The sequence below is a fragment of the Musa acuminata genome, chromosome BXJ2-6 (assembly GCF_036884655.1).
Source record: "Musa acuminata AAA Group cultivar baxijiao chromosome BXJ2-6, Cavendish_Baxijiao_AAA, whole genome shotgun sequence".
Lineage (NCBI taxonomy): Eukaryota > Viridiplantae > Streptophyta > Magnoliopsida > Zingiberales > Musaceae > Musa > Musa acuminata.
In genome coordinates this window covers 34,139,077-34,211,165 of record NC_088343.1, presented here as the reverse complement: position 1 = coordinate 34,211,165, position 72,089 = coordinate 34,139,077, and the positions used below count along the sequence as shown (strand labels likewise).

At 37.4% G+C, this 72,089-nt stretch overlaps 3 protein-coding genes across 3 annotated transcripts; 1 reads left to right on the top strand and 2 right to left on the bottom strand.

Moving 5' to 3' along the window:
- Positions 1-27,043: 27,043 nt before the first annotated feature.
- Positions 27,044-28,186, top strand: LOC135613595 (uncharacterized). The gene has a single exon (XM_065110623.1). The coding sequence runs from the start codon at positions 27,179-27,181 to the stop codon at positions 28,118-28,120; it is 942 nt and encodes a 313-aa protein (XP_064966695.1). The 5' UTR covers positions 27,044-27,178; the 3' UTR covers positions 28,121-28,186.
- A 5,404-nt stretch (positions 28,187-33,590) lies between these two features.
- Positions 33,591-38,063, bottom strand: LOC103988980 (eukaryotic translation initiation factor 5A-3-like). Its single transcript, XM_065110622.1, has 4 exons — positions 37,937-38,063; positions 37,664-37,811; positions 35,016-35,090; positions 33,591-33,911 (listed from the first exon to the last, which is right to left on the bottom strand). The coding sequence occupies exons 1-4, from the start codon at positions 38,023-38,025 to the stop codon at positions 33,873-33,875; spliced, it is 351 nt and encodes a 116-aa protein (XP_064966694.1). The 5' UTR covers positions 38,026-38,063; the 3' UTR covers positions 33,591-33,872.
- Positions 38,064-38,546: 483 nt separating this feature from the next.
- Positions 38,547-51,333, bottom strand: LOC135615329 (probable mitochondrial saccharopine dehydrogenase-like oxidoreductase At5g39410). The gene is made up of 2 exons (XM_065113643.1): positions 50,589-51,333; positions 38,547-39,476 (listed from the first exon to the last, which is right to left on the bottom strand). The coding sequence occupies exons 1-2, from the start codon at positions 51,318-51,320 to the stop codon at positions 38,784-38,786; spliced, it is 1,425 nt and encodes a 474-aa protein (XP_064969715.1). The 5' UTR covers positions 51,321-51,333; the 3' UTR covers positions 38,547-38,783.
- Positions 51,334-72,089: the final 20,756 nt, after the last annotated feature.

The window sequence follows — 72,089 nt, the reverse complement described above, 5'->3', positions numbered from 1 at the left end:
TGATGTAGGTGACAAAGGCGCTGATTCAAGGACGGATCCTTTCGAGGAAATGGGGAATGATATGAACCATTAAGTTGATCATAATTCTGCCAAAGACCCTTCAACTATTCATGGAGGATCAATGACAAGAGCTAAAGCTAAAAAGATGAAAGAAGCCTTAACTTATTTATTAGAAGGTATTTGGAAGGAGCAAGTTGGTTAAGACTCGATTAAGGTTCTATGGATACAAGAAGAGCCTAAAATGGTCAACATGATTCAAATAAGTCCAAATCATAAAAAAGAAAGTACAACTTTGAGATAATGATGAATTTTTAGCCCATTTTGAAGAATAAATGCCATTTAGCCATATTGGATCATATTAAAAATTATCGGCTTATTTATGAATAATCATTCAAATCAATTCAAGGCAGATTCATGAGTGATCTACATTCATGAATTAAGAATATAAATGTCATTTAATGGATTCATTCCCTTTGTACTTGGCCTTTATACTATATAAGCAAGGTTGATTCCCTTTGTAAGGAGGCAATTGAGAAGTAGAATCATCTTTCAACACTGGTGAGTATTTTGTTTTTAAGTTCTTGTATGAACTTTGGAACTTATCAAGCTTTTCTGCTTATGGTGTTCAAAACTCAAAAATCTTTGCTTTGCCTTTCAACTTATCAAACTTCTTAGTTTATGACATTTTAAGGGAATCAAAGTATTATTCTAATTATTTTATCAATTTTTCTTTAGTAAAGTGATTAGAATAGTTTCCTTTACTATAATCTTGAACGATCCGTCTTGTTTCAATTCATTTGAGGGTATCAATTTGTATTTCATATGTATCATAGCTCTTTAGCTATCAGGATGTATGGTTGCTAAGTTGATGATTTTCATCATTTGGTATCAAAGCTGTTAGGATCAGGAGCACTAAGAGGGGGGGGGGGGGGGGGGTGAATTAGTGCAGCGGAAATCTTTTTGCGATTAAAAACAAAACTGCGTTCGAACAATAAAAACGATTTCTGTGTGAAAGCCGATTCTAAGATGACTTTAACTTAAGATTAAGCAGGATGATGTTAAAGTCAATCTATGAAGGTAGTTTGCAGTTATGATGAAAACCAGAATATAAGCGCAAACTGAAATACGACGTTCGTACGAAGAAACTGATTTACGTCTAAACGCTGAATCGGAAAGTGCAAAGCTTGAAACTCGATCGTATATGCGCAGAAAGCAGTAAGCTTTAGAGGAGGTTTACAGTAAAGATAATATGCTCAAAGTAAATGCAAACCGAGATTTAGAGTGGTTCGGTTAATCTTGACCTACTCCACTTTTGGCTTCCTCCACCGACGAGGTCACCGACGTCAACTAGAGGCCTTCCTTCAATAGGCGAAGGCCAATCACCCTTTTACAGTTTCACTCCTTTTGACGGGCTTAGGTGACAACCCTTATAGAATTTTTTCTCCTCTCTTTACAACTCAGAACTTGGAAGAATAGAGGGAGAAGAACTTTTGGCCTTTATAATAATTTTGAGCTCTAAGAATCACAGAAAATGATTAAGATTTCGGTGTAAGTTCATACCCTTTCAGTGCTAAATGAGTGGGGTATTTATAGGCCCTAACCCAGTTCAAATTTGGAGCTCAAAACTGTCAATTCCCGGAATTCCGGGATCAGGCGGTTGCACCTCCTGACTGGAGCGGTTGCACCGCCTGGCAGAGCTCGAAGACTGAGCCTCTGGGCGGTGCTACCTCCTGTCAGGGGCGGTTGCACCTCCTGCCAGAGCTCGAAGACTGAGCTCAGGCGGTTGCACCTCCTGACTGAGGCGGTTGCACCGCCTGCCCGAGCTCGAAGACCGAGCTCAAGCGGTGCCACCTCTTGTCAGGGGAGGTTGCACCGCCCAGTCTCGCTCGGAGACTGAGCCCCAGGCGGTGCCACCTCCTAGCTGGGATGGTTGCACCGCCCAGTCTTGCTCGGAGACTTAGCCTAGGCGGTGCTACCTCCTGGCTTGGGCGGTTGCACCTCCCGCCAGAAATCAGGGTCCGAATGAGTTGATCCATTCGACCCAATTTGGGTTTTTCAGGGGCCCAATTGCCCCAAGATTAAGTTAATGGGATCATCTCCCATTTCCAACTTAATCAATATGCTAACTATGATTTTTTCTTAAGACATTTACTGCAACTTGCTCCGGTGCGTCAATCGCTTCTTCCAGCGAGCTTCCGGCGAACTTACGTCGATCATCCGATGAACCCTCGGCGATGCTCCTGCGGACTTCCGGCAAACTCCTGGACTTGCGACGATTCACTTGGCGAGTTCCGACGAGCTTCTTTGGCAAGCTTATGGACTTCTCGGATTTGTTCCCGTAGAACCTCCGACGACTGTCCGAACTTCCGTCGAACTCTTGAACTCCCAACGTGATCATTGTCTTGACTCCGGCGTAACTCCTACTGCATGTCTTTCTTCAATCGTAGTTAATTCTGTACACTTAAAACAAAACTTCGATCGAGATAATTAATCCTAAGCAATTAACCAAGTTATCCGGCATGTCATTGGTCCCTCGATGCTTCGTCCGATTCTTCGGTGCATCGTCCTCTCCTGCAGCCTATTGCCCAATCGGCCAGTTGACTCCGCAACTCCGATATCCTTGGCACAATACCCGCTCTTCTTGGCCCGATGCCCGAGTCCACGGCCCGAAGCCTTCTGTCGATACGTCGACTGATCCACCGGCCCAACGTCCAATCTTCTGACATGTTCCTCCGGCACAACATGATTTTCCTGCTTTAATTGTCTCATCCTGATCGAAGCATCCTGCGTCACTCAAAACGCAGATTAAATCATAAACATATATCAAGTGGTTTCATCATCAAAATACGAGATTCAACAATCTCCCCCTTTTTGATGATGACAACTACTTGATGACGGAGTTAACCTTAACTCCCGAAGTTTAAACAAACTCCCCCTATCAATATGCCATATTGATAGAATCTTGAATTCAAACTGAATTCAAGTCATTGCAATATTCATCATGAATACTTGCAACACGTCATCATGAACTTATGCATAAACTTATGCATAACATGTCATGTCATCAACATACTTCTCCCCCTTTGTCATCAACAAAAAGGAGAAGTACCACAATCAAGTGTTTGTGATATTGGTTCAACTCATTGTATGAAAAATATAATATCAAGTTTTATCATCATGCAGTTTTGAAGCCAGAAAATTTAGCAAATGTTACATCATGCTTCGAACATTCAAGCTATCAAGTTTTAGATATGCAAGTTTTACAGTATACAAGATAGCACTTTTAGAACATGCAAGCTAGCAATGTTACAACATTTTAGAACTTACAAGCTAGCAATTTAGAGATATTCAAGAAGGCAACTCTTGCTTCTTGAAATATGCAAGTTGCAAGCTAGCAAATTTTTACGATATGCAAGTTTTGCTTCTTGAGATAGGCAAGATAGCACTTTTGCAATTTTTGTTTGGCAAGCTTGTGATGTTCAAGATAACAAGCTCTTTCTTCTCTTTTGAGAAGTGTCATTTTTGCTTTCTTTGCAAAGTGCAAGCTAGCAAAATGCCAAACTAGCAAGAGATAATGTTTTACATGAGGCAAGCAAACAATTTGACAAGTGTTACATTTGCATCTTTTCTTTAGAGGAGTGTAATTTTTGCTTTCATCTTGAATTGTGTAAGCTAGCTAGTTTGCCTCTTTTCATGATGTCCACACTAGAAATTCTTGCTCCCCCTTTGTCATTGTCAAAAAGAAGGGAAGACCCTTTTTTCAATTTTCAGATTATGACAAAGGTAAGTATCAATTTTATTTGTGCATCATTATATATTCAAATTAAAACATACACAATTTCAAAAGCCTTATTTTTCATGCACGATACCGAAAAATAAATCAATCATCATTAATGGGTATATCATACATGATACTCAAACATTAAAATTTTTAAGCATTTATCAACATGTTGATCATGATACCAAACATTCATCATTTAAAGCATTCATGATACATATCATATGCAATACATCATGTACATTATTGTCATAAGTATTGCATGCATCATTTCAAATTCATGAATATTTCATCATTGCATGCATCTTGCCAAATCATAAAATATACAATCATCATTAATGCATGATTCCTAATCATCATTTATTTTGCAACATGATGGTACCAAATTTGTCAAATTACATCCTACCATACATGATCGAAACTTCTTATTTGTATACATCAAAACAAATTAATGAATATTTCATGTATTCTTCTCATCACATAAGGAATATCAAGAAGAATTATTAGGTGATGAGATAAACATTTCATGAATACAAGGAATTGCATAAAAATCATATCATAAGTGTTTCATGTATTCATATTATCACATGAAGCATACAAGACAACAATGCAAAAAAATCTTGTTATATGATATCAAGGCTCATGATTCATTTGAAAAGATATAGTACAAAGAGCAACTTGAAACATTCTTATCAAGATCACATTTTAAAATATTCCAAGTATCAAGATATCAATATGACACTTCATTGAATTCTGAGAAATCAAAAGACAAGTTACATTTCATTTGAAGAACTCCTTTTTGATAAATGTAGGGAGCATAATGAATGATCTTGATTTATAAAGAGCTTCATGTTATAATTATCAAGATCATTATTTTAATTATTTTCTTTAGCAAAGAATCACAAAAGTACTTTATTTTTGCATAAGAAATCTCATTGTATTATGATTTATAAATTCTTTTTCTGCACATGAATCATAGGAGATATGTATGTGAAACAAATCTTTGCAAGCAAAAACACTATCATTTATATTTCAAGATGGAATTTATAAGCAGGAATCATTTCATCCAATCCATTTCAGAAAAATATTTTTCATATAATAAGTGTATGAGAAAATCCGATTGTTAGGATACCAATTGTTAAGCGAATCCGAAAATAAAATTAACACTTTCATGCATTCGGACAAGATTTTGCTATAGATTTTCAAGTTCAATCATGAAGATAAAACATGCTCATGATCATAAAAATTTATGTATCCAAAACATATAATTTCCAACATGTTATTAAGGCATGTAATAGTGTAAAATCATCATGGCAATTAAGTGATTTGAACATTAAATCAAGAAAGTCCGAAAAATAATCTTAACACGTTCATGCATTCGAGCACATTTTTGCCATAGTTTTTCAAATACTTATGAAAATAACACATGCTTATCATCAGCTTAAAATCTCATGCATAAAATTGTTAATCAAAATATTTAATTTCATCATTATGCATTTCTTCAAATTAAACATGATTTTTAATCAAAATTGAGAAATAACAATGGAAATCAACGTAATACACATTATTACTTCTTAACCATGATTTCATATTTTCAATCAAGATCATTTTATTTGTTTATCATAAAATATGCAATATTATCATTTTCGAAATTACTTAGTATGATCATAATTTTTTTTTTAAACATGTATTTTTTAAGAAAATTAATTCTAAACTAAAAGAGAAAATACATCATGAAAGCATCAAGTAATTTCAAAATAAATTAGGGGGATTTCGATTACCTCATCATTGAAAGCAATTAAGGCGTAGTTTGCCACCTTGCCTTTCTTGATTTTCTCCTCGTCTTTGGAGGAGCTCGATTCATCCCACTTTGTTTTCTTCTTCTTTGGCCTCTTCCTTCGTTCAAGTTCAGTGTCTATTTTAGATTTTTGTTTAATAAACTTATTAAGATTTAGTGTTCGAAGTTCAAGTTCATCATTGTCCTCATCACTTGAGTCATCGCTCAAGTGGTATTCATTTGTCCGGAGTTCCAAATCCTTCCTGTGCTTTGGAAGGTGATTTTGTCCATCATGTTCATCATGTGCATTGTGCACCATTTCATATGTTATCAACGAACCAATTAGTTCTTCAAGTGGTAAGTTGTTTAGGTTTTTAGCTTCTTGTATTGCAGTTACTTTTCAATCCTACTTCTTAGAAAGAGAACGCAAAATCTTGTTTACGAGTTCAAAATCCGAAAAACATTTTCCAAGAGCTCTTAAACTATTGATGACATCCGTGAAACGGGTGTACATGTCGCATATAGTCTCGCTTGGTTACATTCGAAAAAGCTCAAAATGATGCAATACAATGTTAACTTTCGAGTCTTTGACTCTACTAGTTCCCTCGTGCGTGATTTCAAGTGTTTGCCAAATGTCAAAAGCCTTTTCGTACGTAGAAATCCGATTGAACTCATTTTTGTCCAAAGCGCAAAATAAGGCATTCATAGCCTTTGCGTTTAAGGAAAAATACTTCTTCTCCAAATCCGACCATTCGTTCATCGGTTTAGAGGGAAGTTGAAAACCGTTTTCAACGATATTCCATAAATCCAAATTTGTAGAAATCAAGAAAACTCTCATTCGAGTTTTCCAATAAGTGTAGTCCAATCCGTTAAACAATGGTGGACGAAAGACCGATAAGCCTCTTGGTTTCCGGCGTATGCCATCTCTCTTGGGTTTTAATCCGATAGAGAGTTAACCCCGCTCTGATACCAATTGTTAGGATCAGGAGCACTAAGATGGGGGGGGGGTGAATTAGTGCAGCGAAAATCTTTCTGCGATTAAAAACAAAACTGCGTTCGAACGATAAAAATGATTTCTATGTGAAAGCCGATTCTAAGATGACTTTAACTTAAGATTAAGCAGGATGATGTTAAAGTCAATCTATGAAGGCAGTTTGCAGTTATGATGAAAACCAGAATATAAGCGCAAACTGAAATACGACGTTCGTACGAAGAAACTGATTTACGTCTAAACGTTGATTCGGAAAGTGCAAAGCTTGAAACTCGATCGTACATGCGCAGAAAGCAGTAAGCTTTAGAGGAGGTTTGCAGTAAAGATAATATGCTCAAAGTAAATGCAAACCGAGATTTAGAGTGGTTCGGTCAATCTTGACCTACTCCACTTTTGGCTTCCTCCACCGACGAGGTCACTAACGTCAACTAGAGGCCTTCCTTCAATAGGCGAAGGCCAATCACCCTTTTACAGTTTCACTCCTTTTGACGAGCTTAGGTGACAACCCTTACAGAATTTTCTCTCCTCTCGTTAAAGCTCAGAACTTGGAAGAAAAGAGGGAGAAGAACTTTTGGCCTTTACAACAATTTTGAGCTCTAAGAATCACAGAAAAGGATTAAGATTTCGGTGTAAGTTCATACCCTTTTAGTGCTGAATGGGTGGGGTATTTATAGGCCTCAACCTAGTTCAAATTTGGAGCTCAAAATTGTCAATTCCCGGAATTCCAGGATCAGGCGGTTGCACCTCCTGACTGGAGCGGTTGCACCGCCTGGCAGAGCTCGAAGACTGAGCCTCTAGGCGGTGCTACCTCCTGTCAGGGGCGGTTGCACCTCCTGCCAGAGCTCGAAGACTGAGCTCAGGCGGTTGCACCTCCTGACTGAGGCGGTTGCACCGCCTGCTACAACTCGAAGACCGAGCTCAGGCGGTGCCACCTCTTGTCAGGGGAGGTTGCACCGCCCAGTCTCGCTCGGAGACTGAGCCCCACGCGGTGCCACCTCCTGGCTGGGGCGGTTGCACCGCCCAGTCTCGCTCGGAGACTTAGCCTAGGCGGTGCTACCTCCTGGCTTGGGCGGTTGCACCTCCCGCCAGAAATCAGGGTCCGAATGAGTTGATCCATTCGGCCCAATTTGGGTTTTTCAGGGGCCTAATTGCCCCAAGATTAAGTTAATGGGATCACCTCCCATTTCCAACTTAATCAATATGCTAATTATGATTTTTTCTTAAGACATTTACTGCAACTTGCTCCGGTGCGTCAACCGCTTCTTCCGGCGAGCTTCCGGCGAACTTCCGTCATTCATCCGATGAACCCTCGATAATGCTCCTGTGGACTTCCGGCAAACTCCTGGACTTGCGACGATTCACTTGGCGAGTTCCGACGAGCTTCTTTGGCAAGCTTATGGACTTCTCGGATTTGTTCCCGCAGAACCTCCGACGACTGTCCGAACTTTCGTCGAACTCTTGAACTCCCAACGTGATCATTGTCTTGACTCCGGCGCAACTCCTGCTGCATGTCTTTCTTCAATCGTAGTTAATTCTACACACTTAAAACAAAACTTTGATCGAGACAATTAATCATAAGCAATTAACCAAGTTGTCCGGCATGTCATTGGTCCCTCGACGCTTCGTCCGAGTCTTCGGCGCATCGTCCGATTCTTCGGCGCATCGTCCGATTCTTCGGCGGATCGTCCTCTCCTACAGCCCATTGCCCAATCGGCCAGTTAACTCCACAACTCCGATATCCTTGGCACAATACCCGCTCTTCTTGGCCCGATGCCCAAGTCCACGGCCCGAAGCCTTCTGTCGATACGTCGACCGATCCACCGGCCTGACGTCCAATCTTCTGACATGTTCCTCCGGCACAACATAATTTTCCTGCTTTAATTGTCTCATCCTGATCGAAGCATCCTACGTCACTCAAAACGCAGATTAAATCATAAACATATATCAAGTGGTTTCATCATCAAAATACGAGATTCAACAAAAGCTTGGCTCAAGTTTGAGGTTTGTGTATCCATTTATTTGCTATCTTTTAGATTTTTTTTTCTTTTTTTCTTCTTCTTTTTCATAATATCTATAATTGTTGTTCTTCTTTCATATTCATTGGTGTGCTTATTATGTTATTACTATTCTTATTTGTATATCCATAATTTATAGTATAAAAAAAGAAAAAAAAATCAAAAATAAAAAAAAAGAGAGAAAATCAAAGGTAAAAAAAGAGAGGAAAAATCAAAGGTAAAAAAAAGAAGAATGAGATCAGAATTAAAAATATATATATATGGATTCAAGGTATTCTTGCAAATTATAGAATTTTATCTTTGTTTATTTAAATTCATGTTTCGGTTTGAAAATCTTTCTTCATTCCAAATAATTTTTTTTTGTTCAATTGATATTTGAATTCTAATCTTTGCTAATGATTAAAGTGCATTACACACACTTTTAAATTTGCCTACCTTTTGTTTGATTTTAAACCTGCCCAATTTCACTACCTATGAATTACCATAATCTAAATTTTTTGTTTTGATACCTTAGTTAATCTAAGAACTCAAAAAACAAAACAAGAGAGGTAAAAGGCAAGAGTGGTGAGATTAGTATCGAGAAAAGTCAAAAATGGTGTGAAACATGAGTGGAGTGAATCAAATCTAGAGTGAATCATGTGAGGGAGTGTTGGTAAGGTTATTCTAACTTTGTTTTGTAGGTTGTAAATATGTCTAAAGATAAAGAAGCGAGTTCTTCATCAAATGATCTTTTGGTTCAAGCAATGCGGCAATAATTTGAAAATATGTTCAAAGTGATGGGAGATGTAATAGATCATTTAGAAAGACAAGATGATGCAATTAATAGATTGCAAGGTGAAACGCATAAGAGACAACCAACCTTTGTCAATGATGAATATGATGGTGTCGATAACATAGATGATGACTAAGTTACTCTAATTAGTCAAGATGTTAATCCTAGGGGTCTAATTAGGGGAGGACATTTTGATGGTGTTGATAGAAATATAGGCAATATCAAAATAAAAATTTCTCCTTTTCAAGAGAAGAATAATCTAGAAGCCTATTTGGAGTAGGAACAAAAAGTGGAGCTGATCTATGAATGTCACAATTACTCCGAAGAGAAAATTATAAAATTAGCTATTGTTAAATTTTTTTATTATGCTATTGTTTGGTGGAATCAATTATGTAAAGACAGGCATAGAAATGGTGAAAGGCCCATGGAGACTTGGTTGAAAATGAAACAAACCATGAGGAGGCGATTTGTCCCTAGCTATTACTATAGTGATTTACATCATTGACTGCATACTTTGATACTAGGTTCCTTGAGTATTGATGAATATCATAAGAAGATGAAGATAGCCATGATAAGGGCTAATGTGGAGGAAGATCGTGAAGCCATCATGGCTCAATGTTTGAGTGGATTAAATAAGAATGTTACTGGCATTGATTCGAGGATGAATCTTTTCGAGAAAATGGGGAATGATATGAACTATCAAGTTGATCATTATTCTGTCAAACACTCTTTAACTATTCATGGAGGACCAATGACAAAAGCTAAAGCTTAAAGGATGAAAGAAGCCTTAACTTGTTTATTGGAAGATATTTGAAAGAAAGAAGGTAGTCAAGACTCAATCAAGGTTCTATAGATGCAAGAAGAGCATAAAATGACCAACATGATTCAAATAAGTCTAAATAAAGTCTAACTATGATAGAATGATGAATTTTTAGTCCATTTTGAAGAATAAGCCCATTTAGCCATATTGGACTATATTAGGAATTATCGGCTTATTCATGAATAATAATTTAAATCAATTCAAGGCATATTCATGCATGATCTACATTTATGAATTAAGAATTTAAATATTATTTAATATATTTAATGGATTTATTCCCTTTGTACTTAGCCTTTGTACTATATAAATAAGGCTGACTCCCTTAATAATGAGGTAATTGAGAAGTATAATCATCTTTCAACACTGGTGAGTGTTTTATTTTTAAGTTCTTGCTTGAACTTTGGAACTTATCAAGCTTTTCTGCTTATGGTGTTTAAAACTAAAAAATCTTTGCTTTGCCTTTCAACTTATCAAACTTCTTAACTTGTAACGTTTTAAGGGAATCAAAGTACTGTTCTAATTATTTCATCAATTTTTCATTAATAAAATGATTAGAATAATTTTCCTTACTTCAATCTTAAACGATCCGTCTTGTTTCAATTTGTTGGAGGATGTCAATTTGCATTTCATATATATCATAACTCTTTAGCTATCCGGGTGTATGGTTGTTAAGTTGATGATTTTTATCAAAATATCAAATAAATAATAAATAAAAAGAATGTATATCATGTCATACGTGTCATTACTCATGTGATTGGCTTACAGGACACCTATGACTAACATATCATGTCAAATATCTTAAACATCTAACCAAACTTTAATAATAAGTTGGAATAATTGATATACCTTCACCTTCTTGATCAACTTGGTGATATATTCCATAATTATATCAGTAGGGTGATAATCTTTTATGGAAAACTTCTTTTGGATTTTTTTAATTTTTTTGTTAGATAAAAATTCTTTTATTATCTTGTATAACTTCAATATCGAGAAAATAAATTATTAGGCTCGATTATCTCAAACTTCTTCTTCATAGAGTACTTAAAACCTTTAATCATAGAGTTACTATTTCTTGTAAAAATTAAATCATCTACATACAAGCATATAAATAAGATTTCTTTATTAGTGTTAAATTTCAAATAGAGAGCATGTTCATGTGGAGATTTAAAAAATATTTTGAATAAAATAAGCATCCATATGAGAATTTCATGCTCGTGAGACTTATTTAAGCCTATAAAGAGCTCTCTTTAACTTATATATCTTATCTTCTTATTCATGAATAATAAAACCAAGGATTTATTGAATATATATCTCTTCTTCAATAAATCTATTAAGAAATATTGATTTGACATTTATTTATAAAACTTTTCATTTCATTTGAGCTATTAGGGAGATACGTAGTCTTATTGGTCTCTAATCAAGTAATTGATGCAAATACTTCTTCATAGTTAATCTCATATTATTGTTTATATCTCTTTACAATTAATTGAACCTCGTATTTCTTCACTTTTCTTTATGTATTTATTTTTATTTTGAAGATCCACTTAACACCGATCGTTTGGTAGTCTTCTCGAAGTATAGTAAACTCCTATATATTATTTTTATTAATAGCACAAATTTCTTCATTCATAGCTTATCGTTATTTTTTTTCCCTATAAGGTTCTTGGAAGGATAATGAATTATATCCTTTAAAAAAAATAAAAAAAGGCTCATCATTGTTAGTATCAATCTTTTGAGTCACATCAATCAGACTTCTTGAATCATGTGACTTAACTGATCTAAAATTCAAGTAGAGACTCTTTAGTGCTTGCTTGTATTATATCATCCTCTTTCGAAGTTATAGTTTTTTATGCTGCTCATCATTTTTTCAATTCTAAATCTATTGTTCATTACACATAATATCTCTTGATATCACAACTTTGTTTTGGATAGAATTATAGAGTTTATAACCATTAAAATTCTCAGCATAACCTAACAAGATGCATTTCTAATTTTTATTCTTAAGTTTTGTTTTCTTTTCTTCTAGTACCTTGGCAAATACGACACTTCCAAAAATTCTCAAATGATTGACTCTTAGTTCCTATAAGCTCTATGCTTCTTCTAGTGTAACATTACTAATTTGTCTTATCAGAAACTTATTAAGTAAATAAATTGTAGAATCGACAACATCTCCCCAAAATTCTTTAGGAATTCTTCTTTCCTTTAACATACATCAAACCATATTAAGTATTGTCCTCTTTTGTTTTTTAGACACTATTTTGTTAAGGTGTGTATAATATGATGAATTGAAATAAAATTTTATTATTTTATAAAAAAATTTAAATTTATTTAATATATATTCACCATCCTTATCTATTCTTAAACATTTAATCTTACAACTACTTTATCTTACAATCAAATTCTTAAATTCTTTAAATTTACTTAAAAACTTCTTTTTTTTCCCCTTTAACATGTAAACCTAAGTTTTTCTACTATGACCGAAAGTAAGAAGATATAAACTTCCTCTAAATGACATTATCCTGATAGGACCACAAACATCTAAGTGCACTAGATCAAAGGCTTTCTTTCTTATATACTCATGACATATACTTTATATAATTTTGATGAACAATCAATTCTTAGCAATCATAACACCATATTATACTTCTCTAGAACTTTTAAAGCATCAAAATTTAAGTAAGCATATCTAAGATACCATAATATAGAATTATCCTTAATATCAATTTTAAAATAATCTGATTGATAAAAAATACATAAATATAGAGGAAACATTATGTTCTTCTATCATTTTCACATATAAGATTAATGTTTTATTCTTGTCATTGAGAAAGTCATATCTTTCATCTCAATATCATAATCTTTTTTAAATAATTAACCTAACCTCAAAATATTATTTTTCATATAAGAACATAATAAATATCTTAAATATATAATTCTTTGCTATTGTTAAGTCCAAGAAAATTTTTGCCTTTGTCTCTTATTGATCTTTGAGATAGATCATCAAATGTACTATTGCTAAAATAACTTGTATCTATTTTGAAAAATAAATTCTTTGATACCACACATGTTATTTGAAGCTCCTAGAAACCATATCATAGTCTTCTTTCATATTCTTATAAGTTATTAGCAAAATATGATTTTTATTCTTTTAGTTTTTTTAACAAAATTTGTTTTATCACTTGATTGTCAGGGTTATCATAAGTCACCTCCATCCATGTCCTTCTCTCATGAGTTGTTAGCCTTCCCTCACCCTCACCCTCCTCTCTTAGTTTGATTGTTTCGGGATCGATGGCTACTGAAGTTAAAGACTAGTTACGATTATCAAACTCCTCCAACTAAGCACGGGGTCCATGGTTTTACGAATTCTATAAGTTTTACTTGATTCGATTTCTATTATATTTCTTGAAACGTTTACTCTGATGAGAAGTTGAAGAGAATCTAATATTTAGTTATTACCTATAAAAACCGAGAGATCAATAGTGATGAAGCCGTTGGCGGTGCAATTGGAATAAGAATCAGATGCATACAATTTATTCTCTTTTGCACTGCACTTGCTTTTCTTGGACTTGGCTGATCGAGCATAACGATGGACTGTTGACTGGAAGTGACAATTTGAAGTGCCATGTAATGGAGGAAACTATTAATTAAAGCCTGAGACTCAAGTCAAGGTTTTGTTGTTCTGATGGTTGGTCTGTCGGGCGAGAGACATCTTGAAAGCTTCCAGGCCACTTCCAACCTCTGGCTTCGTCAAGTGCAAAGGGAATCCTCGTCACCTCGATGTCAGGGTTGATCTGATAACATCTCGCCACCATAGACATGCCTTTCTCCGAATGCTGCTTGGGAACCATGGAATGAGAATGAACTGTCAGATGGTGGTGAGGCCTTCTCGTGGCGCCCCTCTCTCTCTTGTGTGCGTTCTGATGGCCCCCCAAAGCCTGTGAGCTGAAGAATTTTCTCATGCAGAAGTTACACGAGAACATCTTTCGGTTTGGAGGTTGGGGTCGTGGAGAAGAAGAGCTTCCATCAGTTGGAGCGGTTCTCCTACCGAGTGTCAGATCCAGCCATGGCTGATGATCTCCGCGAAAGCTCTCACCGCCAATAGAACCAGTTGTTTGCTGTCCTGGCTTCTGATCCCTTGCCTCTTTTTCTACCACATCTCCATTTTCCATCTGCAAATAAACAAAGGATGGGAAGTTTTATAGCCTTTGTTAAACTGTGTTGATTCCCTATAAGAAGAAGAAGAAGAAGGTAAGTAAGAATAGAAGTGGGAACAACTGTAAGAGGGAATGGAACACTTATCAGTAGGAACAGAAGTGGCAATTGTAGCTGCACATGATCTATTTCTCCTACTGATGACCCACATGTTGGTGGTGCTTGTCAAAGCAGAAACCACTGTTTCATGTTGAACTGTTGCCAAAGTCAAACTTCAAGATTCCCTTGCATCTTTTTCCCTTATCAGTTCATCTCCACTTTATGTGGTTCTCTTCGACTCCCTCAAGAAACATGTCCACTACAACAAAAAATGATTTTATGCGGATAAGGGCCTGCAGTTATAAATATATAATAACAACGGTTCTTGTAATTTTCGTTTTGACTTATGTTTTTAACTATAGTGTAAATTAGATGAATCAAAAACTACAGTTCTTGAAGAATCGCAATTATAAATATCTAATAGCAACGATTCTTGTAACTATCATTTTAACTTATACTTTTAACTTCAGTTATTTAAAACTACAGTAATTAATGAATCAAAGACTACAGTTCTTGAAGAAGGAAAAATTATGTGGAAAGCAACATTTATCTTTTATTTTCTCTATATATTTTCATATCTTACTATCGACATAACAACAAAGTGAGGATTTTTTTCATTCACTATCATCAATATTATAGTTTCATTATTCATTATTCCCTGTCAGTAATATTATATTATGAATGTTTCGATGGTCGTTGCAAGGAAAACACTTCAACTTAATACCACTAATAAATATTTAAAAAAATTATTAACCATAAAATTTTTACAGCATATATTTATATTTACTATTAAAAATTATTATTGATTAAATTATTAAAAGATGATTAGTGCTTGGTATCGATGAAGGCAACATAGGAGGGGGACATGGTACGGCTCTCGCACCCCCTCCTTCTTAACGATAGGGTTGTGGGTGAGACGTGCAGAGGCAAAGTTAATCGAGTTAGTGGAGGCGACGATGACCCTTGCACGAGGGCTATAGAAAATGACTAGTTCAATGGAGACACGGGCAAAATAATATTTTCACACAATTGTTGAATCTCGTATTTTGATGATGAAACCACTTGATATGTGTTTATGATTTAATCTGCGTTTTAAGTGATGCAGGATACTTCGATTAGGATGAGACAATTAAAGTAGGAAATATCATGTTGGGCCGGAGGAACATGTTAGAAGATCGGACGTCGGGTCGGTGGATCGGTCGACATATTGACAGAAGGCTTCGGGCCGTGGATTCGGGCATCGAACCAAGAAGAGCGGACATTGCGCCAAGGATATCGGAGTTGCAGAGTCAATTGGCCGATTGGACAATAGGCAGCAGGAGAGGACGATGCGCCGAAGAATTGGACGAAGCGTCGAGGGACCAATGACATACCGGACAACTTGATTAATTCTTAGTATTAATTGTCTAGATCGAAGTTTTGTTTTAAGTGTGCAATATTAACTACAATAGCTTGGAGACATAAAACAAGTCTACCGGAGTCAAGTTCGATGGGTGTTCGAGAGTCCGCCGAGAGTCCAAAGATTCGTTGGAAGTGCTGCCGGAACCAACCGAGAAGAAATCAGAGACTTATCGAAGTTTTCGGAAGTCTGCCGAAGAGATCGTCGGAGGTTCGCAGAGATCACCGAGAAGACTCGGCTACTTGCCAAAGACTTACTGAACTCGCCCCAAGATCGGGAGCCTTCTGGGAGTTCGTCGGAAGAAATCTTATGGTGTATCTGAAGTCCGCCGGAAGTTCGGCGGAAGGAAACTCGACGTTGCCGGTTAAAAACTTGCCTAGAACTATGTCTTAATTTCATATTTTGCATATAATTAGGGTTAGGATTAAGGGTTAATCCTATAACCCGGTTAGGGGCTAATTGGGCCCGAGTTTGGATTGATTTGGGCCAAGTTTGGAGCCTAACCAGTGAGCTGAAATAGTCTAGGCGGTGGCACCGCCCAGAACCAGAAGGATCGGGTGGTGCCACCGCCCAGAACCCGAAGGATCGGGCGGTGGCACTACCATCGACAACCAGTGGCATCGCTAGTAAACGATCAATATGACATTGATAGACGGTGGTACCACCAGCTCGTACCACCAGCTCTGGGAATCTAAGAGGAATTCAAAATTTGGAGCCCAAATTTGAATCCTCTTGGGGTCTATAAATGCCTCTCAATTCTCAGCAGAGAATACAACCTTTAAAAAATTAGAGATTGAGAAAAAGCCTTAGCAAAGTCTTTAGCAAGTATTGTTTTCAATAGCTTAAGTGTTCACCTCCCTCTTTCTCTTTCAAAATCTCCTTCAAAGGTTTTAAAAGGTTGTAAGAGGGGTATTTATCATTCTCCTTCAAAGTGATTTGCTAGTGGAAGTTGGGAGCCTCATCGAAGAAGGCTTCGCAAGTGGATGTAGATCATTTGATTGAACCACTTTAAATTAGTGTGTTCCTTGAATGTGTGAGTGTTTATCTTTCTGAAACCGCTATTTACATAGCAGCAAGCTTTTGGTTTTCATCTCCTTACTTTACTCGAGCTACTTTTACCAAGTCATTCTTTGTCGAATCGAAATCTCTACGCATTTACGAAATCATTTTCAAACTTACAAGTTTTAATCCGCTGTACTAATTCACCCCTCCCCTCTTAGTGCCACTCCGATTCTAATAGCAGTCAAGGGTGCTATGCAAAAAAATTTCTAAGTATTAGAGGCTTTTTCGAGAATTCACACTAGAAAATAATTTATCTAAAAGATCATCACTAATAATAATTTTAAATGTATAAATTAATCATGAAAATATCATAAATCTTTATTTAATTTTTTATAAGATTCTTATCATTGTGATAATTGATATTTTAGTTGGTAATATCATTATCGTTATCACTAATTTTCTTATTATTAGGATCAAAACATAACACCATTTTTTATTATGTAGTTTTTAAATTTGAGGTATTATATATTAAATTAATAGTTTTATCAAAATTATAAATTATAAATTATTACTTCATAAATAAATTGATAGTATATTAGTTGCATCATTTTTAATCGCAGCCAAAAATATACTATTGCTGTAGTTTAGATGTATCATATTAATTTTATTTGCTTTTTAAAAACTAGATGATTAATAGGAAACATAATAAAGAAATCTAAAATAAAAGGAAAGAGATTTTTTTTTCCAACTCACCCCTCTTTTTCTTTGTTTTAAAGCTAAACTTTGCATATTAAGCATTGCGGCAAAAAGACAATAAGACACTAAGCATCCTTATGAAAGTACTTTGATCCATCTTGTAAGATAGGGCTAATTACATATAATTAGTTACTTTCAATCCCTCTATTTTCAAAAATTATATTAAAATTATATCTATATATGAAAATAAAATATTTAACCCTATTTCATCTCACATCGTCGACTCTACTAATGGAAATACTGCACGTGCTCAATGGTAAACTAAAGTGAGGTAGAGTCAACACGTACTCAATGATAAACCTCATGGTATTTTCATCAACAAAGTCGACAACGCGAAGAGAAACGAGGTTAAATATTTTATTTTCATAAGTATAGGGATCCTAATATAATTTTTGAAAGTATAGGGAATGGGATGCTAATAGTAGTTAATTATCACGGTAATATATAATTAGCCTCTAAGGTATGTTTTTTCTTTTTTAATTATAATTTTTTTTAGGGTTTTTTTAGATTTTTTTTTGTTAAGATCCATTTTAGTCCCTATGGTTTTGGTCATGAACCACTTAAGCCCTTATGATTTACTTATATCTAAAATAATCCTATATTTTAAAAAACATAGCATATATGCCCCTCTCGTGAGTTAATAGACATTAGAGTCACAATAAATCATTAAGTTTAATGACAATATAATTTAAGTTTAAAAGAAGATTAAAGTTCATTTTAGCCCATATGGTTTTGATCATGGATCAAAGTCCTTATGATTCACTCATATATAAAATAACCCATATATTTTCAAAAACATAGAATATAAGCCTCTCCTGTTAAATTTGAGTTAATAGATGTTAGAATCTGCTTACGTGGGATGCTGACTCATAATAAACTATTAATATAATGACATGTATAATTTAAGTTTAAAAAAATAAATTGAGACCGCCATCAATAGCGAGAGGAGTCATGGAAGTAACTACCAACAATAACACCGAGCCATTGCTACATAGCAGGGCATCGTACATGCGTAACCTCTCTTGTGCTAACAACGAGCTTAGAAGCTTCTGGTCCTGCCTCAAGTGAATATGCGTCAACCAGTTCGACACTAGACATATAGTGATCTCATAATTCCTCTTCCTCTTCTTGGACGTCTTTATCCCCATCGCCTCCCACTTCATCCTCTCCTGTGCCCCCACCTGCCACGCCTATGACATGATGGTCCAACTTCACCTCGACTCCGCCTCCGGCCTCTCCTACCATTGCCTCTCTGCCTTTGTACGCCACTATGGCCTCCGCTACTCCTACTTCCTCGTCAAGATGAACTTTAACCATTTTTTAAATTTAAATTATATGTATCATTATATTAATAGTTTATTATGAGTCAACATGCTATGTAAGCAAACTTTAACATCTGTTTACTCAGACTTGACGAGAGGAGTCTATATGCTACGTTTTTGAAAATGTATGTGTTATTTTATACGCAAGTAAACCATAAGAGTTTAAGTGATCCGTGATCAAAATCATATGGGCTAAATGAATCTTAACCCTTTTGAAAACTTAAATTATGTGTCATTAAACTTAATGATTTATTATGAGTCAACATGTCATGTAAGCAAACTCTAACATCTATTAACTCAGACTTGACGGGAATGATTTATGTTATGTTTTTAAAAATATATGAATTATTTTAGGTACAAGAAAATCATAAGGACTTAAGTGATTGGTAGTCAAAATTGTAAAGGTTAAAATGGATCTTAATTTTTTTTTCATTAAAATTATATCGATGAAATCACATAAGCTAAAATAGATCAATGACCCTTTTTTTTCATTAAAATCATATAGCGTCGACGATCATCCGCTCCCAATCCGCCCCCTTCCGTCGCCCCGTGAAGAATCTACTGCCACCCCTCAGTACTTGAGATCCGTGGCTCTTCATCCTCGATTGTGATCAAAACCAAGGAATTCTATCAGTCACTTGAAACATAAAAAAAACAAAGGAACCTGATGACCGGTTGACTAAAGTCCAGTACAAGCAATTCTACCAGAACTGTGCAGAGAAACTGTATTGTAACATGTGTGGCTGATGAGTATAAATGCTAGCGGCCAGCTGATTTGCAATGCATAGAATATCACTATGCATAGTATATTGCTAGTCTAATCATTGATTTTTTCATGGATCTAATGGTACTTTGGGTTAGTGAGTTGCGTAAAGGTGTTGGCATCAGTACCTGCTAAGCTAACTCTCTTCATTTCAACTCATTATTACTTCAGCCTTTTCTTTAATGGTGGTGACTCATTGCTCTGGCTTAGACAGTTCAAAACCTTATGCTATTATGTTCTTATAATTGAAATTATTATATTATATTTTTTGCTTAACAACTCTCACTGTTTTTTAATAATATTATTATTTTACTTTAGACTCATAATATGATTTTTTTTAGTTGATCAAATTATGGATAAAAGTTGGATTCATAATGATAATAGTGTTAGTAACAAGTACTTACAAGGTGTTGCAAACTTCATTAAGTTTACATTTCAAGGAGTTGTTCGGGATGAAAATATTTTATATTCATGCTTGAAATGTTATAATTCTTATTGTGAAACTATAAAAAATATGTAATATGTCATGAATTTTTAAAAGGATACACTAACTGGATTTGTTATGAAGAAACAACAAGAATAATCTTCAATAGGAGCTGAAGCACAACGACATGGTAAGATCTTATACGAGATGCAAGTAAAGAATTGTACCTAAGCTGCTCATATTTTAATAAACTTTCTTTTATTATACATCTTTTTCATATGAAGTGCTATTGTAACAAGTCATTTAATGCATTACTTGAAATATTGAATCGTGTATTATCATCTAGAGTTGGATCGCCAAAGTCATCTTATGAAACAAAAGACTAATTGTAAAATCAGGTCTTGGGTATAGAAAATTCATGCATGCCCTATTGATTGTATATTGTATATTGTATTAGAAAAACAAAATCAATGATGAAGTATGCTACAAATGTGGTGTATTTAGATGATAATTTAATGAGTGATAGATAAGTAACAATTCAATCAAGGTTAAGGTTTATTTTAGTCCCTACGATTTTAGTTATAGATCACTCAAGCCCTTATAGTTTACTTATGTCTAAAATAATCTCTATATTTTTAAAAATATAACATATAAGTCTTTCTCGTTAAGTTTGAGTTAACGGACATTAGAGTCTACTTATGTGATATGCTGACTCATAATAAACTATTAATATAATAATATATATAATTTAAGTTTAAAAAAAGATCCATTTTAGCTCTTATGCTTTTTGTCATGGAGCACTTAAGTCTTTATGGTCTTGTTTGTATCTAAAATAACTCATATATTTTTTAAAACGTAGGATATAAGTCCCTACAATCAAGTTTGAGTTGATAGATATTATAATCTACTTACGTAATATGTTGATTCACAATAAATCATTAATATAATAATATGTATAATTTAAGTTAAAAAAAAGGTCTATCTTATCAAGGAAGAGGAAGTAATGGACGAAGGCGGAGAGTTAGAGGTAGGAGAGGCCGGAGGTAGAGATGAAGGAGAACTGGACCACCACGTCATAGAAGCGATGGGTGGAGGCATAAGAGAGGACAACGTGAAAGGTGGTGAGGATGAAGATGCCCAAGAGAAGGAAGAAGGACCAGGAGACCATTGCATGTCTAGTGTCAAACTAGTCGATGCACATCATCTGAGGTAGGATTGGAAACTCTTGAGCTTATCGTCAGCATGAAAAAGGTTGCATGTATACGATGCCTTGCTAGGCCATAACAGCTTGGTACTATTGTTGGTTGTCGCTTTCACGACGATGCCTCCTCCCACCATGAATGGTGATCTTAATATTTTAAATCAAATTATATATATTATTATATTAATAATTTATTATAAGTTAGCATACCATGTAAGTAGATTCTAATACCTATTGACTTAGACTTGATAAGAGAGGCTTATATGTTTTATTTTTAAAAATATAGAGATTATTTTAGACACGAGCAAAATCATAAGGGTTTAAATGGTCCATAATCAAAATCACAAAGGCTAAAATAGATTTTTTAACTTAAATTATACGTATCATTATATTAATAGTTTATTATGAGTTAGCATGTCACATAAGCATATTCAAATGTTTATTAATCTGGACTTGATGGGAGGAGCTTATATACTACATTTTTTTAAAACATATAGGCTATTTTAGATATGAGTAAACCATAAAAACTTAAGTGGTCCATGGTCAGCTTTCTATACTAGTGAGACTAAAAAGAACAAGATAAAAAAGTCTCGTAAGAAGGGCAAAGGCAAGGGTAGATCGGGTAAAGTAAATGTTGCTAAGAAGAACCCGACGAAAGACAAAGGTCAGTGCTTCCATTACAACAAAGATAGGCACTAGAAGAGGAACTATAAAGAGTACCTTGCAGAAAGGGTGAAAGAAAAGCTTCGAGAAGCTTCATGTATATTCACGATCAGTCTCCATTTGTCATATTATTATGATAACACATGGGTATTAGATACCAGTAGTGCTTATCACATCTACAATTCATTGCAGGTTTTGACAAGACTTAGGAGCTTGGCGAAATGTGAGATAGACCTCAAGATGAACAATAGAGCAAAAGTTGTTACAGTGGCTGTTGGCAAGGTCACCCTACATTTGCCTTGTGGAGCTATTATTGCATTAGATGCATACTATTTTGTTCCTTTTATTATTAAAAATATTATTTTTATGTAATATATCTTTCTTGAAAATAAATTAGTTTTACTATATGTAACATATACGCAGTTTTCAATTTCTTTCTTACTTTACATATCTTTCTTAGGTAACATATCATTCTTATATACGGAGTTTTCAATTTCGTGGGTTTTTGTGTATCAATTTTTGTAAGACAATAAAACCTTCTTTTACGTAGGAAATTATAAGATTTTTATTTTTTTCTTCCGTTGCGCATGTGATGTCACTTCAGATTTTCTAACACAAAATGATAATGGCTTAAGTGGTCTATGACTAAAATCATAATGGCTAAAATAGATTTTATTTTAAACTTAAATTATATGTATCATTATATTAATAATTTATTATAAATACACATGTCAGCGTTAAAAAAATTTATATGGTAACTAAAATGGACGTTAATCCAATAGGCAGAAAGGAAAATCTACAAAATTATCATGTTTTTAACTTCAAAGGTTGTTCATATCTTCCAAGACAACTTCTGATATGAGATGGCATGATGAAGGTAATAATAAAGTTGGTCCTCTAAGACACCTTGTAGATTCCATGGCTTGGAGAAATTTTAAATCTCAATACCCACACTTTGCTTCTGATTCACGTAATGTATGGCTTGGATTAGCATCTAATGGATTCAATTCATTTAGAACAATGAGAACAACATAGATTGAAGAATAATGCATAATATTTTGTTGTAGATACTTTAAAAACGTTGAGACACAATTCAACCGCGAAGATAGAAATATTGATGATACTATTACCATAGCCCTCTCATCTACTTCTTTTCCATACTTAGATCGACCACCTGACAGTATATCAAACGTGATTTCTTATGGTAAAATATTAATACAAGCACATAAATATATTTTATTTAATCATGAACTAATTACTCTTTATGGAAGGTATGTACTCACATATTTTTCTATCAAGTTTAAATCTACTAATATATTTCATTGTTTTGAATCTTGATCATTCACTATATATTTGAATCTGAAATCAAAAGAAAAAAATCGGCATCCTCTATTATAGAGGAAGCAGCTAGATAAAATGATCAATAAAGGATTTTATTCTTGGTTTAAGTCTCATGTAAGAATTTTTATCCAATAGATAAATAAAAATTTTACTTGTTTGCACCTTTTAATTAATTGTTTTTATCTTATTAGGTTGCCAACTATACAAACAATGAACAAATGACCAATGAAATAAGATGACATGCTCAAGGCCTTAATAATGTGGGATAAATTAAAGTCTTCATTATCAATGGTATTCGGTTCTAGACAAAAGATCATAAAAGAAAAAAAAGATTAACTCAGAATAGTGGGATTATTAATATTGCAAAGATTTCAAGCCATGTAAGTGCAAGAGATGAAAATCCTACATTAAGAGATCTCACATATTATGGTATTTTGACAAATATAACAGAGTTGAACTATTATAACAAATTCAAAGTGGTGCTCTTCAAGTGTGATTGGATTAATGTTGAACATCGAGAAGGATTACGTCTAAATGAATTTGGCTTCCCATTAGTAAATGTTAACAAATTATGCTATTTTAACTAATATAATAGAGTTGCACTATTATGGTATGTTGAGTTGAACATGGAATAGGATTACATATAAATCAAAATCCTACACTAGGAGATCTCACATATATATATATATATATATATATATATATATATATATATATATATATATATATATATATATATATATATATATATATATATTATGGTATTTGGATAAAGATTCTGTGCTGAACAAGTTTTCTTAGTGGACTGGTAATCTATTTTCTTCGTGAGAAGTTGCTTGGATATTGAGTTGACTTAATAACTCACGACAGTAAGTAATCATGAAACAGTTTGACACTAACTTTTCCTTGTCAGATTCTTGATGCTCCAACATGTTTCTGGTGTCCTCACTCACCGTGCACAATATCAATTCACTTCTCGGGTGATCCATAGCCATAAAATGCGCTCTTGAAGAGCATTTGTCATCCAATTTCTCTTTGGAGGAGCAGTCTATTCTGAGGTAAAATTTGCAGTGAGCAAACTTCGTTTATTTTCCGTGACTTCTCTAGTACTTGGGAAACATCAAGACAAGTTCTTATGTTAATGTTTGTAATTGGATGTGTGCCTAACAAAAGGTCTATCTCATTCTATGACGTCATAACAGGCTTTCATGAAAGCATTTAGCGGAGTGGAGATGCCATTACATTGCTGTCCTTGTCCATTTTGCATCTTAAGGTCCCGAAAGAGGTACCAACAATGGCAGCAAAGCTGGTTGAGAGGTGGGTGCTGCATTAATCTTGATCCACCATGACTTACCAATGTCGAAGGAGAAGTGCTATTGGAACCACTTTGCAAGTAAGAAATTGTTTGGAAGAACAATGGGGAACTCAGTTCCTTTAAAAAGTCAAGCATTTCTCTGTTGCTTTCTAGTATCCGGTGATGGAGCAGATTTGTGCTATTGGATTGATGAGTCAGACATCATGATCTATAGTGGAGAGACAGAGCCTCTTCCCCACAAAACTATTTTCCCACATGCATGCATGCAGGAGATATGAACATGGTCATGTTATGCTACTGATTTTGGATGTTGTCAAAGTTGCAAAGACGATCACAGAAGTCCTGTTGGTGTCCCACCAGGTGATGGTCTGTAAATGATAATGGGAGGTCAACCTCAGCTACAGGATTTTCTCTGGGTGACAGCAGTTGCAAGCAATTCTTTTGAGTTATCAGACTGGTGATTTGTTGATGTAAGTTGCAAGCAATGTAGTGATGAGTGTATCACAATCACTGGTCTGATGAAGGATGAGGGACAGAAACCACATTGTGATCTCAATGCCTAAAGGGTTGAAACAGCATAACAAGGAGCTCTTTCATCTGGCACAGGTCAGTGCTTCTGATATGGTGTTAATAGGAGCCTTTGAGATTGACAAGTCTTGGCAAAGATCATGGCCATTGCTTGATGTTGCTGGTGGTGGCTTGGAAGCAAATCCACACCCGTTTTTGTGTGCAGCGTTGCAGTACATATGCATTGACACTTTGCCATGATATGGAGTCTCGGAACCTGGTTTTCCTCTTGGATAAACCTTTGCATTTTCCCCATAGTTGCAAGTTTATATGATCGTCATCTCAAAGATTACATTGTGAGAGATCAATCTCCATCGGAGTATCATTCTCTCCTATGAGGGGAGTCAAAAGGGTTAGGAAACATAGCTATGAGAAATAGCTTTCAGGATAATGTTGTAGTCTCTGTCTGGTATTTGGGCACCATTTGCCTTTCCCATGCACCATTCGACAGCACTCAATTGAGTGAGCTCTGTTTGTGTCGAGGTAAGATGAGCAATAGATTTCTTTCCAGAATTAGGCTGCTCATAGTTTTATGCACCAGCTTTTGAACAAGATTCTTCTTAATAATATCTTGTAAGGCATCTGAAAACAATTAACAGTTTGTTTGAATAAAATCATATTTAGTTTAATATCGATTTAAGAGTTGAAGAGACAACACATCAAAAAGATTCATTGATGATTTTTTTAAAGATGTGTTTCTTAGGCAAAAACATATATGGCCTATCTTAGAGTGAACAATTAATTCCTCGTGGATCAACCAACTTGGAAGCCTAAAACAAATTGTGACTCTACAACTAAGGGTTTTGGTGAGTAAAAGGTATGTTAAATGGTCAAAAGTGACTCTCTCATGGGTGCCTTTTAAATCCATCCTAAAAAAGTTAATAATTCCTTACAACTCATAAGAATTTGTACTGACAATAATCAGTATGGACCTTATCAAATGACATCCATCAGGACCTCGACCCCCTAAACTAGAGGGTTTAGAGAGCCAAAGCCTAACAAAGAGGCAAAGATAGACTTCTCTCTTAAAAGATCCTTCTGCCATCTATGATAGTAATAAACCATAAGGGAGCCATCTAAAACAGACAATTCCTTAATAATTGAGAATTGAGAGGGCTCATACTTATCAGGATGGATTTTAGCAAACCTTTATTAAGTCCTCATGAAAAGAGCTGGACCACATCCTACCTTTGCTTGCTTCATAATTCTGAAATCAGTAGATTCAAGGTGGTTGTGGCTTTTGAGAAACCTTGAGAAAAGAACACATCAACTTGGATCCTTAATGTGTCATCCACGGATCCTATCTCATTTACTAAAGTAGCGTGGTGTCAGGAGCCATTCGTACCCCACGCTTGATGGAATTGGGCACCAACCTCATCAACTTCACTACTCTCTCTCTCTCTCTCGCTGACTTCTTCCATAATATTTTTCTCCCCTACTGTACTGAAGAACAGCATTGAATCAAACCTTAGAATCAACGAAATGTCAATCCCATGTTTGCAGCAATCAAGTTAATGCAACACCACCAACTAGATGGGCTGATGGACTAAACAGTGATATCATTACATGTTTGCTCCTAATTTCCACTGTGACTGTCAAGCTTTTGCCACCAAACCATGAAAACAACTCTAACTTAGTCAAAAAGTTTCAACAAGTGTCAATCCAGTGCAAGATCTCTCAGTGGATATTGTCGTCTGTTAGCATAATCATCTTCTTTATGGTGGATTAACACCCACCATTTCCATTTGATCAAGGTTAACCAGCGACCAAAACTGCTCAATTAAAAGCTTGGAAACAAAGCAAGGATCACTTTAAGGATAAGCCAAACAGCAGAAGCCACACATGGATTGCTTCAGCTTTAGACTTGTTGTTAATTCAGTAGCTGGCATGTTCCACATCACAACCAATCTGTGCCAAGAAGGAAGAAGACTGAGTGTAGATGGAAGTAGGAGCAGCTTAAACTCCATGCTGTGGTGTCCTCCATGTGCAAGAAGTAGACTCATCCCTGTACCGAATTCGCCATGGCCAAGGCAATGAAGATTGTAAGGAGATCCCTCCATGCCTTCTCCAGAAGCTACCAGGCCTTTGCTGCGGTGGCCGCTCTCCTTGTCTTCCCTGCCAGCGCCGCCACCCTCCTCGCGCAGTCGTTGCCCAGCCTCTCTTCCCCCATCCTCCGATCCATCTCTTCCCGCCTCGCCTTCCTTTTCGAAGCTGCAGGCTTCCCTCCATCCCAGTTCTTCTCCCTCCTCAACTCCAAGCTCTCGCAGTCCATCTTCACTTTCGTCTCCACCCTCCCCTTCGCCCTCACGTTCTCGCTTCTGGCCAAAGCATCCGTTCTCCGGACCACCTACGGCATTCGTCATCGCGGTGCAGCTTCCCTTCTCCGTCTCTACCCGTCCCTCGCGCTGACTCACCTCTTCAACTCCTTGCTCGTTCTCTCTGCCAACGCTGCTGTGTTGTCCCTCCTCTTCCTCGCCTTCAACGTGTTGGACGCCCTTCACCTGTCGTCGAGCGGCTCCGTCCTCGTCCTCTCCGCCTCCGGCGTCATCCTCTACTCCTTCGTCCTCGCTAATGCCGTGGCCACATGCAACCTGTCGGTCGTCATCTCTGCCGTCGACGGCCGTGGTGGGTATCACTCGATCCTCAAAACCCTTGTGCTTCTCAGAGGCAGAACGGCCACAGCCATAAGCCTGACATTGCCTGCAAGTCTGGGAATGGCAGCCATTGAAGCACTCTTTCAGTACAGGGTGGTGAGGCCATATCGTCTCACTGCCAGATTCCATCCTTCAGCCATATGGGAGGCTTTCTCTATTGGTTACGTGCACTCCCTCCTCGTCGTCCTCGATACAATCATGGCCTGCGTCTTCCTCAGAAGCTGCAGGTCTACTGTTTGGTCACGTTGGAGCAATTATGACCATGATGTAGATGTGGCGTCAGAGGAAAAGATTGCTTTGCGAGTTTGAGTTTGTGCAGATCATCATGTCATTTGTAAGACTTGCATCAAATGAGTACCACATAATATAAATGTAGATACACATGCGCAGTAAAACCACGCAAGGCATAGTATGTATTATAATTAACTACTATTACTCCAACTTTATACTTTCAAAACTTAAAAATGGCTATACTTACAAAAATAAAATATTTAATCTTATTGCTTCAACAAAAAATATTTTTAAAATTTTTAATCCTATATAAAAAATCTCAATGTTTCATTTACATAAGTATAAAGATGTCAATATAATTTTTAAAAATATAAAAACTAAAATACTAAAGATAACTAATTAATGCATAATATAATAGTGCACCAAGAAACCACTTCACTAGTTAGAATATAATATATCCTGCATGTTATGTACAAGAGTCATTGCAGACACAATTTCTCCCAATTCAAGGATGTGAAAATTATACGTTTAGAAAGGAACATATAATACTTATACTTTGTAACCTGATTTGCTAAACCAATAGAATTAAAAGAAGAAAAAGACATGTAATGACACCATAAACATGGGTGTACAGTCAGATCGAAATTATAACAGAGAGATTTCCTCAACTGTACGAGGGAATCTCTATGCTCAGCTAAAGAAATCTTCTCTTTCACAATGTATAAATAAACTTAACATGTGATACTAATTGAAATATATTTTTCTTCATTTTCTCAATTCTTCATGGTATCAGAGCAGAAATTGTGAGGAGTCATCGTTGCTATTGCAGCACCCCTATCGAGTTGACGCCGAGAAAAATTCTTGCTGACATCACACCACTGCCAAATTTCTCCTCGTATGCGACAATCCCCCCTTTCCAGATCCTAGGCAGATCTGCCCCCCCACTCGTCGCCCACAATCAGTCGTTCGACGACAACTTCCCTACTTCCAGTCTTGACCACGGCTACCGCACAAGTTCCAAGCCTACGGTGCAACGCCAAGCATTTGTTAGGCCCAATCAACGTATTTGGTGACTTTGCATCGCAGGGAGCATGCACTCTTGGTTCCTCCTTACTACATAATTTTTTGATTCTTCCTCCCTCCTTAACGCAAAAAAGTATCAACACTTCTTCCTTTTTATTTTTCTTTTGATCCTTGTCATTGCTACATACTTCTACTTGCTCTCACATAGTAGTCCATATCTTCCATATGTCTTCATCATCTACCTCTGTTGCTCCATTTACTATTCCAACAGGGAATCATAGTACTTTCCCACACAAATCTTATCTCTATAAATGCAGCAACCCTCATCCCCTTTAAATTATCCAAAGGTAGCAACTACGCATCCTGGTGTGCTCAATTTTCTAATCTTCTATTTGGCTATGATTTTCTAGGCTATGTCGATGGCTCTCTTCCTTGTCCACCAGCGATGATTAACATCCCAGGAGTATCTAGTCCAGTATCAAATTCAGACCACAAACTATGGTTACGTTAGGATTATCTCATTCTTCAAGCAATTCAAGCTTTAGTCGCTGGATCCCTCGCCCCACTCATATATTCGTGTGACATCGAAGTCTGGTGCAAGTTGCAAACCACCTTGGCAAATCGTTCACAAACTCGCATGCTTAGTCTCATATCCGGACTTATGAAAACAAAATAAGAGGGAAGTACTATTACTGATTATCTGCACAACATAAAGATTATTATCGATAACTTGGCCTTGATAGGTCATTCGCTCAGTGATGAAGAAGTTACTGTCCATATCCTCAACGGCCTAAGAGATGAGTACAAAGAACTAGCAGCAGTAATACGGGCACGTGATTCACCAGTGTCGTTCGAAGAACTCTACGACAAGCTGACTGATTTTGAGATATATCTCAAGCATGAGAACAAATTGTTAGGATGATCCATCACAGCTCAAGTCAATCAAAAATCCACGAGGAGAGGCTATCAGTATAATAAGACTATCAACAAAGGTTCGACCAAGATGCCTTCTGAACCTTTGAGCTCTAACCAAACCCCTCCTCCACATCATCAACATTTCAATCACGACAACCAAGGTGGCTACTTCAATCATCAGCAGTCCTGGCACCCTCAACACACAAATCAACGAAGAGTTATCTGTCAATTATATGATAAAGTCAGTCACTCTACAAAGGTCGGTCGATCTCGACCCTGACTTCCTGCACAATTACATTGGCCTCAAGCAAATCTCGCAACTACTCCAAATACTATTGATCATAATTGGATCGTGGACTCTGGCGCATCCCACCATATTACCTCTGATCTACAGAATTTATCGATCCACAACAACTATAGTGGACATGATGACATCATCATCGGTGATGGTAAAGGACTTCTTATTACTCATACTGGTTCCACAATGCTTAATTCACCTACCACAACTTTTACACTCGATAATGTTTTGTGTGCACCTCACATTAAACGCAATCTTATTTCTGTTTCTTAATTTTGCAAACAAAATAATACCTCTATTGAATTCTTTCCTAACTCTTTTGTTGTCAAGGATTTGAACACAGGAGTATCCTTGGTCCAAGGTCAGAGTAAGGACAATGTTCATGAATGTTCATCCGTTTCATAACTTAAACAGCCCATTGTTTACTCCTCAGTCGCAGCTCCAATCGATGTGTGGCATCGTCGTCTCGGTCATCCCTCCCTCTCTATCCAAAATAAATTACTTTCTCGTTGTTCTCTTTTACTCCTACAAATAATAGCTTTTATTGTGATAAAAGTCATAGACTCCCTTTTGGTTCTTCTTCCATATCATGTTCTACACCATTTGAAATTATTTATACTGATGTTTGGGGTCTTGCTCCCGTCACTTCCTTTGACAAGTTTAGATTTTATTTCGTTTTTGTAGACTATTTTACTAAGTACACATGGATTTATCCTCTCCATCATAAGTCAGAAGTTTCAACAATTTTTACAAACTTTAAAAAGTTGGTCGAAAACTTCTTTCAGTCTACAATTAAAATAGTCTACTCTGATGGTGGGGGTGAATATCAAGCTCTCACATCTTACCTCTCAACCTATGGTATCCAACACCTTAAGTCACCCCCACACACTCCTCAACTAGTTGGTTCCGCTGAACGTAAACATCGACATATTGTAGAAACTGGTCTCACGCTTCTACATCAAGCCTCCATGCCAACAACCTTTTGGTCTGTAGCCTTTCAAACTATCGTCTACCTTATTAATCATCTGCCCACTCCAGTTATCCAATACCAGTCTCCATTTGAAAAACTATTTTCTAAATCCCCAAACCTTCAAAAACTCAGAATATTTGATTGTTTATGTTATCCGTGGCTACGTCCCTATGCCCCACATAAGATAGCGCCAAGATTTAAACCTTACATCTTCATAGGATATTCTCTTAAACATAATGTCTTTCGATGCTACGAACCAAAAACTCAAAAAGTCTTTATTTCACATCATGTTGTTTTCGTGGAGTTTGTCTTTCCATTTCAAAACCACGAGTATCCTACCATGCCAGCCATTCCAACAAATATACATCACTGGAGTATACCATCGATCCCCTCAAACGAAACTCTTCCCACACCATCCAGTCTCCCGGTTCAATAGCTTCCCACTCTCTCTATTCCTTCTTATCTTCCTTCTTCACAAGCCTCCCCTACTACTGACATAATATCCTCAGAATCACAACAACCTTCTTTACCTAGTACCACTGATGTATCTCAGCCTATCCCGACCCCTGTCGATGCCTCTCCACCACCCATACCAATAACACAACTTCCAGTTCCTAGACATCCAATGACAACACACTCAAAAAGTGGTATCTTTAAACCACGTCAGGTTCTCGACCTACATGCTATCACCAAATCCTCTTCCGAGACCAGTGAATCCACCATAATTACTCAAGCCCAAAAATCTCTTCACTAGCGTAAAGCCATATGTGAAGAATATGATGCTCTTCTCCATAACTCCACATGGACTCTTGTACCTTTTCATCCTACACAAAACATCATCGGGTGTAAATGGGTCTTCCGAATTAAGCGGAACCCCGACGGGTCCGTTGCTCGATATAAAGCACGATTAGTAGCCAAAGGGTTTCATCAACGACCTGGAGTTGACTTCACAAAAACTTTTAGTCCTGTAGTTAAACCCACAAAAATTCGGCTTATTCTAAGTTTGGCCATCTCTAGAGGTTGGCACTTATGACAACTAGACGTTAACAATGCCTTTTTACAGGGGATTTTAATTGTAGATGTTTTTATACAGCAATCCCTTGGCTTTGTTCATCACCAGTATCCGAGACATATCTGCAAATTACAAAAAGCCATTTATGGACTCCATCAAGCTCCACGAGCTTGGTATACTGAACTTGGATCGTTTTTTATATCAATTGGCTTCATCAACTCCAAGTCTGATATCTCTTTATTCCTACGACAACAACATGGAAATACAATATATCTTCTAGTATATGTAGATGATATTATTTTTACAGGTAATGATCCCTTGGAGATTCAGACATTTTTAAAGCAATTGGCTAATCAATTCTCCCTCAAAGATTTAGGACCCTTGAGCTACTTTAAGCAACATAAAATCCTCAAGTCTCCTCCTCTCACAGAGAAAGTATATTCAAGACTTATTATTAAAGACAAATATGCAGGATACGAAAGAAGTTGCTACTCTTCTCTTTATTAGTGAATCACTCAAATTATGTGATGACAGCCCTACCACGGACTCATCTCAATACTGACAAGTACTTGGCTCCTTACAGTACTTGGCTCTCACCCATCCAGATATCTCATTTGCAATCAATAAATTATCTCAATACATGCACCAGCCTTCTGCTATGCATTGGTCTACGGTTAAACGAATTTTACGGTATCTTAAAGGGACCCTTAATCATGGTCTCTTTCACCGCAAAACCACTCAACTTCATCTTCATGCATTTGCTGATGCTGATTGGGCGAGAAACTTTGATGATAGAACCTTCACGTCAGGGTATGTGGTCTTTCTTGGGTCTAATCCAATCAGTTAGAGTTCTAAAAAGCAAAAGACAATGACCCGGTCTACAACTGAAGCTGAATATCGTGTTATTGCTACCGCTGCTGCTGAACTCAATTGGATCACAAATCTCCTCAAGGAACTCAAAGTCAACTCTACCCATACTCCTACAATATATTGTGACAATGTTGGAGCTACCTACTTATGTGTCAATCCAGTGTTCCACTCACGCATGAAACACATTGCCATTGACTTTCACTTCGTGCGAGATCAAGTTGTCAGACATCAACTTTCGTGTCTCTCATATCCATACAACTGATCAACTAGCAGACTCACTCACGAAGTCTCTAGCCCGCAAACTATTTTTGTTACATCGGTCCAAGATCGGTATTCTTGACAAGAGCTCGATCTTGCGGGGGCATGATAACAGAGAGATTTTCTCAACTATATAGTAGATGAGATTTCCTCGACTACAAAGTAGATGAGCTGCTCAGTTAAAAAAATCTTATCTTTCATCATGTATAAATAGACTTCATATGATACTAATACTAATTGAAATATGTTTTCTTTATTCTCTCAATTCTTCACCAACAACTTCGTGCTCGTTTATAGGGGTGGAAACCAAACTGAAGTCCTTTAATAGCAAGGCATGACATATTTCTTCTTCAAGTCTGGCTTTCTTATGCTTACAGAATCCACTGCTAACTAAACCAAGTGGCAAGTGGAAGCAGACTAAGCTACTTGGGGCCAATGTCCTTCAGGGCACATTTCTGCTCTGCACCCATTGATGACACGACAGTCACCACCAGATCCTTCCCTTCTGCAAACCATCTTTAATCTGAATTATTAAAAGGAATGATTTAGAAGATATAGATTACAAGCATGAGCAAACAATGGAGAAAGATGGGTGCACAAACATATAAACTACACGAGCGATATTATGGAAATATATTAGTTATAAAAACAAGTAAATAGGATATGAGCATCAACAAATGTTTGGCACATTATCAATCCAGATTACAAAAGGAGAGTAATATTCCTACTGTTGTGCTCCTGAGGCGGAGATTTTTGGCACATGTCCAAAACTTTAGACTATAGTAGAATAGTCCTAACTTTAATATCCACAAAGATAAAAAAAAAAAAAAAGAACTATCTTCATAAACATGCACAAGTAACAGTTGTGTTCCTTTCACGTGTTTCTGCATTGAACCGTATCCTAAGCCAATTATAAGGATAACGATGTCCTCAACAGATCCTCATTCTTTATTTTACATTACACTATGCATCTATTTATATTGTGATGATACCAATTTAAATAGATGAAGCACTTGGACAAATGTTAAAAAGGACCCAAACATTCTAAAAGCAGACAAAAGGACTGTCCTACATTTGCACACAAATAGCATTCATACCATATAGATAGATCCAATATGCCAAGAACGATCTTAACCTTTTCGTTTGACTTGTGAAAAAATGTAACACAACTTGGATTAAGCAATTCAAATATCATTGAGCGAGTTCATGTAAACCAAAATTTCCCAGTAGTTCTCAAACTCAATCTGCACCTGCTAGTATCTTTTCTTTAAATAAATTATAAGTCCACTGTTTCCAATCAAGGTGGTATTAAGGGTCAACCAATTTTAGCTAGCAACAGGATTGGCAAAGAAATTGATCCAAAATACAAAATCAACATAGAAAAACTGCACTCTGAAATGTTTATAGAATCGGAGGATTTGGTCCAATCAAAGTTAATAGCTCCCAAGGCACAATTATAACTTAGAACACAATTGTAAACTTGAAGAATATATATGGTACAGCTATAAACATGAAAATAAGTTAGGATAAACATAAATAACATTAAAACTAAAGTAACTTGAGATGCCAATGGATTGGTCCATCATAATTCCAGGCTGACAGATGAAAATGTATCTGGTGTACCAACCTGAGCAAGCAGAGTTTCATCAGTTGGGAGTCTTAAGTCATCCTTAGTGTTACCATTCTCAGTCAACAGATTTACCTAACACAGTCAAATATATAAGATTAATAAACCAATTAAAAATGACAAAGAAATAATATTAACAGGTCATACAAATCCATCTTCGGATATATCAATAAGTTGACAGTCAGTACGAGTGACATGGGGAACCTGCAATTAATTACATGAGAAAGCAACCTGACAGTCTAAGAAAATTATTGTCCAGTCACAAAAACTGAAAATTCACTTACATCACAGTTATGAGATGACGGGACAATATCTTCAAGTTACTCAGCATTGAAAATATCAATGGCAACAAACTGACATTTATCATGCCCATGTTTTCCAGTCTTGGAGGTGGAAACCTCTACAACCTAGTGCAGCAATTACAAGCCATCTGAGCTTACAATATTAAACCATAGCACAACAAGAGGACACGAGTCATGAGCATGACTAAAAATAGATGAATGCGAGAGTTTCACATCTCACAATCACTTAATCCAACATAACCTTCAATCAAGAACAACACCAACAATAACTTTTGCTTTGCTAAACAGATCTTTTCCTATCAATTTAACTCTTGTAGGCAATTTTTTAGAAGTGTGGCATATGCAGTCACATACGCATACAAACTAATACCATTACATGAGGGTTACATGGCTAAATATCTGGTGTAACCACCTATGTAAGTATATTCTTATATGTGGTTGCTTACAAGGACCATATAAACATAAATTAGAGATTCAAGTCAAGATAAAAAACACTCTTAGTAGATTCAAGTCAAGATAAAATTATAGAACTTAACCTAACAACAATATTTCAAATAATACAATCAACATTTTTTAATAAAAAAAAAAGTATGTGCCGCATTAAACCCTCCCATGGCACCCTATCCTTTTAATCAAAGATATCATTCTTATAGAGCTCATTTGCAAAATTGTGCTAGCAAGAATAATACTGTTGGAAAATCTTCATTCTACCCAGAAATGACTGCACTATAAAATTTGGTTCTTAAGTAGGACCTATTACGATGAGGTCTTGAGAGGCTCTTAATTCAAAGACAAAAGAAAGGAGGACATGAACAAAAGGTAGGGCTTTGTTTATGTTCTTTTGAACAAAATAAAGGAGAGATGAACATATTTTCAACACTGAAGCACAATCCTGTCTCAGCCCCCAATTCCACCCTTTCCTCTGCCTGCATATACACACCTATATGGAGACACAAGCATAAAAATGTGATTGCACAGGTAGTTTATATATCCCCCCTAAAGCTATAAAACATGATTGATGACAATTTATTTTATTCAAATCCATTTTATGTGTTTTTTGTAGCATATCACATAAATAACTTCTTCCAGAGTAAAACCACCATTGCTTAAGTTCTTAGTATGACCTAGCATATGTTTATCTATTTATTTTATGAATAATTTTTTCTGTAATTTACTGCTTTTGCACAGCTGGTTTTCAGAACAATGCTCACAGGGCAATGCTCTTGGATGACACAAGTGTCACCATATCTCTCAACTCATTCGCCCCTGCAACAGCTACAAACTATAATGTACCAATTATTTGGGTCAGTGTGCATGAACCTTTTCCAACATTAAGCTCTTTCTAATCGATGAAGCTCAGCAACTTATATTTATCTTATATTGAAAGCAATTCAATAACAGAATGTTCCTACCTAAGAGTTTCCAGATAAATGAACATACTGGTGAACCGGCTGGCCACACCTTGATTCAGCTAATTAGTGTAGGAGTATAACTTTTGCATGGCTTATGTCAAAGGGGCCAACAACTGTCCTAACCAACCAGATCTGATTCTATGAGCAACTTATTCCACTCTCTCCCCAAACAACATATCCAAGACATTGATTTTTTAATTATTTCATATCTACTCAAACTATATCCCTGTCTAAAGACAAGGATCGTAACTTATTTTTTCCTACTTATTCTAGAATCCAGTACAGATATATTTAACCATTTATAATTAAAAGAAAGAAAATTGACTATATCTATATGTGCTGAAGAAACATTCATAAGAAAGGATACGGAAGAATGTAGCATTCTATTGCTGACATCAACGTAGTTGAAAATATTAGAGTCTATAACTAACTCAGTGACCACCACACAAGACCAAATTTAAGTAAGTGTGAAAACTTGCAAGTCCCTCGTATCGAATTTGCATTAAACAACCAGATCTATCGCGTACATAATGCATCATCATTAGACCAAGTAAACGATCTAATCCCACTTAGAAAGCAAACACACTCCTGAAAAGTCTTTTCGTGATCAAATAGAAAGATATAATATTTTCTTATTAACATCTCCCAAAAGAAATGGAACCTACAAATCATCTATCTATTAAAAGAAGAACAGGGTGAAGAATAGAAAAACAAGAAAAAAAATCAGGAATTGAAGCAATCGGACTAATTCCAACTAAGAAACATAAATTAATTTAATCCAAAAAAAATTCTAAAAAGTGATCGAACATCACAAGAGATCCAAAAGAAACTCATTTACGGCCAATTAACGCAGAATGAAACCCGTCAAGACCATCACCGTTTTCACCAAACTAAGACAAACTAAAAAGCTAGATCAGATCAAGTCGAATCCAACCTTGCACAGCCGCCCTTTAATGACAATGTAACCGTTCTTGCGGATGGTTCCGGCCTGCTGTCGATACGTCTTGGAAGCCCCCGCGTCGGCCTTCGACCCAAAATGGTGTTCCTCAATCCTCATCCGACATGCTTCCTGATTGCGGTGTCTGGAGTTGGCCGCCACAAGATCAAACATCCGAATCGAACGTAAAATTAAGCTCCATTGATCGATCAATCGTAACAAAACAACTCAGATAACAAAGAGACCAATGGGGGAATTAAATTCAATTACCTGACAAGACCGTGGGAGGCAAAGAGGGGAGGGAAATGGGGAAGGAAGCGGTGGCGAAGGAGACGGGGAGGGCAAAGCGGGAAGACCATTAAAGAGTCTCGGGCTCAAGACGAGGACTAGAGTTTCGATTAAACGCCCCATAATACCCGCGCCGGGTCCGGGACTATTCAAACCGTCCGATTCGGATGGAGGGAGAGATTGGGCGGCCGGATGGAGACGTGACATCTCGTCGCGTGCGAAGAATGCGGCGTAGTCTGCAAAATCAACGTGCCGAATATATGCGCCCATCGTGGACTTACATGCTCTATGTGTCTCCCTATATATATATATATATATATATATATATATATATATATATATATATATATATATATATATATATATATATATATATAAATATACACACACAAACAAAATTTCATCTAATTCACCCACCATATCCTGTTGCTTCCATTTGGAAATACCTCATGGAACTGAAGGAATGATTTTAACAAGTAGTTTGCAGAAAGCTATGAACAGCTAGCCCACTTATCCTCTATTGGTATACTTGATAACCTAGCCAGAAAATTTTCTAAAGATCACACTAATCCTGTAGCAGTTTCGCAAACTGTGGAATAAGATGGGAATATCAAATTACGAGTCCAAAATAATATAGTCTCGTCTGTTATTTCTACTAGAATACTACAAGTTCACAGAACAACATAGATGCACATTACAGACCTAGAAAGCACAAAATGAACAAGGACTTTATTACATTCATATGACCAACTATAGCTCTCAGGCTCATAAGAGATCACTATTCAGACATAGCCTTATCTTTGCATAAGAGCGAAACAAGAGCAAGAAACTAATGCAGAGAAGCTCTCGTCGAGATGACAACAAAAGATATCCCATTGTCTTGGAGGCGTTTCTGCAGATCAGTGGGACCAAAGACAATTCCTGGAGTAAGAACACCACCCTTCGGTAAGTTCTCATGTTCGCTCAATACAATAAGAGCGCACTGGAGGAGGGTAATTGGAGTGGTCAGGTATCCAATCTCAGGGCCAGACACTCTGGTGATTACCTCAGTGTCGGGTTTCTGACCACTCTGTGAAGCCAGGCTAATGTCATTATAGCCATGCCCGACAAACCACATGTTGAACAAAGCACTTCTGACCTCTTCTTCTGTTGGTCCAGTCTTTCTAAACCAGCCAAGAGAAAATATTTCTGGAAATTTTAAAAGAAGTGACCTCCCAACTGCAAATGCTCCAAAGAGTCCGATGAATAATCCAGTTACCATGAACCGGAAAATTCCTAGTATAGATTTTGTGCCAATCTTTACACCAAAATGAGCAGGCTTCACTGTAGACCAGTAAGCCTTTCTCTTCTCTGCATGCTCATCACTTTCATTGGCACCTGGAAGACCATGAGGATTCTCTGCCAGCATTGCAAGTGTTCTCCGGACAACAACAGCATCTGCAGAAGGTAGTTTTAATGCCCAAAGTCCAAGTGCCTTATTATGCTCTACCAATGGCCCTTTGGGAGGTGCAGGGCCTGGAATCTGCATTGCTTAGAACATTAGCAACAAAAACTTATTCTGTTTGATCTTTTAAGAACTGAATAAACCATAGCACAGAGCATTTCGGCAGCAAGATTGGTCACGAATCCACTGAAATATGACTGATTAATTAGGAAACTTGTATACAAATGCAGTAAAGAGGGCAAAGTAAAGCGCATGTTCTTGGCAAATGAAAACGACTGTCATATAGCAACTCAACCACAAAGATTAAATAGATACCATAGGGGAACCCTTCTCATACTACATACCTTATTCCCAAGTTAAAATGCACACTTCATTTGATAAGTCTACCTTTGATTTTAAAAAATGCACAAAAGAATATTATGTTTTAGGGTATCCAAGCAAAAGTAATAACTCATCTATCTTGCCAATCAAGCATTTTCTCTGGTATTTGCTTAGTCGTTAAAAAAGCATAAAAATAAACATAAAAAGTGATTAGTTCTGGCCTCTTAAAAAGAAAACATGCTGATCACTGATGGTTATATATGTATACATATTTGAACTATTTCATTTGATGAACACCCAATGGCATAACGAATGCATGGAGTTCAGTTGGCAATATGTTGGATTGATGTAAATCTCCAAAATTCATTTTACAACACACATCAAAGCCATGTAGGTGCCGTACTGTCACGACCTTAGCTGGAATTGCCTAAGGCGTGAGGCACCCTTGCGGCCAAAGACGCGAACTTAGCTTGCGTTACCTAAGTCGCGAGTTACCCTTGTGGCAAAGACGCGAACTTAGCTTGCGTTGCCTAAGTCGCGCTTCGCCCTTGCGATATTGCTCCGCAAGGATCAGCCCACTTTGTAACCTCTCGCAGGTCCCGAAGGACCTATAAAAGAGAAAGTTGGTTAGTTCGAAAGAATGAGCAACGGACAAGTCCCGAAGTCTCGCGAAAAGGGGAAGCTTTACAAGCAATTCGACGAACACCTTATGTGCACAAGAGAAAAGAGGGAGAGGGAGAAAAACAAGGCTTTCAAGGATGAACGAATAGCTGCAAGCCCACAAACAGCCGCTCACCTGGTCCCGGGCACGAAGACAAGTTCCCGTAAAGGTCACGTGCGAACTTGCGAAAGAGATCTCAACGCCCGGTATATAACCGAAGCCCCATCCAGCCCTGTGCCACCCGGGTGGTTCTAGGGGTCTGAGATGGCTGACATTTTGGTGAGCGGAGGCAGTTCTCCGCTACCCTCCCGCGGCACGCGAAAATGGAGCTGTTTTGGGCTGTTTTGGGGCTGTTTTGCTCGGTTCGGAGAGCGGTCGCTTTGTAACGCTGCAGCTTGTTCGAACTTACATATTTACAAGCAAAATGACCCAAAACCAAGAGAAAACATGCTGTCAAGCAGCTGTACATGCAGGTGTGAGCGACGAACGGTTCGTTGAACGGAGTTGTTGCGGGTGCGCGACGACCGTTCGTGACATTCTCCCCCACTTAAACTGTCGACGCCCTCGTCGACGCTTATTGGTAGTTGTTGATGACTTCTTCTTCATGTCGCAGGGCGTCTTCAGGCTCCCAACTGGCTTCAGTTCGGGGAAGCTTTCGCCACTTCACCAAGTACTCTGTTTGCTCAGCTCCGTTGGGTAGCTTTATCTTGCGATCCGCCAGAATGGTTTCCACTCGCTTCTCGTAGGAGGCTGTGATGGGAGGTAGCCGAGTTGGAACACTTCGGGAAGCATCTTACGGATCCGAGTGGTAGGCTTTTAGGTTGCTGGCGTGAAGAACGTTGTAAATTTTGAACCACGCCGGCAGCTGCAACTTGTAAGAGACGTTGCCTACCCTGCTGATAATTGGGAAGGGCCCTTCATACTTGCGCATCAATCCTTTGTGGACTCTGTTCCTAAAGAATTGGAGTGATGCTGGTTGGAGCTTTACCAACACCAAATCGCCAACTTTGAACTCTTGCGGTCGCCTTCCCAAGTCGGCCCACTTCTTCATCCTTTTTGCCGCCTTCTCCAAGTAAGCCCGCGCAATATCTGTATTTCGATGCCACTCCTTTGCGAAATGATAGGCAGATGGACTACTCCCAGTATACCCAATTGCCATGGTGTGCGGAGTCGACGGTTGTTGTCCTGTGATAATTTCGAAGGGGCTCTTGTTGGATGCAGAGCTCCGCTGCAAGTTGTAGGAGAATTGGGCAATGTCCAACAGCTTCACCCAATCTCGTTGATTGGCACTCACGTAGTGCCGGAGATATTGCTCCAAGAGCGAGTTTATTCTTTCAGTCTGGCCATCCGTCTGGGGGTGGAGGCTTGTAGAGAAGTATAACTTCGACCCCAACAATTTGAACAGCTCGGTCCAGAATCGTCCCAGGAACCGAGCGTCTCGATCGCTAATGATATTGTGCGGGACTCCCCAATACTTCACTACATTCTTCATCATCAGCTTGGCCGCCTCCTCTGCTGAACAGTGTAGGGGAGCAGCAATGAAGGTTGCATACTTTGAAAACCGATCGACCACCACGAGTATCGATCCGAGTCCCCCTACAGGTGGCAAGCTTGATATGAAATCCAAGGAAATGCTCTCCCACGGCCTTTCTGGTACGGGCAACGGCTCCAAAAGTCCCACCGGCTTCCGCTGCTCCACCTTGTCTTGTTGGCAAGTAAGGCATGTTCGAACATATTCCTCCACATCAATCCCCATCTTCGGCCAGTAGAAGACCCTCTCCACAAGAGCCAACGTTCTGTGAATGCCTGGGTGTCCAACCCAAAGGGAATCGTGACACTCTTTTAAGAGCTCACGCCTTAAATTGTCCACTCGGGGAATATAAACCCTATTCCCTTTTGTGTACATAAGTCCCTCCTGGACCCAAAATCGTCATGCCTTGCCTTCTTTGATGAGCTGCATCAGGATAACTGCCTGGGGATCACTATACAGTCCATCCCTGATTCGGGAAAGGAAGTTGGAGTGCAACTGACTTGCTTGGCCTCTGCCCTCCAGTTGTACGGCATTCACGCATTCCACTTTCCGACTCAGCGCATCGGCCACGACATTCGCCTTCCCGGGCTTGTACTCCATTGCCATATCAAATTCAGCCAGGAAGTCCTGCCATCGCACCTGCTTTGGGGAGAGCTTCTTCTGAGTTTGGAAATAGTTTAGGGCGATGTTGTCCGTCCTCAGCACAAATCGCGACCCAAGGAGGTAGTGTCGCCAAACTCGTAGATAGTGGATCATTGCTGTCATCTCCTTCTCATGCACTGGATACTACCGCTTGGTCTCGTTGAGTTTGCGGCTCTCGTAGGCCACCGGATGACCTTCCTGCATGAGTACCCCCCCCAATAGCGAAGTCCGAAGCATCTGTATGGACTTCAAAGGGCTCTCCATAGTTCGGCAATTTGAGCACCGGTTCTTCTAGAACAGCAGCCTTCAGATCTTGGAATGCTTTCTCACATTTGTCGGACCACTTCCAAGGCTGCTCCTTCTTCAGCAACTCCGTCAGTGGGGTTGCCCGCTTCGAATATCCCACTATGAAGCGTCGATAGTAGTTGACGAAACCAAGGAAGGATCTCAACTCTGGCACCTTCTTTGGAGTTCACCATTCCGCAACTGCTTGCACCTTCGACTTATCCATCCGAATAGAGCCATCACTGATTCGATGCCCCAAGAATAAGATCTCAGTTTGAGCAAAGTAGCATTTCTCCCTTTTCACGAACAAAGTGTTCTCCCTGAGAACCTTGAAAATCGTCCGAAGGTGCTTGACGTGCTCCTCAAGCGTTTGACTGTAGACGACGATATCGTCCAGGTAGACGACCACGAACTTATCCAAATACTCCTTGAATAGCTGGTTCATGAGAGTACAGAATGTGGCTGGAGCATTGGTTAAGCCGAAAGGCATCACCAAGAACTCAAACGCTCCATACCTGGTCACACAGGTAGTCTTCGCTTCGTCGCCTTCAACAATGCGCACCTGCCAATACCCCGACCGAAGGTCGAGTTTTGAGAAATACTTAGCCTTGCCCAATTGGTCGAACAAGTCCGCGATGAGCGGGATGGGATACTTGTTCTTCACTGTTACTTTGTTGAGGGCTCGGTAGTCGACGCATAATCGGAGGCTCCCGTCTTGTTTCTTCTGGAAGAGAACTGGAGCTCCGAAAGGTGCTTTAGAGCTGCGGATGAGACCACCGCTTAGCAGTTCACCTAACTGCTTCCTGAGTTCTGCCAACTCTGGCGGGGGCATGCGGTAGGGTGGTCTCGCTGGAGGCTTCACTCCTAGCTCCAGCTCGATGCTGTGATCCACGCCTCTACGTGGTGGAAGAGTCTTCGGCAACTCGGGTGGCATAACATCTTTGAACTCTTTTAGGACGTTCGCCACCACAGCAGGTTCTTGAATGGCCTCCTCGTTGAGTGGCTCTAGCTTCATAGCAGCCACGAATGTCAATTCGCCTTTTCGCACCCCTTTCTTCAGTTGTAATGCCGAAATGTGTTGGGGCTCCTTAGTTCCTCTCCGAGAGACGGGAACCACGCAGGGGTCATCGCCTCCCATCATACATAGGGAGTTCAAGAACGGCATCGGCACCAACTTTGCCGCGTGCATAAACTCCATTCCAAGAATCACTTGGAAGTCGTCCAGTGGCACGGCCATCATGTTGGTGTTTCCGCTCCAAGTCCCGATTTTGATAGGAACTCCCTTCGCCAACTCGGAGATTCGCCTGGCCTCCGAGTTCACCGCCTTCATTTGGCTTGGGCTCTTCTCCAAGGTCAACCCAAATCATTGTGCTTCGCGATCGGCTATGAAGTTGTGGGTAGCGCCCGTGTCCACCATTGCACGGGTCGTTTGGCCATTCAGCTTGATGTCCACATACATCAGCTCGCTACTTCCTGCTTTTTGTACCTTCGTCTTCATGTTCTCCCCCACTTGACCCCGCATAGAGTTCAACAAACGCATTGCTCCCATTCGGGGTCCTTGCGACTCCTCGTCGTCGCTACTGGATTCTGAACTGCTCGAACTAAGAGCAACAGCTTTGCCCTTGTCCGATCGGGGGGGGTGGATGAAAGTCGTCAAAGCATTGAGTGCCTGTTTTTGTGGGCACTCCCTTACCATATGCGGTCCTCCGCACAAGAAGCATCCTCCAAGTTTTGAGGCCTTGCCTTTCGGGTTCGACCCTTTGTGGGAGCTCTTCTTCTTTTGTTCGCCCCCGAGCTCCTTCCCTCGAGAATGTTTTGGAGGGCGATTGCCTGAAGATTGTTTCCTTCTTGCTGGGTCTTCAAAGGAAACAAAGTCGGTGAGACTTTCTGCAGCAGTAATTGCCCCGACCACATCGGTAACATTCCTTCGATTTAGCTCCTGTTGAGCCCATGGTTTCAAACCATCGAGGAAGCTGAACAACTTGTCCTTCTCGGACATGTCCTGTATGTCCAGCATTAGTGCAGAAAACTGTTTCACATAGTCTCGGATGGTGGTACTTTGGCGGAGTTGTCTCAACTTCCTTCTTGCGACGAACTCTGTGTTCTCCGGTAGAAACTGAGTTCTCAACTCCCGCTTCAAGTCCTCCCATGTGTCGACTCGACACCGACCTTGTTGGATCTCCTCCCAACGAGTTCGCCACCAAAGTTTCGCATCTCCGTTCAGATACATTGTTGCTATAGAAACTTTGGTATCTTCAGAATCGGGCCTCGTAGCTCGGAAGTATTGCTCCATGTCGAACAGAAAGTTCTCGAGCTCTTTGGCATCTCTGGCCCCTCCATATCCATGAGGCTCAGGTGCCCTCAAATTTTGTGGCGGTGCAACGCGGGTGTTGCCTCCTCTTGCATTTAGTGTTCTTGTGAGCATGGCCACCTTTGCAGTGAGTTCCGCCACAACATCCTGTAAGTGTTGCACGGAGTCTTTGGTGTCATCAGACAGTCGGTCGACTAGGGCCTCGACCTTGTCGATCCTGGACTCCGCTTCCTCTTGCGAGCTCTCTACCCCAACAAGTCTTTGTTGGCCATGGTAGAGTTCCTCCATGCTCGCTTCCAGAACATCTAGGCGGGTTTCCGCCGTCGTGAGTCTCTCCTCATGACTCTTTTTCCCAGTTAGCGCACCAGATTGCGCTTCCTCCGCTCGGGGAGAGTAGCCAACTTCTCGCTCATCCTGTTCGCTGCCGCGCTCCTCTTGAGCGGCTCCAACAGCATGAGAGCGAGTGTGCACAAGCAGCCGCCCTGCGACTGCTTGGGGCAAGGGTCCGGCTTGCCCCGTCTTGCTTGATTCGCCACGATGCTTTGCCATGGCGAAGTTGCGAAGTTCGTTTGCTGCTCACTCGAAGTGCTTGCCCGCTCTGATACCACAATGTCACGACCTTAGCTGGAATTGCCTAAGGCGTGAGGCACCCTTGCGGCCAAAGACGTGAACTTAGCTTCCGTTACCTAAGTCGCGAGTTACCCTTGTGGCAAAGACGCGAACTTAGCTTGCGTTGCCTAAGTCGCGCTTCGCCCTTGCGATATTGCTCCGCAAGGATCAGCCCACTTTGTAACCTCTCGCAAGTCCCGAAGGACCTGTAAAAGAGAAAGTTGGTTAGTTCGAAAGAACGAGCAACGGACAAGTCCCGAAGTCTCGCGAAAATGGGAAGCTTTACAAGCAATTCGACGAACACCTTGTGTGCACAAGAGAAAAGAGGGAGAGGGAGAAAAACAAGGCTTTCAAGGATGAACGAACAGCTGCAAGCCCACAAACAGCCGCTCACCTGGTCCCGGGCGCGAAGACAAGTTCCCGTAAAGGTCACGTGCGAACTTGCGAAAGAGATCTCAACGCCCGGTATATAACCGAAGCCCCATCCAGCCCTGTGCCACCCGGGTGGTTCTAGGGGTCTGAGATGGCTGACATTTTGGTGAGCGGAGGCAGTTCTCCGCTACCCTCCCGCGGCACGCGAAAACGAAGCTGTTTTGGGCTGTTTTGGGGCTGTTTTGCTCGGTTCGGAGAGCGGTCGCTTTGTAACGCTGCAGCTTGTTCGAACTTACATATTTACAAGCAAAATGACCCAAAACCAAGAGAAAACATGCTGTCAAGTAGCTGTACATGCAGGTGTGAGCGACGAATGGTTCGTTGAACGGAGTTGTTGCGGGTGCGCGACGACCGTTTGTGACAACACGGTGCTATATTGATGCCAACACATTCATGCATTTATTTGTTTATTTTGTGTTTATGTATCAGGAAATTTCTTTAATTTGTGGTTTTACTGTATCACTTGACCTATCTGGGTTTTGCTCTGTCAGACACAACTTCTGTTGTTGCCCATCTCACATTATAATCCATGTATCTTGACATGGCAATGACATGGCAGTCACTGTGAGATGACTTAGTGATAAATGGCCAAACACAGTTTCACCAAAGTTCTTGTATCTATTGTGCTGGCATGTTGGTGACCTGACCCCAACATAACTCCCTTGTGGCACTGACATGGCTTACAATGCGGAGCACATATGTCATGACCTGAAGCCAGGAATGTGAGGATCTACCGAATGGCCATGACCTAGGCTAGGTCAAGTCTAACCACATTTCTTCAAACCAGCCTAACCTATAGTCATCCGTATGAAATCTTACATCTAAGTCACTTGAACTATCAACTTGAAAATACATACAAGCATATTATATTGACTGATGTACTCCCACGTCAATTGCTATGCAATTATGTATTTTCATGAACACTAATTCCTAACTAAAACAGTTACGAAGCAAAATTTGAATAACTAATCACATTATATGAGCATCTCATGATACAAGCAAATAAACATAAATAACATTAACAGATAATTATAACAAGACTAATATGTTAAGCATATAACATATCATATTAAAATAACATATGCTTATCCCAAATTTTGATATTCAAATTAATAATTAGAACTTTATATTATATTACAGAAAAAAATATTTTAAGACACCTACTTAGGTTGACAAACCACTTCCCTCAAGTCCAAGCTATCATATAACTATTTAATCTATCAATAAAGGTGCTTTATTTCTTTTTTTGTTTCTGGAATGCAATGTCTATGATGCTTTTAAAGTATTGTATGGTTTATCATCCTCCTGCATACCTGATTATACAGCTAGCATGACAAATGGGGATCATAAATTAATCATCTGGTACCTGCTGAACTTGGTCCGCCTGATTGGATCCCTATCAGATCGATGATCGTACTGGGTGTGACATGCATTGAGCCTATAAAGTCTATCCTGTATCAAACCCAAACCCTTTGAATATTGACCCAATGCTACTTACATGACTGGTTCAGATCCATACTTGATCTAATCTAGTTTGGACTTGAGCCACAAAGGACGAAGTTACAATAAATTTCATAAAATTTCAATTTATCAAATCAAATAAATTCAACAATCTATTGTCAAAAAAAATTAAAGCATAAAACTTATATAGCTCAAAAACTTTAAATTCAATACATAAAACTGAATTCATATCTATAATATATGTACTTATTATGTAAACAAAACTCAACAATTTTCGTTGTGAAATTCAAAATACAAATCATCAACAAAAGATACAAATCATAAAATTAAATAACATTTAATGTTCTAAAAAGATTGCATAAGTTTTATAAGAAATCCAACCATATACAAATCATTAAAACTGAATGTAAAATCAACAAGATAAATTACAAACATTGTATAAATCTCCAACCAAATACAAACTCACTAATCATTGAAAACATATCAATCAAATCCCATAAGTCGATGCATAGGATGTGAGAGATTAATGAAAAGGACAAAATTTTCTTGCTTAAACCAATGAAGAAAAAACAAGGAGGATCCCCATATGTTTCCCTATTGGTGATGTTCTTGTCGTCTTCTCCTCTTTCACGGTCTTCAATCTTGCTTCCTCACCATGATTTTGTATGAGAGTGATGAGTTATTTATAGAAGCAGCCAACCCTAACCATAAATCCTCTTGAATTAGAGATCAATTCAAATAACTAAAATACCTCCATTTAATATCTAGGTATAACAATTCATATTGTAACACCCTCACTTTAGTCCCACATCAGAATTGGGAGAAGAGTTGAGTTTATCTCTAATGGGTTGATGGCTGTACCACTATTTACTTGAACTTAAGTGTCTTAGGCAACATGGTTCTAGGCTTATTAAGTTAGTGCTAGTTATCTGGTTAAGTTAGATCATGATAATTGATATCAAAGCATTAATTTTGAACATGAAGTAGTATACGACTTCTTGCTTCTATCAGAGTCTCAAATATCTTTTTGATGAAATAGAAGATGCAATATAAGAGTGCATAGTGGAAGCATTATTTGTAAAATTTGAAGGACCAAATTTTTTAAGGGACCAGTTTTTTTAAGGGAAAGGAATTTTCATACATAGATTTTAATTGACAATATCTTAGTAATTTGAATTGATCTCTATTTCAAGAGGATCTAAAATTAGGATTGCTTGCATCCTCTATAAATAACTCATCACTCCTCCGAAATCATGGTAGGGAAACAAGATCGAAGGAAGGGATGAAGGAGAAACAGTAAGTCAGTAAGAACACTGTGAAGAGAGATATAAGCAGCAATCCTTCTTGTTTCATCTTCATTCATCTATGCATAAAATCTTGTTTGTCTTACATCCTATTCATTGATCTTTGAGATTCTATTGTGATGTTTACTATGATCCATGAACTTCTTTTAATTGGAGAACCTAACCTATTCTTTTAGTTGGAGAACTTAACGATTGCATTCAAACTCGAACTAACCTAACTCATGGTCATTCAATGATCATCAAGTTTCTGGGTCCAAGTTGTAACAAAGATAGCACCAAGGCCAACCTAATATTGGACATGGCAAGGGGTTAAACATCATGGTGTGAAGTGATCACTAGGCTGGACTTCACATGCACCATATTAAGTTTATTTCTGGGCTTTATTGATCATTGATGAGGGCGTCAAGTCCTTAGGTGAGAAAGATTGTATCACCTGGTCCTACATCAAAAGTGGGGGAATACTTAAGTTAATCTAAGGGGTTGACAAATATATTGGTACTAACATAAGCTTCTGCATTTGAGCAAGATGAGTGAATAGGTTAGATATCACACAAAGTTGGATCATGATAGCACATGACACTTAAGTTGGATCGTGAGAACCCGTGTGTCCTATTCAAGTAATTCTATGTGTCATTGACACTACAAAAGTGTCCTTGTGTCATAGAACTAATCCATCAACAACTTTTGTTTATTTATTCATATGCTTAGTATTTTAATGGCATAATTAAACACTGATATTGCCCTCTATATCATAACATGATATTCAAGTTAAGGGCTCTCTCAACATAAATGTGTATTTTGGAATGCAAAGTAACGACATAACAACAACGGTTAAGCATCTATGGAGCAAAATATAGTTTCACATTCAAAACCAGAAATATGAACTGAAATCAAATCAAACCACAGGAGGATGGATATATGCCACGAGAACATAGAAAGAAAAACAAGGAAAAAGGAAGATAACGAACTTATAGAATACACCTAGGGTCTAGCTATGCATGATAGACTATATAGAATTAATTTTAATATAGAATTAATTTAAGGCCATTTGATGAAACATAATAGAAAAAGGGGGAGAGCAAATAAGTGGCAGACAAGGTAAATTGTATATAAGATAATGGATGACAATGGAGTGGTGATCTCTGCAAGCAGAACTAAGCAACAAGAAGTGACACAGAGTTACAGGAAACTATAAAAGGACAGTTTAAATTTCTTTGGAACACTGAGCAGACACAATAGCACAGCCACAGATCTGACAGAAGAAAGTCTGCATTCGTTGTTAAATTGTTGAACCACCCCTTTACCTCTTTTTGCTATCCAGGTTATGGGAAAAGGAGCACTCCAAGGACTTTAAGGAAAAAATGTCATGTTTACAGAAAATGTCTTCACAAGAGTCTATGGTCAATCACTATATGCAGATAAAAATTGAGATTTACGACTCAGTATAGTTCACAAAAACATGATCATAATCAGATAATCAAAATAGATATTAGCAGCACATTTAGCAAACATTTTAGCGGTCTTCTCAATGATTCCACTAAAAGAACATCATAAGAGGGAAGGAACTCTAAGATCATACATCACAACTACAAGCAAGCAAAAAGAAGAAGAAAATACAAGCAAAGCGACTCACCATGGGCCGAGCTCGCTTTGGCCTTGACTTCCTTAAGTCCTGCAACTGGCGAACATTGGCCACGCCGAGAACCGCAGACTCGTACGTGCCCAAATTTCCCACGATCCTCCTCTCCGACTCCAAGCTCAAGTACGCCTCTACCCGGTTCGGCACCGCAGGCGGCACCCACTGCCGAGAATGGAACATGAGCCCCATCTCAGCCGGCACCGAGTCGAATCCGCACGCCGAGACCACCAAAGACCCCGCCTTTTCCGCCTGCTCGTGGTACTTGGCCTCCATCCTCTCCATGAACTCGGGCTCGCCGGAGATATCGAGGTAGTCGGTGCCAGCCTCAACACAGGCGGCGACGAGGGGTTCTCCGTAAAGGCGGAAGGGACCGACGCAGTCAAGAACAAGCCTGGTGCGGCGGCAGAGGGCGAGGAGGGAGTCCGGGTCGGAGACATCGGCGGGGATGAGGGGAAGGGGCGGAGGGGGGGAGGGGGCGGCGGCCCATTGGAGGGCGGCGGCGAGCTTCGAGGGGGAGCGGCCGGCGAGGGCGAGGGACCTGAGTGGGCCGGGGGCGGAGAGGAACTTGAGGGCCTCGCGGACGACGTACTTGCCGGTGAATCCGGAAGCGCCGAAGATGATGAGGTCGAACTCGCGAACCGCCATCGCCGCCGTAGATTCGACGCGGGGTGAGGGGGGGAGTGAGAGGCGGTGGTCGTCGGGAAGCGGAAAGCGATTTGATACCATGTCAGAGAGCCATAGCTAATCACTAATTATATATTTATATCAAATCATCACCATATTATTTTTGTTAAAGTAAGTCGGTAAATCTATTATAATTTATTGGCCAATTATGACGACGACGACGACGACGACGACAATAACTAAAAAATATATATTTATTCTTTAAAAAAAATATTATTATTATTATTATTATAAATATCAAATTTTAACTATTTAAAATGTATAGATCTTTTATCATCGTTAAGATCGATAAAAATTATAATTTTATAATTTCTATTTTAATTTTTTTATTCTTTTTTTTTTATTTTTTTATATTACTAATATTAATTATTTTTTCTTTTCTAATTAAATCATCTGAAGATTTTCAAAACACATACTTATACTAAGATTTTGTTTTTACTCTTATCCTCTATTAAAGTAATAACTAATTGTTCAGCAATAAAAATATTTCTTTTCGTATAACTTCATATATTTATTTTAATATTTTTATTCTGACAATATAAATTTTTTGTACATGTTATTTATTTATTAATCATCACTTAAATTTATAAAGTATTATTGGCCTCATAATTATTCAATAAAATTTTTCTTTTAATTTTAAATATAGTCAATATAATAGTTTTGATTCTATCTAATTTAAAACTTCTAATTTCTAAAGATTGTTTTCATATCTTAAGTCTATAATTAATCTCACTTAAGTTTTCATCAACTAAAATAATATTATCAGTAAATAATATATAATAACAAATCTTTCGTACAAAAGACTAATAAATTTATTTATTTAATTAATTATTTATAAATAAAATGAATATTCCATAATACATAATGCTGATTCACTTGTTCAACTCAGATTCGTGTGAGTCAATTACTAAAGATATTACTAATATATTAATTAAGTAATATTTAGTAAGTGTTGTTGCTTGTGTGGCAAATAGGTAGCTGAGTTGTTAAAGAGCTGGAAATCGATGCATTGACTTCCAATTTTATATATACACTTCAGACTCAATCGAGGACAGGTTTTGTTTCATGCAAAAGAGGGATCTCCATTGCACTAAACAATATAACCAGTGAAAATAAGATATAATATTGGTATTATTCACTGCATCTAAACTCATGATCTACTTCGATACCATCTTACACAGATTAATTAGATGCTTGCAAAATCCAGAAACTTAGTGTTAGGAAAAAGCTGTTTTAACATAAATTGAGAGAAGCCAGGGTTGAAACCTCAGGCCAATAGAGGCATGAATTTTAATCAACAGATTGTGCTGCTTGGCTTAGATCCTGTCGACAACATTGTCAATAGGTAATCCAACACTAGTGCTGATGATACTGATGAGTCCTGTTATATAAATATGTCAACTGACATGATATCTCGGAAACAAGGATATCAAAATGCATTGCCAAGCAATCGATTCATTCTTTGGTAAGAACTGCGTTGTGTCTGCTAGAGAAGAAAAAGGTGAAAACCAGAAAAAGGTGAAAGCAATCGATTCATTCACCCGTTTCTGCTAGAGAAGAAAAAGGTGAAGAACTGCGTTGTGCCAAGCAAGGATAGTTGCATCCTCCTTTTGTGATTTATACATATTTAGGCTCATGCTCGTCCCAGCGGAAATGGTTTGTCGGTGCTTATCTGCTCTTATCCCTCAGAGAGCAGAGATCCTCTATCATTTTATTTTTAGATTATATGATTTTATTTAATTTAATAAAATATATTATAAATCCGATTGAATATATTAAACGGATAGAAATTTATAAGGACCTTACTATATATGTTAAGAGATTACATATCTTCTCTTATCTTATTATAGTCCATATTATATCACTTATAGTGATCCGATGAATGATAGAATGAAAGAAGGATATCGATATTGTTGTAGCTTTCAGATTCAATAATGATACAATTGTAGATAAGATAGATAAAGGTTTTCTAAATTACATCAAAAGATATCTAATCTTAATCTTAATCTATCATTATTTGATTTTGATTATGATATTAATTTTTTTCGCATAACAAAAGTATGATTATAACTTTTATGTTCATGATTAATATTAGATTCATGTTTTGAAATAAAATACCTTAGACCATAAAAGTATATCAGATCTGTTTTGTATCTAGATTTGTTTGTTAACACATTTTGTTTGCAAAATGATATTATCTAATTTTGACTAAATGATGCTTGAACAATCCGTCTGTCTTGTTATCTATTTTCCTATCTTATTTATCTAGTTCGATCTCTAAATTTATTCTTCTATACTCCTCGCCTGCTTGCAAACATTGTAACATAGTAAAATCATGACATGCTACTACCTTCAGTAGCAACATTTTGTGGAACCATGACATGCTACTAATATTTGTTTGGCGGGTTGCCATTGCTGAGGATGGAGAAGTAAGAAAATGATAAAAACAAATGTAATTAAAAAGAATCCTTTTGATCAAGAAAACCAATGTAGTATTTAAACAAGAGGAAAGACAGAACACTTATAAGATATTCCCAAGTGCACACACTTTATCTTGCTTCATAAACTATGGTCCTATTTATAGGACCTAGTGGTAATTGCCTCACTTCATCATATCACCCATGATTGAATTAGGTGTAGGAACTACTCTTATAACTTCTAGATCATAGGTCACTACTTAGAATATGCTTATAACTACCTAAAATATGGTAACTACCTAGATAACTACTAAGAATCAATTCTCAACATTCTCCCTTGATTCATAGTTACATACACCGATTTACGATATGAAATAAACATACTTTCAAACTAGAAGTAACTTGGTGAGGATATCTATAACTTGTTCATCTGTTCCATAATACTTTATTGCTATGGCTCTGTTTGCTACAAGATCCCAGATGAAATGATAGCGTATCTCTATATACTTTGTTCTTCCATGAAATGTTGGATTCTTCGTCATTGTAATTGTGGATTTGTTGTCACAAAATATTTTTGTTGCTTCTTTTTTGTTCTTGATGATGATATTCTAGAAGTCTTCTAAGCCATATTACTTGATAAGCTATTGATGTTACGGCTACATATTCAGCTTCCGATATTGATAACGTAATTGTTGCTTGCTTTTTTGAACTCTAAGGTATAGCTCTTGATCCGAGACTAAAAATATTACCTGAAGTACTATTTCTATCATCTAAAGCTCTAGCCTAATCACTATTAGTGAAACCAAATAATTTATGTTTAAAATTATGAGAATACCAAATATCATAATTATAGTTCCAACAATATAACGTAAAATTTTTTTAACAGCTCCGAGATGAGGTTTACTTAGACTATACATAAACCTAGATATTATACCAACAGAGAAGGTAATATCTGGTCGAGTATGAGTTAGATAAATCAAACCTCCAACCAAATTTCTATAGTATCTTACATTTGTCAAACATGCATCATCTTCATGTTTCAATTTCTCATTTACATTCATGGGTGTTACTGCAACTTTGCAATTAATCATATTAGATTTTTTGAGTAGATCCATTGCATACTGTTTTTATGAAATAAAAATTTCATCTTATCCTTGCTTCACTTCCAACCAAAAAAAATAGTGTAGTAGACGACATTTCAAACTTATTTATAATGTAATTTTTAAATTCTGCTACAAAAGAGTTAAATGAACCCATCTATATAATATCATCAATAGAGGCAAACCATTAGAATATTATGTTCACCTTTAGATAAAGAATATGTTCATTATTGCTCCTCTTAAATCTATTTTGATGAAAATAATAATCAATTTTAATGTATAATGCCCTTGGAGCTTGTTTAAGCCCATAAAAAAATTTCTTTAGCTTATATACCTTTTCTTCATGTACTTTAACTAAAAAACCTTTAGGTTGAGTAAACAAAACCTCTTCATATAACTTTTCATTTAAAAACACATATTTCACATCAAATTAATAAACATGCTAACTCAAGTGAGTAGTTAAAACTAAGAAAGTTTTCATGGTTTCGAATCTAGCAACTAGAGAAAAGATATCATCAAAATCAATACCTTGTTGCTGTGAATATCCTTTTGCTACAAGTCGAGCCTTATGCTTTTGGATACTTTCATCTGCATTAAACTTTGTTTTGAACACCTATTTTAATTCAATAGTTTTCTTTTTTTTTAGTAGATCCATTAGATCCCAAGTTTCATTCTTCTCAATTGACTTGATTTCCTCCTTCATTGCTTTTTGTTATTTCTCTTTTTTAGCTGCTTCCTAAAAAGTTATAGGATCTGAAATAAATAAAGCAAATATTAAGTCATAATTTCTATTAGTGATCTGAATTTTCTTGGAGGGGTTTTATATAAGCAATCAGAATTTAAACTGCTACTAGGTGAGGTTGACAATGAATTTGTTGGAGTAGGATTTGTCATTTGATTCTGTGGAGTTTCTAATTCTACTAGAATCTGAATTTGTGTTCCACTTTTATTGGTCTCCCAATTTCAACTTGTCCTTTCATCAAACACAACATTTCTATTAATAATAACTTTACTACTAACAGGATTATATAATCGATATACTTTGGATTGTAAGAAATAACCATGCATTTTTCAGATTTTTCATTAAACTTGTGATGGTTTTGTGAATTCACCAAAGCATAAGAAATACAACAAAAAATTTTTAAATGACTTACTATATCATACCAAGCCTCAAAAGGAGTTTGATTTATAACAGCCTTTGTTGGTGAAATATTCATTAAATATACTATTGTTGCAACTACTTCTGCCGTAAAACGATTTGGAATGTGTTTTCCTTTAAGCAAACTTCTTATCATTTCAATAATAGTTCGATTCTTATATTCAACTACACCATTTTGCTTCGATGTATTTGGTGTTATCAATTCTCTGTGAATATTATTTTCTTCACAAAAAGAATTAAACTAATTATATAAAAATTCACCACCATTTTCTTCTCTATGAATACTATCTATTCAAAGTGCCTTTATACATCTACCACTTTGCCTTTCTATAAGTACCTTAAATTTTTAAAAATTATCAAATATTTTAGATTTTAATTTTAAAAAATATACTCAACTCATGCGGCTATAATCATCAATAAACAATAGAAAATATTGACTTCCACAAAATGATTTTGTATTCATAGGTCCATATAAGTCAGCATGAATTAATTCAAGACAATTAGATGCTCTTCATGCTTTTCCAATAGAAAATAATTTTTTACTTTTTTTTATCATAAATGCATCCTTCACATATATTAAGTGTATTAATTTTAAGCAATCCGAAAATTTTTTTTTTACTTAACAACGTTAAACCCTTAATGTTAAGGTGTCCATATTTTAAATGTGATAAATTAGACTCATTCTTTTGAGTTACAACAAAAACATACTTTTTAATATTTGAAACATCAAATTGAAACATCTTGTTTTGCATCATGCAAACATTTACCGTAATCAAATCAGATTTTTCATCTTTAATAGTGCATGAACTATCATCAAATACAACTGAATATCCATCATCTATCAATTGTCCCACACTCAACAAGTTATGTGATAAAGTATGAACAAAGAAAATATTATCAAGGTATTTTACCTTCCCTTGATTTATCTTCATCTTAATTGTTCGTTTCTCTTTCACTTGGATTTGCTTGTTGTCTCCAAGTCTAACTTTCAACTTATGAGTTTCATCAATATCTCTAAACATCGATCTTATGCCTAACATATGATTAGAAAATCTACTATACAAAAATCAAATATCATTTAAGATATTATTAACTTGTAAATGGGTCATAAACAACTTACTATTTTCTTCATTTTCCTTCACATAGCTTCTTGTTTTTCTCTTTTACAATAATTTACCATCATTTGACCAAACTTTTTATAATAATGATATTGAATTCTACTCTTGTAGTTTTTCTGATCATAATTTTATTTGTTTTTGTTCATCATACCCATCAAAGTGTCCTCTTCATCTTCTTCTTCAATTTCCTCTATCACGAAATCCTCTTCTATTACATCCTCTTCCTACTGATTTTTTATCTTCTTTTGAAGTAGAACTCTTTCTTAACCTGAAATATTTTTTCTTCACTTTTTTTCAACCTTACTTCATGTGCTTGCAAAGAACCCATTAGTTCATCAAATGAAAATGTAGATACATCTTTTGATTCCTCAATTGTAGCAATAATATGATCAAATTTCGGAGTTAAACTTCTCAAAACTTTTGTAATAATTATATGATAATGAAGATGTTCACCATAAGATTTCATCTGACTAAAATTTCAATCAATCGAGAAAGAAAATCTTGCATCAATTCATTACTTTTCATGAACAAAATTCTAAACTTACGACGAAAGGTTTGAAGTTTTACCATAATCACCCTTGATAAATCTTGAAATTCATTTTGAAGTATCAACCAAGCTTGTTTTGAGGTTGTCACTATTGTAATTCTTGACAAAATTGTCTCATGTATAGCTTGTTGAATGAAGAATAATGTCTTTGAGTCCTTCTTTCATTCTCCCTTTGCTTGATTTCTTCATCTGGATCTACATATCCATTCTCTATTAAGTCTCAAACATCTTAAAACTTGAATAGAGTCTTCATCTTGATATTTCAAAATTCATAGCATTTGCCCAAGAAGATGAGAATAAGGAGTTGAGACATGGAATTGATATTGAAAGTCATAATGCCTAGTTGAGATTGAAACTTAGCTCTGATACTACAAATATTATGGATAAAGGAGCAAGGAAATGATAAAAATAGAATACTATAATGTAATTAAAAAGAATCATTTCAATCAAGAAAACAAATGTAGTACTTAAACAAGAGGAAAGATATAGAACACCTACCAGATATTCCCAAGTGCATACACTCTATCTTGCTTCATGAACTATGTTCCTATTTATAGGATCTAGTGGTAACTACCTCACTCCACCATGTCACCCATGATTAAGTTAGGTGTAGGAACTACCCTATAACTTCTAGATCATGGGCCTGTTGGGAAATCATGGGGGGCGACATCATATGCGCAGCGGAAGAACAAGAAAAACAAAAATCCCCGATTCCCAAAAAGATGTTCATCGTCGTGCGAAGATTGGTGCGCAAAATCCGCAAAACACAAAACTGCGTATAGAGATTGTGTTACCTAGGGAGATTGTATATCCCTGTTTCCTTGCAGATCCTCAGGAGAGGGTGAAGGAGGTCAAGCGTCCTCCTCTCTAGCGGTGATCCACACAGCAGGGTTGCGACGACGCTCCTCAAAACTCCAGGCCTACTCTGAGGTGGAGAGGGAGAGGAGAATAGGAAGGGCAAGCAAAGACTCTAGCCTATGAGGCTGTGAATCCCTCCTATTTATAGAGATCCCGTGTCAAAACCCTAATGGGTCCTTTCCCTAGTGGGTATTGGATCTGCATCCAATAAGACAAGGGCTCCGTCGGATATCTCATATCCGAACCTCTACTCATCGCAATGCCTACCATATGTGTGTGACCCTCTAGGCCCAATATCGAGCTGGTCGTGAGTCATACCTGTCAGAACTCCTTCTAACTAAGTGAATTATTATCTCTGTAATAATTCACTCGACTCATCGACTACGGAAGTACTAGGCCACTACGCCGTAGTCCCCAGACGATACAGGGGAATCCAATCCATTGGACCTGTCTGTCCTCAGTTACCATGTACCTATAGTCCCTCATCCATCTAATATCCCAGAGACCGTATATCGAGCATGGTGCTGTCAGACCCATACGGTTTCTACTTGAGTCTCGCTCTAATCGGATTCTCCCGGAGAACTCTTTCTCTCTCAACCCGAATGACCCTGGCCAGGGATTTGTCTGAGCAAGAACACATGGGATATTCCTCTCATGATACCGAGAGTGGATGATCCTCTATCGACACTCAATAGCCCTCGTAAGGTCGACTACCACTCCCAATGACCAGCTGTACTAGATCTGGGAACAGCCAAACCTATAAGTCTGGTATCAAAGAGTGGAGCACTCATACAGGACATCCTTGGTGTCTCAAGTCTAAGAACCAGATACACCACTAGGACTACAGAATCGTTGTCTGACAATAAGGCATCATCAACCATCCAGCATTCCGTAAGCGGATCAATCAGTGAACTCATTCTCCAATGAGCACCTGTACTATATCCCTAGTGTCCCTACACGAGCAGCTATGAGACCAGCTGCATCCATCATATGGACGGGTATACAGCACACCAGTCTATCCGGTTATCACGATGTCCCTCTCGAGTAACCTATGACCGGGATTATTTAGGATATGTGTTTAAAGGTGAATCGATCTCATTATCGTGATCTCATCACGATCCGATTCCCATTGCACAAATCCAAGGACATCACAATACATATGCATTTATGCAATAGTTATAAAGTGATATACGCCAAAAATATAATAAGCAAAAAGATTCTGTATCAAGTCACACGTGCCATCACTCACGTGATTGGCTTGCTGGGCACTTATGACTAGCAATCTCCCACTTGACCTAAAGCCAATCACCTATGTGTCTGATCCCCATCAGACCCCTGTGACGCTCAAAGACAATCTGAGACAACGACTTTGTCAGTGGATCTGCAATGTTATCTTCGGATGGAACTCTTTCCACTACTACATCTCCTCGGGTTACGATCTCTCTGATAAGTTGGAACCTCCTCAGAACACTTCTGATGAGACCCGGGTTCCCTTATTTGAGTAATCGCCCCGTAGTTGTCGCAATATAAGGAAGTCGGCTCCTCGTTACTCGGCACGACTCCCAAATCTATGATGAACTTCTTCATCCAGACTCCCTCCTTTGCTGCATCTAATGCAGCAATGTACTCCGCCTCTGTGGTCGAGTTAGCAGTGGTATCTTGCTTGGAACTCTTCTAGCACACTGCTCCTCCATTCAAGGTGTACACATACCCTGAATTCGACTTGCTATCATCGACATCAGACTGAAAACTTGAGTCAGTGAAGCCTTCAACCTTAAGGCTATTACCTCCATATACTAGTAAAAAATCCTTAGTCCTTCTCAAGTACTTAAGGATACACTTTACTGCTTTCCAGTGCTCCAAGCCTGGATCCGCCTGATACCTGCTCGTGACACTCAGAGCATGCGCTATATCAGGCCTAGTACATAGCATGGCATACATGATATACCATGTTGCTAAGGCATAAGGTATCATATCCATGTTCGCCCTTTCTTAGAATTTTCAATGCCAAACATTTTGACAATGATTTCTATGTACCTGGACTGGGACAAGCCAAGCATCCTCTTGGATCTATCTCTATAGATTCTAATCCCCAAGATATAGGATGCTTCCCCTAAGTCCTTTATGGAGAAGTGTCTAGATAACCAAGTCTTTACTGTGGATAGCATTCCTACATCATTCCTAATGATGAGGATGTCATCCACATATAACACCAAAAAGGTGATAGCGCTCCCACTTACCTTCCTGTATACACAAGGCTCATCTTCGTTCTTAACGAAGTCATAAGATCTGATTGCCTCATCAAATCTTATGTTCCAACTTCGGGAAGCTTGCTTTAGTCCATAAATAGATCTAAGCAACCTACACACCTTATCTGGGCAGTTCTTGGACACGAATCCCTCAGGTTGCATCATATACACCTCCTCCTCGAGGTTCCCGTTGAGGAATGCGATTTTCACATCCATCTGCCAGATCTCATAATCATAGTGTGCTGCAATAGCCAATAGAATTCTGATGGATTTTAGCATTGCTACGGGTGAGAAAGTTTTGTCGTAGTCAACACCTTGCCTTTGACGATACCCCTTAGCCACTAGCCTTGCTTTATAGGTCTCTACCTTTCCATCTACTCCGATCTTTTTCTTAAAGATCCACTTGCAACCGATGGGTACAATACCTTCGGGTGCATCAACTAGGTTCCAAACCTTATTGGAGTACATAGAATCCATCTCAGAATTCATGGCTTCTTTCCACTTCCCGGAGTCTATACTCATAATAGCCTCCTCGTAGGTCTGAGGATCAATATCCTCTACATCCTCTGCTCTAATATGTCCCACATATCTCTCAGGAGGATGGGATACTCTATCAGACCTGCGTAAAGTTGAAACTTGTGTATTAGATACCTGAACAGACTCGGGCTATAGAGTGGTGCTTGAGCTTGGTTCTCTAACCTCGCTCAATTCTATCATTCTCCCACTGTCTCCGTCAAGAATGTGTTCCTTCTCAAGGAACACTGCTCTCTTAGCTACAAAGACCTTTTGGTCCTCGAGATGATAGAAGTAATACCCACAAGTTTCCTTGGGGTATCCCACAAATTTACATCGCCCTGTCCTTGATTCTAACTTATCGGGGTTGTGTCTTTTAACATGGGCAGAGCAGCCCCAAATCTTAACTACTTTAAGATCAGGCTTCTTCCCTTTCCATATCTCATATGGTGTAGACACCACCGACTTAGTTGGAACTCTGTTCAGAAGGTAAGCTGCGGTTTCTAGGGCATATCCCCAGAATGAGATGGGTAGGTCAGCGAAACTCATCATGGACCGTACCATATCTAATAATGTACGATTTCTCCTTTCAGAGACACCATTGAGCTGAGGTGTATAAGGAGGTGTCCATTGGGATAATATCCCATGGTCCTTGAGGAAGTGAGTAAACTCTGTACTTAAGTACTCACCTCCTCGATCTGATCGAAGAGTTTTGATACTCTTTCCAGTCTGGTTCTCCACCTCATTCTTATACTCTCTGAATTTCTCAAAGGCCTCGGACTTGTACTTCATTAAGTACACATATCCATACCTTGAGAAATCATCAGTAAATGTAATGAAGTAGGAGTAACCTCCAATGGCATGAGTTGACATGGGTCCACATACATCACTATGTATGAGTTCCAACAACTCAGTGGCTCTCTCTCCAGTTCCACTAAATGGAGAGTTGGTCAGTTTTCGACGAATGCAAGGCTCACAAGTTGCATATGACACATAGTGGAATGGATCTAGATATCCATCATTTAGCAACTTTTGAATCCTTCTTTCATGGATGTGACCTAGCCTACAATGCCACAGGTATGCACTGTTCAACTCATCTCGTTTCCTTTTGGACATATTTATATTCATGATATGTGGAGTGGTGTCTAACATAAATAAACCATTATGCAATGTTCCTTTCGTGATGATCTTATCATCTAATAATATCGAACAACCATTGTTCTCAAAAACAAATTTATATCCACTAACTGTTAAACATGAAATGGAGATAATGTTTTTGATAATAGAAGGAACAAAATAACATGCATCTAATGCAATAAAAGCTCCACTAGGCAGATGTAGGGCGACCTCGCCAACAGCTAAAACAACAACTTTTGCTCCATTACCCATCTTGAGGTCCATCTCGCCTCTCTCTAGTCTCCTAGGCCTTGCCAGAACCTGCAACGAATTACATATATGATAAGCACTACCGGTATCTAATACCCATGTGTTATCATAAGAGTCTGACAAATGGAGACCGATTATGAATGTACCTGAAGCTTCATCAAGCTTTTGTTTCGCCCTTTCTGCAAGGTACTCTTTGCAGTTTCTCTTCCAGTGCCCATCTTTACCACAGTGGAAGCACTGGCCTTTGTCCTTTGTTGGGTCTTTCTTAGCAACCTTTGCTTTACCTTGTTTGCCCTTGCCCTTTCCCTTCTTAAGGGACCTTTCTGCTTTCCTTTTCTTTCTGGTCTCACCAGTGCAGAGAACTGGCTTCTCTTTCTTAATAGTACTCTCTGCCTCCCTCAACATATTGAGGAGCTCTGGGAGAGTCACCTCAAGCTTGTTCATATTAAAATTCATTATGAAGTGTGAAAAGGAATCTGGTAGGGACTGAAGCACAATGTCCACACACAAGTTATCCTCTAGGACCATTCCTAGACCTGTGAGTTTCTCTATCCACTCAATCATCTTTAGGACATGGTTCTGAACCGGTGTCCCCTCAGTCATCCTAGCGCGAAAAAGGCTCTTGGATATCTCATATCGTTGAGTCCTTCCCTGTTCCTCAAACAATTTACGGACATGTAGGAGAATGGATCTGGCATCCATCTTTTCATGTTGTCTCTGTAACTCTGGAGTCATAGAGCCCAACATATAGCACTGAGCAAGAGTGGAGTCATCAATGTACTTCACGTAGCGAGCGATCTCATCCTCGCTTGCCCCTTCTTCGGGCGTAGGCATCACTGTATCAAGGACGTACACGATTTTCTCCGCTGTGAGAACAATTCTCAAGTTACGGAGCCAATCCGTATAATTTGGACCAGTGAGGCGGTTGACATCAAGTATGCCACGTAAGGGATTTGAAAGCGACATTTTCTGAAAATAAAGATGTAGCAAAAATGAATAACATGCAGATTTTGCAAGAAATAAACTATCAAGATATGGACTTCTATCTTAATATGCTCCCACTATTTTACTAACGAGTCACGCGACACCCTCAGCACGTGAAACGAAAGTCTCCGGCAGACTTCTAGTGGGGATCAGGATCCAATCAGCGTCTTAGTGTAACCTCGAGGGACTCGACCAATCACACTAAGCCTAAAAGGTAGACAACTCTTGCCGATCACAACTCCTTGTGATTCCCGTCCTGTTCGGCCTCCGAATCACCATGGCCTCGAGGGACTCGACCAACCATGATGCTCGGTTAAGTCAACACCTTCGTTACAAGATGAGTCTGATTTGATGATATACCCTCGAGGGACTCGACCAAGCATATCATGTCCTCAGGTCACCGGTGACATCTCTATGTCGTAAGCAAGATAGCGAATCGCGATATAGGTGAGTCTCGAGGGACTCGACCAACTCAACCTACACCGGGAATCGGTTCCTACTCATAACGATGGAAGGCCACGTGGGTCAATCTAATTGCCTCACGTTTACCGACTTAATATTATCGAGAGATGTTTCTATGATTTGGTCTCCTAATATGACATGTCACACATATACATATTTAATATATATCTACATCGCATGCAAATATATATATATATCTAGTATATGTATAAGCAATCACACCAGATGATCATGGACCACAACCTAATATGATTAGGCCCGAGCCAGTAGGCCTAATCACTCACATCAAGATCTATGTGTGCAACGGTGCATCTCCATGCCCTGTGATCATCCATCTCGTCCTCATCGGTTCCGTCGACATCTTGATGCATCTCCATGCATCACGATCGTCCGTCTCGTGGGTCCCGTTATCGCATCCACGCTCCCGCTGCGCCTCCTCATGTGATTACAACTTAATCATAGGCACGCAGACCCGACAATAAACGAGAAATATAATGGAGGTTCGCAGACCTCAATAATAATAATCACAAGTACACACATCACACGGTCCATGATCATCCGTCCACTCATCATACATCACATGTATAAATAATCGTCATTATGTAGGACTACTAGATAATAAAAATAATAATCAACTAAACCTTTTAATTAATTAATATTTTCTGAAATCAGGGATATATAGGGAATTTCTCAATTCCTAAGGGTATTTTCGTAATTTGGACAAAAGACAGAAACTGGAATTTCTCAAATTCCGAGGGGCAAAACTGTCTTTTGCGCAGAAAACCCTAATACCCTTTCCCCTTTTCGCTGCTGCGCCGCCGCCGCCGCCACCCTGCTGGCGGCGGCCTGTGCGGCGAGGGCGAGGGCACTGCCCTCGCCTGCAGGTGGCACGCCCGCTGGGGTCGCTGCCGCTGCAGGTGGGCGCCCCCGCGGGCGGTTCTGCCCGCGAGTCAGCGCCCGCAGGTGGTGTTGTCTCGCTGGCGGCCGCCCCTACGGGGTTTTTGCCCGTGGGAGCAGCGGCCACAGGCGCCGCTGCCCTGCGGTGCCTCAGCCCGCGCTGCTGCCCTGCGGCGCCTCTGCTCGCGGGCTCAGTGGCCGCAGGCGCTTCTACCGAGCGGGCTCCCAGCCCCGCCGGCCGCAAGCCTGCTGCAAGCAGATCGCCGGCCGGCTACTGCAGGCACAGCGCTTGCGCATGCGCCGGCGCTGTGCTGCCTGGCTGCGGCTGCGGCTGGCTGTAGGCATGCAGATCGAGGGCAGCAACTGTTGCTGCCCTTCCTTGCTTTTGCGTCAACGATTTTGACGTCAATATTCTTCCTAAACACAACACACGCAGTTCAAAAACCAATCATTCGCACGAACAACCTGGCTCTGATACCACTGTTGGGAAATCATGGGGGGCGACATCATATGTGCAGCGGAAGAACAAGAAAAACAAAAATCCCCGATTCCCAAAAAGATGTTCATCGTCGTGCGAAGATTGGTGCGCAAAATCCGCAAAACACAAAACTGCGTATAGAGATTGTGTTACCTAGGGAGATCGTATATCCCTGTTTCCTTGCAGATCCTCAGGAGAGGGTGAAGGAGGTCAAGCGTCCTCCTCTCTAGCGGTGATCCACACAGCAGGGTTGCGACGACGCTCCTCAAAACTCCAGGCCTACTCTGAGGTGGAGAGGGAGAGGAGAATAGGAAGGGCAAGCAAAGACTCTAGCCTATGAGGCTGTGAATCCCTCCTATTTATAGAGATCCCGTGTCAAAACCCTAATGGGTCCTTTCCCTAGTGGGTATTGGATCTGCATCCAATAAGACAAGGGCTCCGTCGGATATCTCATATCCGAACCTCTACTCATCGCAATGCCTACCATATGTGTGTGACCCTCTAGGCCCAATATCGAGCTGGCCGTGAGTCATACCTGTCAGAACTCCTTCTAACTAAGTGAATTATTATCTCTGTAATAATTCACTCGACTCATCGACTACGGAAGTACTAGGCCACTACGCCGTAGTCCCCAGACGATACAGGGGAATCCAATCCATTGGACCTGTCTGTCCTCAGTTACCATGTACCTATAGTCCCTCATCCATCTAATATCCCAGAGACCGTATATCGAGCATGGTGCTGTCAGACCCATACGGTTTCTACTTGAGTCTCGCTCTAATCGGATTCTCCCGGAGAACTCTTTCTCTCTCAACCCGAATGACCCTGGCCAGGGATTTGTCTGAGCAAGAACACATGGGATATTCCTCTCATGATACCGAGAGTGGATGATCCTCTATCGACACTCAATAGCCCTCGTAAGGTCGACTACCACTCCCAATGACCAGCTGTACTAGATCTGGGAACAGCCAAACCTATAAGTCTGGTATCAAAGAGTGGAGCACTCATACAGGACATCCTTGGTGTCTCAAGTCTAAGAACCAGATACACCACTAGGACTACAGAATCGTTGTCTGACAATAAGGCATCATCAACCATCCAGCATTCCGTAAGCGGATCAATCAGTGAACTCATTCTCCAATGAGCACCTGTACTGTATCCCTAGTGTCCCTACACGAGCAGCTATGAGACCAGCTGCATCCATCATATGGACGGGTATACAGCACACCAGTCTATCCGGTTATCACGATGTCCCTCTCGAGTAACCTATGACCGGGATTATTTAGGATATGTGTTTAAAGGTGAATCGATCTCATTATCGTGATCTCATCACGATCCGATTCCCATTGCACAAATCCAAGGACATCACAATACATATGCATTTATGCAATAGTTATAAAGTGATATACGCCAAAAATATAATAAGCAAAAAGATTCTGTATCAAGTCACACGTGCCATCACTCACGTGATTGGCTTGTTGGGCACTTATGACTAGCAGGGCCACTACTTAGAACATGCCTATAGTTACCTAGAACATTGTAACTACCTAGATAACTATTATGAATCAATTCTTAACAGCCATCAGTAACAACACTTTGAAGACGACAACCTTCGTTGGTTGCTAACCCAGTCGTGGATAATTGCTACACAGATAGCATCTGTCACTACATTGCTACTACCTATGTGTAGCAACCCAAGCATTGTGTCGTTATTGTCTGTGTGCAACAGCCCCTTCCAAGCATTGCAATGACCAACCATGGTCAACAACACTGCACACATAGTGGTAGCAACAATAGTAAAATGAGCACGAGTTACATCAAGGGAGTTCTTTACACTACTACCTGAGGACAGGCAACATGTGCGATGGGACAATGGTGGAGATGTCACCGTGTCAACCGATCAGTCGTAGACATGTGTGCTACCACTACAGGTCGCCTAGTGATTGCGCAGTGACTAAGTATTGCATGGTGACTATAGGGATCACCGGTTAACGTATGAGCATACCTGTATGCTACGGTGACCATGGGGGTTGCTAGTCGATGTGTGAGCATAATTATATGGTGAAAAACTGTGACGACTAGTGGGGTTGCCGATCGACCACATTAAAATATTCACCGACCATAACAATCATGGCGACACGTAGGCAACGAACGACTATTACATTGCCAATGAGGACTTGTACGCATAAGGTTGGTGGAATATAGTGGTGGTTGCGAGAGAAGGTTTTAGAGTGTTTTCATTACCAAAATGATATTTTTACCCTTCAAAAATTAGATAATTTTAATTTATATCTTTTAATTTATTTTTTAATTTTACTCTTTAGAAATCAAACAATTTCAATCTGCATCCTTAGTTCATTTTTATGAGTTTTACCCTTCAAAAATTAATTATTTCTAACTTATACCCTTAGCGACAAAATTATTATTATACCTTCATGAAATTGATTATTTTTAATTGATATCTTTTATTTATAATTTTTCCTTTTTGGTTTGATAATATTTTCTCAATAAACATAATTCAATAATAATAAATTATGTAATAAAACTTGATGAATTTTTTTACCAAAATTAAATAAAAATAAATTATTGATATTTTATTTTTATCCCTGTGATATAATTTATTATTACTAAATTTAATCACTTATGCTATTTATAATTTATAATTATTGTTTTAGATATTATGTGATTATTAAATGAATGAGCATGAAAGAAATTGTGAAATGATATTTATTTTTTCACATAAAGTCATGATTTATATTTTATCATAATTATAATTATCATATGTTTTTTCTTTTACATTGATTAATATTCAATAATAATTATTATTAAACTATTTCTATATAAATTAGATTAAAAAATTTAGTGAATATTATTTGTAATTTATATCCCTAAGTTTTATCTAATTAGTAGTTGTTAAAGTGATTTATGATAGTAGACTTATGTGATGTAAATTATAATAAATATTTTATAATTTATAAGATGTTTAAATTAGATTTTATATTATTATATTTATCTTGTAACTATCAAAATAACCAAGACTAATAAATCTAAAAATTATATTAAGAAATTAATCTTAAATAATATTAAAAAATAATATTTATAATAGCATACATAATTAAAATATTTAGATAGTCTCAAAGAAGAATTACTTCGAATAATTATGTGATAGAATAGAATGATGCTATTTTGGATATCCTTACAATTTAAAATTATATAATCAAATATAGCAATATTATTCCACATATTAGTTGTCCATAATGGTTAAATCTTATGTGAACATTACATATGTTAATATTTCACTCAAAGGTGAAATAGAGATGATATCAATAATTTGATATTTATTAAAAAAGTTTAAAATATAAATATTATTTTATTATATTATAATAGTACTTTTTTTATTATATTATCATAAACGTCTATATATTTTTAAAATTAAATTATTATAAATGACTTAAGAATATGTAATTTATACTAGATGTGTTATAATTTCAACGGACTAATTGAAAAGATCACATATATAATTATTGAAATTTCTATGAGATAAATAATTGAGAAAAGTTAAAAGTCTTAGTGTATGATAATTGCTAATAATATTTAGACTTTATTTTAGTCTACAACTAGTACACTAGAATATTTAAAGGTTAATTTATATTTATTGATAAGTCATTAGTTGATATTTTAATAAAAAAATTAATTAAAATTTAATATAATAATATTCAAGGAATTCAAGATTATATCGACTAACAAAGCTGCAAGCTCAACAACATTAGGCATAATAAAGTTGAGTCATTTCTCATATAATTTATTTTTAATTCTATTTCTTCTTAGTTTAACTTATTTAAAATTTACTATAATAAAATTAAGGATAAGTAAAACTTAAATAAGCTGACTAGTATATATATTTAGGAAGAATTAATATTAAAATAAGAAAGACTCATAATATTTTGGGTACAACTCAAAGAGTGGGTAACAATAAGAGAAATTTGAATTGTAAATTACTTAAGTTTATAAATGCTATATAAACTTATAAAAAAAATCTTTATAGTAAAGTGCTACTTGTATAAAGGATCATAGGGTTTAGCTCAATGACAGGTATAAGTCTAATTTTTGTAAATATCGAATCAAATGCAGAAGCCATTTTCTAATGTGTGATGGATTGATTTTGATGTTTCAACTTATGTTACCAGTAATAAGGATTCATTTTAATATAAAAATCAAAAGAGTGTAAAATACTCATTATTATAGGGAATCATCTTAAAACGAAAATGATAGTAGTGAGTACGTATCACCTATGTCTATAGATGATTCATTTGATGGATTTTAAGGATATATGTTATATTTCTATAATTCTAGAAATTTAATTTTTATCAAAAATTATTAGGATATTATATTCATCTTAATGGTTATAAAATTCATATATTCATCATTAAATAAAAATTAATTTTTAAATTTTATATGATAGTTTATATAGAATTAATGTGAATCTTGAGTTTGCAACAATCTTATAATTAAATAATAATATGAAACATAATTTCATGAACTCCTTTAGATCATATATGCTTAGAGAGATATATTTTATTATTTTTATAGAGAACTTATTGAGATATGACTATTTATACCTAATTAATTTTAAGTTTCGGGTTGTTGATACTTTTATGTGTAAATAAATGAAGTTAAGAGATAATTTGATAGAAAAGTTGAAATTATCAAATCTATAGAGGTGACAAATTTTGTAATAGATATGATGAGCTCGATCATAATTTTAGTTTTTTTACTAGATTTTTAAAAAAGTAAAATATTCAGTATGTTTTACTATGTGTGTCTTAATAAAATAAGATTGTTGAAAGATAAAATTATACTATTATAAAGATGGTTAAGAGCATAATAAATTACTCTTTTGTACTTTAAAAAGAAGTTTTAAGAATGATTATGTATATCTTACATAGGATTCTTAATAAATCAATTTCAAAATCTTTTTTAGTTATGGATTAATAGGAAACCAACTTAAGATATTTATATATTTAGAATTATCCTATAAAGATAAGGATCTTCAAATCAAATGAAAAAACATAGATTCAATGACTATTTTTAAATATTTTATTATTTATCTAAAACAATTCAATGGGATATAGATTTTATTATCATAATCATAATAAGATAGTTGAATTTGGTAATGCAAGATTTCTAAAAATAATAAATTAGTATGAGTGAAAATCTTAAAATTTAATCTTGATATTGAGAAGGTACATATTTATACTCCTTTATCAATTTATATTTGAGAAGTTATGGTTTCTTAAATTATTAAATGACTTAATAAAGATGAACAACAAAATAATATTAATGAACTCCTATATAATTTTAATACCATTGCAAATGAATTATAAAACAATCATAATATGTAATTTTAAAAAAATCTTAAAAGAAAAAGAGACATACCATTTTTGATGATTATATGGTATATCTATAAGAATCAAATTATGATACAAAGGATATCTCATTGTTTTCATAAGTTATAAAATGTAAAAATTTAAAAAATAATATAATATAATAAAAGAGAGTCAAATTGAACAAACTAGAATGACATCTAAGAACTCATCAAATTACTTAATAATTATAAAAAATCTTATCTATGAGTCTTTAAGACTAAACATGACTCGAAAGGTAATATTAAACAATATAAAGCTAGACTTATGGTCAAATATTTTACTTATAAAGAAGGCATCGACCATAATGAGATATTTTCTCTATTTTTTAAATAGACTTATCAAGAATCGTCATGACATTGGTGATTTATTATAATTTAGTAATATCAGATAGATGTGAAAATAATTTTTTTGAGTGTAAACTGAGATAAAAAAAAATTTATATTGATTAACATAAAGGGTTCAGAAAAGAAAAGAAATATAAATTTTGGCATGTAAAATTTAAGAAATCTATTTTTGACCATAAACAGGTTTCTATATAAGTATGTAAAGTTTTATGATACCAATACTTCCTTCAAATTTAAGAAAAATGTTAATGATCAGTATTCATATATAAAGATCAATAGGTGCTAACTTGTTATATTAGTCCTATATATAGATGATATTTTGCTTATTAAAAGTGATCTTAGTTTATTGTACAAACCCAAGATATTTCTCATTAAGAATTTTAGGATGGTTGATATAAATGAAGTAGCTTATTTTATTGATATTAAAATATTTAGGGATAGATCTCAAGGATTACTAAAACTCTTAAAAAGGTTTTATTGATCAAGTGTTAGAGAGATTTAGTAAATAACTTTGTTCAGTAAATGATAAAAGTAAAAAAAAAAATAGTCAAGGAAAATATTTTTAAAATGACTTAGAAAATGATCAAATAAAAAAAATTATTTCTTATGTGTGCACAATTGAAAGTCTATTACATGCTTAAGCCTATATCAGACTAGATATCAGTTTTAAATTGGAATACTGGATAAATATTAGAGTTACCCAAAAATATAATATTAAAATATTATAAAAAAAATAAAATAAGATATCTAGAAGGGATAAAGGATTATATGCTATATATGAAATTAGATCAACCTAAAATTTTCATATTTTTGTATGCTAATTTTATAAGTTGTCTCGATAATAGAAAGTCCACATTACATTTTATATTAGTT

Bases quoted from the DNA above. Each gene is read 5' to 3' on its own strand.
- LOC135615329 (XM_065113643.1), bottom strand. From the start codon at position 51,320: ATGGTATCAAATCGCTTTCCGCTTCCCGACGACCACCGCCTCTCACTC. The intron at 39,477-50,588 runs GTGAGTCGCTTT...TAAGCAATGCAG, and splicing joins CAAAGCGAGCTCGGCCCATG to ATTCCAGGCCCTGCACCTCC.
- LOC103988980 (XM_065110622.1), bottom strand. From the start codon at position 38,025: ATGGTCTTCCCGCTTTGCCCTCCCCGTCTCCTTCGCCACCGCTTCCTT. The intron at 37,812-37,936 runs GTAATTGAATTT...GGCCAACTCCAG, and splicing joins GCCTCCCACGGTCTTGTCAG to ACACCGCAATCAGGAAGCAT. The intron at 33,912-35,015 runs GTTGGTACACCA...TTAATAATTCAG, and splicing joins ATGAAACTCTGCTTGCTCAG to ATTAAAGATGGTTTGCAGAA.
- LOC135613595 (XM_065110623.1), top strand. From the start codon at position 27,179: ATGGCCAAGGCAATGAAGATTGTAAGGAGATCCCTCCATGCCTTCTCC.